General features: G+C 41.1%; 1 protein-coding gene across 3 annotated transcripts; it reads right to left on the bottom strand.

Moving 5' to 3' along the window:
- Positions 1-50,970: 50,970 nt before the first annotated feature.
- On the bottom strand, positions 50,971-67,489 carry pcdh10b (protocadherin 10b). 3 transcript variants are annotated; one of them, XM_044364546.1, is made up of 5 exons: positions 64,322-67,489; positions 63,119-63,177; positions 62,743-62,849; positions 55,641-56,006; positions 50,971-52,464 (listed from the first exon to the last, which is right to left on the bottom strand). In XM_044364546.1, the coding sequence occupies exons 1-5, from the start codon at positions 66,668-66,670 to the stop codon at positions 52,445-52,447; spliced, it is 2,901 nt and encodes a 966-aa protein (XP_044220481.1). In that variant the 5' UTR covers positions 66,671-67,489; the 3' UTR covers positions 50,971-52,444. The 3 variants fall into 3 exon arrangements, with proteins under 3 accessions (XP_044220481.1, XP_044220480.1, XP_044220482.1); XM_044364545.1 differs by having other exon boundaries at positions 64,157-67,488; XM_044364547.1 differs by having other exon boundaries at positions 55,849-56,006; positions 64,157-67,487.
- Positions 67,490-72,089: the final 4,600 nt, after the last annotated feature.

Raw genomic sequence — 72,089 nt, 5'->3', positions numbered from 1 at the left:
TATTGTAGTTATGGTTGTCTATGAAAATACAAAATAGAGTGACAGTGGGAGCTGCTGTAGGCTGGGCAAAACACATGCTCTCTGCTCCATGTGTACTCCACCTCTCAAAACTGACATAAACAGTAGTTCTTAAACTATTAGTTGATGGTGAGGGGAAAAAAGCCCTAATACAGCAAAAGGCATCTTAATGATGCGTTATGGTCAGGTTTTGGCATTAAATCCAACAACGGAGGAATGAAATCAAATTTAAATCTGGGGTGAAGAAAAAGTTTAAAGACTATTCCCTGCCCTCCCAATAAATGAGACTACCCTCCCTTCAGCGGAAAATAAAACATATCCCTTCCTGTTTTACACCCTTCTAGTTATTTCTTTACAATCCCTAAATCCATCTCACTCTCTAATACACACCAACACACACTCAGTGTTTTACAGTATGTCTATTTCATAAACCCAGAAAGAGAAGGAGGGAGTGAAGGAGTAACATCAAGGGGCTCTCAAAGCAGAGGAGCACTAGCCTTGAGGTTGAATTAATGATCAGCACAATTAATCTTTTATAAGGAGTAATAGTTAGCCTTGCTGGGGTATTTGCAACAACATGGAACAAGATGTCTTCTGACTTTAGTAGCAGTGTTCACACATACACACACATACACACACACACACACACACACACACACACACACACACACACATTCTCCATTGAAAGCACTAAAAGGAAAAGATGAATTTAGGATCAAATCCTCTCTCCAGCATCTCGGAATGATCACATATTTATTAAGGCTGATTTGAAGGAGGTAAACAAATACAGCTGAGTGGATTATGTTCACGCTTCTTATTGATTACTAATGTTACAGTAAACCAGGGTTAAACAGAGAGGACAGGAAATAATTAACTTTCATTCTCATCCTCTGACTCATATTTCTTTAGTTGCCATTAAGTATGGCCGAGACAGCGTGCGTTCACTAGAAGTGGCTGCAAGCGTCCACCTCATGTAGGACTGTAAAAAGCACTAAACACTGTGTGAGTAGGAGGGCTGCTGTTTTTCAGAGGTTTTACTGGATGAGAGCAAAATTACTGGTGTAAAACTCTGGTAAAAGCAATGTGTTCTTAGATGTACAGTTACTGAGACTGCTAAAGAGAATATGGGCTATCATGATCTTTCATGTGCAATGTAAAATACATGAGGACAGAGGGTTCATGGTTGTGTAAGATAAAGTGGAATTTATATGTAATCTTTGAAATTTGTAAACCTCCGTGCATCAGACGGAACCACACATGGAAATGCTTTCATTAGAATGAGAATAGAAAAATAAATTTTGATTTATTTGAAAATGTCTTCAAAATAGAAACTAAAATATATCAACAAATGAAAGACAGATTGTCTTCTCTGTAGCTACAGAAATGGCTCCACAGCTGGCCATTTTTGCAATGCTCACGCTGATAATAACAACTTAATATCTTCCAAATGACATTCATATCCACAAATATTATCAGTGTAATGTTTGGAACTTTGCTTTAGATTTAGGACATTTTTGACTTTATCCAAAGTATGGTGAAAGGGCTTTATTTGATGAAGCTAAAGGATTGGGAGATGGGCTTTAAAGGTCCAAAACTTTAAATGAATTTACGTAAAAATGCTGCCTGTCGTTTGCCATGTTTTTTTAAAATTTTTTTTACTTTCCCAACGAGATGAAGTCAGCTTGTTGCATATGTCCATAAATGACCGTCCATTCTTTGTTGCTGAGGTTGTTTGTGTTGTCCACTCTCATATTCAGGTTTGATTTGGGATTTAACATGTATGGATGTATTTGTATATTCTATTTGGAGTAAAGAACAAGAAAAAGAAGTGAAATCCTGCTATTATTGTTTGTTTATGTAACATCTGGAACCGGAGGAAGCCAGCTTCCTGGAGGCTGACCAATCAGAAGAAAGCCGATCATATAGCAATCATATAGCAAATATGTGTCATTTGCAGTGTAATCTCTAAAACAGAAGACAGTGACATGGTCACTTTTATTACTACTTAATTTAAAAAAACATCACAACAAAAAGCTGCTGAGTGTTACAGCCCTACTGTCAGTCAGAGAATAATGGTGCAAATCTAAATGTAGATAAAAGACACATGAAGCCTGAATAGTGCATGCAGATTCCTCTCACTCTACAGCGTTCACTTTTGATGGTGGGGTCACAAACTGCCCCAGAGGTCACTGATCCTGACACTTGTTAACCTTTGTCTTTTTCAAAGTGCTGCAGGGAAATGTCTTACTAATCCTTTAAAAACTCATGTGTATCCTTTATTTATTTATGTTGTTGATGCTATACTTTTTTTGTTTGTTTTATTTTACTGTATCTTCCATGCCTATATTTTTATTGTAACAAGTTTTGTTTTTTTGTACACCAAAATCAACGAAAATGTAACACACACACACACACACACATACACAAAAAAAAACCCAAAACCCCCAAAACAAACAATGTTAACATGTAGATAGAAACCACAGCACACTTTATCCAATGAGGATAACTGCTTTCTGTTTTGGATACAGTATATCACAAAGGTTTTACTTTGATATAGTACATGTGCATATGAGGAAATAGGACTAAACTATAATAATAACCATTCATTACAGTAGACTAAATGGAAGTATTCAACTGACGCTTGTTCCATTTTATTTTCATTTAAATGAATAATTAAAGATCCCCTCCAGACATGTATTAAGACATATACAAATACCCTGCTTGGAACAATGATGTGTGTCTGATATGGTTTTTCAACAGAAAAAAAAAATACAATTACCACTTTAAAATCCTTAAAATGGCATTTATTACCTTCATCAGACCCGGCGGGAGAAACAAATTCGTGGATGGACATTAAATTTTCTTGGGGGGACAAAATGATTTTTCAAAAACAGAAAGCCAGTTTTCACTTTTTGAAGGATATTTCACTAACAAAGTTTATTCATTTGATTCCTAGTCGGTTCACAGAATTGTTTTGTGGCAGGCAAATATCTTGTTTAAATAGATTTATTTCTTTTTAAGCAAAGCACCTGTTGTTAATGAGGTTTATCTGCAACAAGTTCCCTTTCAACTCTGTTCCAATAAGCCACTGGGACAGTGACACAGCAGTGCTGCCCGCAGTGCTGAACTGGACAACGGCCGAGACCCTAACTGCAGAGAGCCAACATTCATTTATACAAAAACAAAGACTGAAACGGATACATATCTTAGGAGAGTCTCTCCATTTATTTAACATGACTCAACAACACGGGAAACAGTCTAAGTCTTTCCTCAACAACATTATGGCACTACAGAGTCACCACACTGTCAGTGATTAATCATTTTTAAAACATTAAATTGTAACTAAGCTTCTATGCCACAGACCTAGGCTATAGGCTACTCACAAAACATTAAAACAAGCACAAAAATATAGACTTTGTTTAGATCATTTGTACACATCCAAGTGTAATTAGAGGACTTTTCAATGAAAGGTCACCAGATCAAATGTCATTTTGCAACACCCTACATTACTGGACAAATTATTACACAGCTTATCAGTGTTAGGACCTTAGCATTTAACCTATGCCAGTCATCTCAGTTGTATATTATAACCATGATCTTACATATTATCATACATTTAAACAGTTTAGAACATAGAGACGTGGCCGTAATTATTAGTACCCCTGCATTTTGAAATAATTAAAATAACAAAATAACAAAATTGTGAAAATAACTGAATTCATGCTTATTCTACAAAGACAAAGTAGCCTGGACAAAATTATAGGTACCCTTTAGATGTTGTAATAAACACGATAAGGTCAAGTTTAAAATGTTTTAAAATGCCTAACAGAGACTATAAAAAATAATATGGCCAATAGCCTACTCACCATTAGTAGAGTGGTAGGCGGTGTTTTTAGACCGAGTAAGATCTTCTTAAAACACTGTCCCTCCACTAATCCCTGAACTTTTTCGTTAAGTCCTTCTCAAATGCCAACTGAATTAAATTGGCCTTGTGTTGATGAAGCACACTAAGGCGATGCTCTTTAAGGACATTCTTGAGGGTGGAAAATGAATTCTCACAGTGTGCCGTGCTGACTTCAAAGGTCAGTGCATGCTTAAATGCTGTCATCACAGTTGGCATTGCTTCAAGAGGCTTCTGGAACTGTTTGATCACTTGTTTAATTGTCCATTTCCCTCCATGTGATGGAGATGATTCCTTCATTTGCATGCTTAGGAACTAGCGGGCCACCATGTATTCAGAATCCACAATGGATGTGTGCTGAGTGAGGTTGAGTAACAGTCTCACATCGGTGACATCCAAAAACGTAGATCCAGAGAGTTGAGTGCGTCCATCAGCTCCCAATTACACTCCCCAAAGGGATTCTTCATTTTCCCACACACTAAGTTGATTCCACTAAAATACATCCTGCATAGCTCTGTTTGTTATGATCTTCTTGCGTGATGACTTCCTCGACTACATACATAGTAAGGGCAGGATTCTGTGTGTGTCTTCTTGTTTGGTAGCACTGTGGCTCCATTGCAATGCGCCAGGAGTGCCAGGAATTCTGTCTCAGAGCGGATGCTGTGCTGACCAGTTGCACACCTAGAATAGAATAGAATAGAATAGAATAGAATAGAAAGCCTTTGTCATTGTACAGAATACAACAAAATTAGGAGCACCACTCCTGATCAGTGTGTTACAAGACACAGATAAACAAAACAAAATAAAAACACCTCAGCAAAACAATCGATGACTGCCAACAACACAGGTTCTAAAAGTAAAATAAATAAATACAATGTAATTTTGCACTTCAATACATGTACTTATTGCACTAGAATAACTAGTTATTGCACACTCTTAGAAGGGATGTGTTGTGCCTGAGTTGATGCAGCATGTGTTAAAATTTAACACATTATGTGTTGTTTTTGACACATCTGTGTGTGAGGTGTTTAAAAAAAAACAGCTAAAACATCTGTTTAGCTGCATTCCCCCGGTCAGCTGTGGCAATTGTTAGAAGGCACTTGGTTGACCCGCACAGCTCATTCACAAAGCGCACACCTATGGCGATATTCTCTCTTCCAGTTGAGTCTTGTGTTCCATCTGCTTTAAACATGTAAAATGACTTGCCAACCTCTCTCACTATGTGCTCCATTACTAAAGTACTCATCATCTCTAGTAAGCTATTTTGAATATCATGGCTAGTACATCTAGCATTGTGTGGGATAGTCTGTGCTATCTTTGCCACTCCGCATCTTTCTTCAATGTATATTCAAATAAGAATAAAAATAGCCATCTTCATCCATACGATTGAAAGCATTCTGATCACCTCTAAACGGCAGCTGGAACTCAACAACATCAATGATTGATGACAGGTAATATTGATTGCATTGCAACTGCTCTGTATTGATTAATGTTGTGGTGTCTTTACACATCTGAATGCGTCTCTCCTTGTCCCTCCACATAGTTTCACAAGTCAGTTGTTCCTTTCATGCTGAATGTTTATTAAGTCCTTTGCCAGTTTCTACCGCATGCTTCCAGTCACAAAATCTAGAAACGGTGAAGGTCATGTCTGTAGCAGATGAGGGTCCACTTTCTGTGAGTGTCCTGCATGGACAGCAAAATGCAGCATCTGCCTGAATTGAGTCATCTAGCCAGTCTCTACTTCCCTACCAGGAGTTGCTGAACAGTCTTTTTTTTGCCAGAGAAAAGGTGTTCAGGAAAGTTGTTCAGGTTTACTCTGTTGGGCTTCTTGACACCTAGATCACTTGGTGCTGCTGCCGATGGCCTGATATGAGCCTGAGAAGAGGTCAGGTTGCTAATCCTACTAGCATGAACGCTATCCTCAGTGGGGTCCTCTCTACAACTCTCCTCTGACAACCCAGCTGCAGTTCTTTTGAAGAAAGTCCTAATATCCATTATAACATTTAGGCTAAATGACTTAGTCCAACTTCAGGGTGGGCACAGCTGACTCAGTGGATGGGCCAAGACCTATAATGCCCACCCATGCCGCCGGGTGTGTCACTCATTAAAAATTCCAGAATCTATGAATATGCAAATATTTCATTTCAAAAGTTGAACTGCTGGACACAAGATGTCTCCTACTTCACTGTAAAGTCCATTCTCAGTGTTTGTGCACTGGAGGCTTCAAGTTTCCACATCACACTTGTGTGAGTTGCATACTGAACCATGATAATAAACTTTCCACTTTCAGCAGATAAATGTGAAAACAGCCTCCTAGTGTGAAACTCTGCACTTACATCATTCTGCACAGTGAAGCTCACACGTCCAACTGAAGAAGAGAAACATATTTTTGAGTGGACGGAGACTTTAATAAATATTGTATTGCGAAAAGGAGAATAGACTGGTTTTCCTAGATCACTTCTTCAGTCTTCATGTATGAGTGTGACCAAACAAGCAACCAAAGCAACACTGAGTGCACACACTTGAATGTGCTGACATTTTGGTTCATTTGTCTATTTCAGGCAGTTTTAATCTCAGGAATGTGTTCACTGTAAGGTGAAAACTCATGGGGGAATACCTGAGCACAGAATCTTCCCTGCTCTGTTTCCAGTATGGTGAACTTACATCTTCAGCCTCCAGGTGATTAAGATCGGGCAGCAAAGCAATAGGCAGGTGGGTGTGGAGTGCCGTGTTGATGCCAGTTTGGTGCTGTGAGCACACTGAACAGGAACACGTTGTTTGCTGCCTATTTCAGAGAGGGACTGAGCTATAATAGCTGTCTATCAGCCCCTCTTCATCTGTATGATAGTGAGAGACTGACACTGTGTGTGTGTGTGTGTGTGTGTGTGTGTGTGCTTTGTGTGTCAGCGTCATTGAGGAGAGCTGCCTCTAAACTCAGGTGTTTTGTGTTTGTTTCCGCTCCATGAAGAAGTAATGAGCAGTTGGACAAGCTGTTGATTACCTTTTTTCCACCAGTTCACAGAGCAACTGCAGATGGCTGCAATTGTCTCTACTCAGGTATGTGTGTGTGTGTGTGTGTGTGGGGGGGGGGGGGCATCTGTTTGCATTTTTGTGTATATATGTGTGGGAGCACTTCCTGTGTTTGTGTCCTGCATGAGTGAGCGATTGAATGAGGAAAAGTATCAATAGGAGTTTCCATATGAAACAAAGCAGTTAGCAGCAGCCTCTTTACCCCAGGGGTGAATTAGGATTTCCTTTGTAGTGAAGTACTAATAAGGCCATCGGACAGTGATGGATGAAGCTCTCCTGAGGGACTGACACATCAATTGTTCTTTCAATAATAGTTTCCTCTGAAGTGAATCAATCTACGTTTTGCAAGAGGACCTGTGTGTGCGTGTGTGTGCGTGAAAGTGTGCACACATAAAATATAAGTAGAGAGAAGCGTTGGCCCAATACCAGGCTGATACTAGACTTAATATGAGATAAAGATGGCCAGTGTAATCTATCTCTGTCTGTCATCTGACTCTGCTGCCTTTATTTCACTGGATATTTCTAAATCATTACCCTTTGGTAAATTGTTTAACTACATCATATGTGAAACATCACAATATGGACAATGGATTATATTATACAGTAAATTATACAGTCCAGCAAGTTTGTCCAGTCCAGTTTGTAACGCAGGCTTACAAAATAAATTTGCAATTATAAATACATAGTATCCATGCTGAGATAATTCTGATGACATCACTGTGACATCATTAGGGCGATCTTCTCAGATCTGACAACCCTCCCTCACAGACATAGAAGATAGAGATGTATCTCCAGTAAGTTAACCTGTCAACCATCTAATACAATTTGCCTGGAAACTCGCTCTCAACAGTCAGAATGTATTCTTCCCAGTGATAACAGTATCTGCTCTTTGTGGGAGAAGTAGCATGAAATAATTCAGGATGATATGAGAAATACTGTTGTCAGGGTAATTGGCAGTTTTTTTTGTTCATGAATCATTACTAAAAGATGAAAATGAAATGGTGCTTGAAGTCCTAATAAAAACCTGTAATGTACGCTATGCCTCTAAAAGAAATATTGAAACTTCAACGTTGCAAATTTCGGTTAGATGATTTTACTTAATTTCTTTAGTTTTGCGTTAGTTTGTTCAACTGAAGAGGCCAGTATTCTCCCTCAGACGTGCCTATCGGATGGTTGAATAACTTCAGAAGCCCCCTCCCAGTGCATGTTTCCAACAGCAGATTATGGGGGCTGTGCTGGACCATTTCTGTATTCTATGTATTCTATTTTCACTTTATGATATCTTATTGATTTATAGATTGTGTACACATGGCGGAATACTTTCTTTTCGCTTATTAGGTCTCAAATTATCACCACTGACGTAGGCATTCTATGTATTGTATTTTCACTTTATTTTATCTTATGTTTAGCAATACTATCAAGTGGATTTTATTTTCCATCTTATGTACATTGCCCCCCTTTCCTCTCGGTGATCGGCTTTAGATTTTTACCTTTATTAACTTACTCCAAGTCGGGGTACCTTATAGGTTTATTTAAGTTTGAGTAACTCAAATCTGTACAGCACCTGTGTACCCACTTGAAATTTTCAGTTTTTAATTTGGCTTGATTTGTATTTATTTTGTCACCAGCAAAGCTGTCAGGTTTGGTCTCTCAATGCAATCTCAAGGAAACAACAGATGGTGGATGGCTGTAATTATATAGTGCTTTTATCCAAAGTGCTTTACAATGTTTCTACTGTACATTTACCCATGCACACTCACACACACACACACTGTGCACCATGCCAGGTGCTGGTACAATCATTGGGAGCAGTTTGGAGTTCAGTATCTTGCCCCAAGGACATCTCATCCTAGAGTCTGCCACAGGATGATGGGGGTAATGAGCACCACAGATATTGCTGCATTGCTAGCAGCCACATTCACACCAGGATCAACCAGGAAGTCTTTATGAGAAAAAAATGGTTCTGAATGTTCTGAATAAGTAAATCATTAAAGTTGACCTGACTTTGTCAGTGATAAACATATCTAACTACCTTGAGTTGATGATAAAAGAATAATTGATTTAATATATTGATCCAGTATTTTTACAGTGTTAAAGAGGCTGAAGTGAACATGAAGTGAAATCTGAAAGTTGCTTTTACACGTTTAACAACTAATAAACACAAATTAACATAATTTCCTCACTTTGTAATGAATCATTTATATTTTATAAATAAGCCAGTTACCATTTCAGTGCCAGAATGTTGATGGAGGAAAGGCATGGAAACACTGCAAATATTTATATATGTCTTCATAAATCATCAGGGAAAGGGAGGAGGGCTGCTCTGCCAGAATCTTGTGTAGGAGGAGACAAGTTGCTGTTACAAGAATGACAGATAAGCCCCCACATCATATTGTAACTCCCTCATATACACACAAACACATACTATCACCCACTTTTAACTTTTGCCAGAGTCCCTGCTAATGGCAGGCTGATGTGTCAAGATATGAATCAGTGACAAAGATTAGGGCTTTGATTTGTATAAGTGAAGGAGAGCTCAGAAATCATTAACCAAATGAACATCAAAGTCGTTTTCAGCTGCTCTGCCAGAGTTCTGCAGACTCACAACCAGCAACACTATGTTTAATCTTATCACCACTTAGGTTACACCCCACTACCTGTATCTGTGTGTGTATGTGTGCGTGTGTGTGCGCATGTGTGTGTGTGTGATCTCAGGGAAATATGTCTTGAGTGAAAAGAACTGCAGAACCCCGTTATACTATGTTTCCATGCAACACAAGAATGCTACACGTAGTGAAGACATGATATTGGCCAGCTTCTTGCTTTCACCTGCCAGGAATGAACTTCACCAGAAGGATGTAAAGCATGGGAGTTAGGATATTTATTTGGTTGAGGAAAATGGACTGAAAAAGGATTTTTCTTAATTTTGTTCATGCTTATTTTGATGTTACTCAGATTTGTGAAATGTTCTGCTGTTTGACGAGTGTTTGTAATGTTCTGAACATAGAAAAATAGTTTAAAACCATTATTAAGCAATATTACACTCAAGGGTGTGCTTTATAGTCATTGTTGGCACAACAGTGATGTGATCAGGAACAAAGCGCTTGTGCCGAGTTCCGTAAGCATCACTGAAGTGCCAACTATTAAGGTAAAGCACACCCTCGAGTGTGCATTATACAACATTTACCAACAAAATAAAAGATATAAACAAAATATATTCATATTGTGAGGCAGTTCGCTCTAAAAATAAAAAAAACTTTTTGCTTGTTTTATCTCCATTTCCATGGAAATACATGGGGGATGACTAATACCTGGAAAACAATCACTCATGTCAGTAGACTCCTATGTAATGAAACCTAGTTAACTACTCCAGCAAGTAGGCCGACCCTTAGTAACAACCTAGCAACAGAGACAATTTGTAGTCCTTGTTGAGTAAGCTAGCCAACTTCAGCTAATGCTTTCTAGAGATCGTGGGATTTCCCAAACTGAATAAATACCACACATATAAACACAAAACGGCTTTGGTAGCTCAGTCTTGTTGTTACTAAGATATCCGCTGAAAAAATAAGTTTTCTATGGACAGATTTAGCTACTACGTCTGCAAACCTCACAGACATTTTTAAGCTAGTAGCGCCGTGTCACTGACACTGGCACCGCTGATAGAGGATGCCAGAGTGGAGGCTGAGATATACTCTCAACTGGTTTAGTTTTGCTGTGTGGGTGCCGAGTAACTTGTCTCACAGTCTCAGAGTTCAATCCACTCGGTAAAGAGTCTGTTTTGTTTTCCCCACAACCCCTAATCAGTTGAGTTCAATCCAGTTTCACAAACATAAAAGAAAGACTGCTGAAAATGACAACAGGAAAAAACAAGTTTGCCAAGTTCACACATCTCCGCAATTCAAATCAACCATCAGTCATCTACCCAGAAGTAACTGTTGTTAGAGCGACGTCACGGTCTGTAGTTCTAATGACTGGCGGAGTGATATTTTTAGTGATGAGGCTTTTTTCATTCGAGCACGGCTAGGTGTGCTGTCATGCTGATTTGAGCACGTTCTAAATGGTCTAGTTGACCAATCAGATTGCTTGGTTGGAACTACGTGTTGTATAATTAATCATCTGGTTTCTTGAAGAACATAAAGTGCATTCCAGTCAACTATGTACCTTTCCATTTTTATATAGAGGGTGCACCAAACCCAGTAACCCATGACTCTAAAGTAATATCATTTGGTGTGGTATTGGTGTTTCTCATGGCTGAGTTTAAGAAGTTATGGAGCAGTGATGCCAGTGACCATTACGCCATTTTTACACATTTTTCAGACCTTCACTCATTAAATATTCATTATTCTATATATGGTTAAACCTTTGCTTACCCATCTGTGACATGTCAAAATGGCTGCTGTGCCAATGTTGAAAGAACTGACAGCCTCTCCGCAGATGCTGTGAAAAGATGGACAGTTGACAGCACAACCCACGACATAGTGTGACATGTCTGACCACTTAAAGCATGCTCCAGGAGGAGCAGGGGGTGGAGGGAGGGGAGGTAGTGGTAGCACCAGGCAGTCCAGATTCTTTTTGATTAGTTCAGTGGATTGTTCTATATACATCAACTTAAAGAACCAAAACAATTATATGAATTCAGTCATATTTTTTTTATTATGGAATGTTAACGTCAGGAGTGTCATATTTTCAATTTCAGATGTATAATTTCATTTGTTAATCAATTTGTTATAACTTTTAGTGCACACTCTCTGAGCACAGCCAAATCTCAGTATGTTGAGGGGGCGTTGCCCTCTGAATGGAAATGTCAAGTTGGTATCTATGGATGTCTTTGCACAATGGATATTTTGCACAAAGAAACTAAACTGTTTGTACTTGTGCCATGTGTGTCAACCGTACCGTTTTTACCAAAACCAGTTCCTCTCAATGCATTGTATTTGTGTGAAAAAGCAGTCATTGAGGGAATGTTAGGAACATTATTTTCTTTATCTGCTATCAAATAACATTTTCATTGAAATGTCTCAATTACATATTTGTTGTTGTGATTGAAAAGTTAATCTGCATACTATAGTTTCAGCAGTAAAAATTTGGCAAATGTAGGGTATTTTGTGTAGTGTGTTGGTAGTCCAGGGTGCCAACCAGAACAGGAATAATGCAGTATTCAAGTTTAAAATATTCCAACAAACCAGGAGTGCAGACTGTTGGACTTTCTTTGAGATGGTCTTGGCTCTGGGTTCGGCCTTACTGACCTTTGGATAACATGCCGAAGTGTTGAGCGAGGCTGGATATGATGTCCTTGAGGATTTCTTGTTTATAATGGTCAGCGACGATATAGCACGGATGCGTAACAAGGATGACTAAGACCTCTCTTGCCCCCAAAGAAGGGCTTCGATGATAACTTGGCATGGTTCATTGAGCAGGGTAGGGGGGGCGTGGGGCAGTTGAAGTGGCCGACTGGAGGTGAACCACCTACAACTGCTGTAACCCCGGAAATGGAAGGAGACACTGAGTCAGTGCAGCTGTATGTTACGAGAACAGGCAATGTGGTTATCTCTGGAAGGGTCGAGTGTCAGGACTTGGTGGAAACTGTGGGACAATCACGTACGAAAAATGGTCTGGTCTGGCGGTCGAGATGGTTCTTTGGAATTAATGGCAATTAGCGCTTTAGGATATAGTGGTGTCATGGGCCGTGCTTGGTGGGGTTCTAACATAGGCACCACTGAAGGAGGGATACTGTACGTGGGTATCGACAGGCATGATGCACCTGGATGGGGTACAATGGCCGTCAGAAGTGAGAAGTGTGTGGCCTGCGATGAGCTTTAGCTGTCGAGACTTTAGTAGCCTGCAATGGGGCTTGAGACTGTCAGGACCTGCAAAGCCTGCATGAAGGGAGTCAAAGAAAGAGGGAACAAAGAAGGTTGAGTGTGGGAGCTGAGTGCGAACTTGGAGTTGACCGATTGTAATGGGTTGGAAGAAGGAAGCTCTGTGGCCCGCTGATGTCATGAACTTGTGGTGAGGGAATAGAAGATGACTGGAGCACTGAAATGATGATGAATGGTTGTATTGAAGATGATTCGTTGTGTGAAGCATTTTATATAGTCAGTTGACGGCAATGACAGAGTGAGGGCGCACCCTCCATGATGGCTTGAGATTCAGATGAAGGTAGAATGGATGAAAAGAAAACAGACAGATTTGAGTGAGCCATATCAGCTGTGGCTAGAAAGCAAAGAACGAAAAGATGCTGTTTAATGGATAATATGGGTGGATGAAAGCCAAGGTGATATAGGAGGAGAGGATAGAAAGTCTGGAGGGAGGCACGGGGGATGAAGGGGTGAGGGTTGGAGGGATGAAGGGTGGGGAATTCAATTCAATTCTATAATATAGCACCGAATGACGACAAGGTCATCACGTGGCACTTTAAGGTAAAGCAGGTCTAAGGATCGAGGGTCTAGGAATGAAGGGATGAGGGAAGAAGGAAATACTTAGCATACTGGTTGAGAGAGAAAGGGAGAAAAGGAAGGGAAAGGGGAGAGAGACGATAGTGGTGGGGGATGAAGGATGAAGGGTCGAAGGATGAAGGATGAGGGGATGCATGTATGGCGGCGGGCATGAGGTCGCTTGACCTGGCCCTCGGCAAATGTGGAAGCCGTCCGCTGTTCCGCTGTAGTGGGCAGTGTGGTGCCGTGGGTGTGCCCCGTATAAGAGAACCCGGAGATGAGCAGCTGGATACAGCGGTGATGAGCTGGAGGCTGTGTGGAGCGGGAAAAGCACGGCTTTTGAGACGAGGAGGTGACATCTGAGTCGGGTAGAATGCATGTATGATACACTGTGGATGATTGATGGTCCGTTGTTTGGAGGGAAGAGGATGAGAGTTCCTGAAGAGGAGTAGGAGCGTTAACGAAGAAACATAATAACAGAAGAGTGAGTTAGTATGAACCAAAGAATTACACGACCACTTAATAAATAAGCAGGAAAATGGGATGATGGGTTACTTCGGAAAATAAATAAAAAAAGGGGGAAGAAAAGAAAGTGGAGTGTGCCCTGGCCCTGGCTGGAGAGTCAGGGCTCCGTTGTAGCGGGCAGCGTGGTGACGTCATCGGTGTGCGTCGGGTTGGCATTAGGCGGTGAACCTGGAAGAGCGGGACGATTTAAGCTGCTCGCCGGAGAGGTGAAGAAAAAGTTTCCATAGAGTTGGAAAAGTTTGGCAACGCTATTGTTTCACTGGAAAAGTATGTCCATCTGTCTGAGAGCACTTTGTAGGTGAGTGAGCGTCCAGTTGAAGATGTTGCTTGAAGGAAAACGAGCCGCGTCAGAATTGGCTATAGTGTGGGTGTGTATGGCTGATCAGCAGTGTGGCGTCTGAGGGAGTAGCTTTTCCTCCGAGGAGCAGCGGTGTAAACGGCCTCTGCGTGGATGTGGGGGTGAAGGAGGTATCTTGTTGGTACTGCCGGATCGAGTCGTGGATGGTATTGCTGGCGAACGTGGTCCATGGAGCACGGGCGAGGGGTAAGCGACCCTGTCACGAGTCACTTGCAACTGAGACGAGGGGAGAAGAACAGATGGGGTGTGCCTAAATACTTTGTTGTGCGGAAGTGGGATGTGTACTCTGCATGGTCTCTGTTCCCGAACCTTGTTTATAAATCTATAAATTTCATTTCTTGAATCAAATCAGGCTTTGCTTTAGCAACTCTCTCTCGTTACTGATAATATATGACTTTGCATGTATCCACAATTAACTTCTTCCTGTGTGGTTTTGTTGGCCGTGTATCCTGCTTGCTCCATTGTAAGTCCATATATTCTTTGAGCCAGTCATCCAAACTTTAACAGAGATTTTTCTGTATTTTCCAGTTAATTCAGATTGTCTGCTTTACTACCAGAAATGCAGATGTTACAAGGCACTGTGTTTGTTTTTGCTGTACATTCTCATATTGTTCCCCAAGTAACATGGGGCTCGGCAATAAGGAACCTGCACATTCATCATTGAGGACAGATAATAAATAACTTCCTCCTAGAACATCTTCACATCAGGGAAAAGTCACATGTGCATGTGTGTGTCGACCTCACCACAGCCATGCCAGCACATTTCTGATGTAGTTAATCAACTTTAGACTTGACTGTCAGCTCATCTATTGATTTAGGTCATGGATCTGACTTATCAGTGATGGTTGGTGAACAATAGAGCCCTCTAAAATTGTAAAATTGTTACCATTTCTGCCAAAGCAAACCTAATTTCAACAACCTTACGAAACTTACATCCCAGTGTACAGGTGTGCTATGCTGGATCTGAGCACTCAGTGTCTGGATCAGCAGCTTCCACAGGAACACTACCATAAACTGTTGGATTCAGGGACTTCAAGGATACTGGGTTTAGCTTGTTAATCAGATTGCATTTAGTTTCAGCTCATTCATCGAATGTCATTATCCAGATCACATGTTCATACCAAGTATCTTTTTATTAACTGTAACCATGATCTTTCCCCAAACTGAAGTTTTTTAGTTGCCCCACTGTACAGGTTTTGCAGAATCATATTAATATACTAAGGAGGTTAGCTTGCTGTATAGGAAGATGACATTCCCATTCTTAATGCTGCCATCAAAGCTCTGATTGGTTGGCTGTTTTTTCAGCTGATGGAAATAGCCATCAGTTAGATGTCAAAGATGGAGGTCTGGAACCAGGCTACCTTAGCTTAAAACAGAAGAACTATGTTGTGTAATGAATGTGGATAGATGACTAAATTCAACTTTCTATGCTCCTGAAAACATATCTAGATAGTGTTTTCAGCTGTTGGTATGAGCCTCAAGCTAAAACCACCACTGTTGTTTCTCTAACGTCAAAGATTTTGACTTTCTCTTAATTTCATTCAAATAGTGCTTCATTGTAGATGCTGCTGCTTCTGCCAAGGAGGAAGTAATAGGCTCAGGCAGCAGCTCAGGTTGAGTCTCATGGTATGTGTCACTTGTTGACTTGTTATTTGTGGTTTGTCTTAACAACACAACATGTTCTGCAATGTCTTTTAGTGAGAACACATCATTAGAGGTTTGAGCTGAGCCAGGAACATTCCCAGGTGTGAACAGGCAAAGCTTTGATTCAAAGCCAAACTTTATAACATTTGGCTTTGTTTTCTTATGAAGTGGTTAAGAAACCGAAGCAGCAAAGTAGTATCCAAAATGCTGCTTTAACCTGCTGGTACAACACAGAAAGAACAGTCTTAAACATTCATTTCCGTTTTTGATGGAAACTGAGCCACTGCAGCAGCACATAATGCAACTACTGCATGTACAAACAGAGTAGTAGTAGCAATTGCTATGCTGAAAGGTATTTATCAATTACATAAAAATAAAAAAATAATGATGCTTTATGAGTTTACTGCATTAGTGCAGGGTGTGCAAGTACACAGTTTATGCACAAATGCAAAAAGTTGACAGATGAATTAGAAAAAGATCCACATATTCAAAGTGGGAGCTACCCAGTAAAACAACTCTTTACTGTTTGACACTGAGCAGATCCATCTGAGGTTTGTTTCTCCCAAAGGATGCCTGCTTGTGGTTGAGTTCAGGGTCATTCAGGGTCAGGCATCATTGTTCATCAAGGGGAAAACAAGCTTAACTGCTTCTTTCTCTGCAAAAAAATAAAAAAGGGGGTTTTGTCATTTACTGTATATCAAACACTGTTAGACTGTTTTGAACACTTTCCTCCTGTTGCTCCCATCAATTTGAAGAATACTCAGGGTGCTTATTTCTTACTGTCCAATAGGCTTCACACATCTAGCAGCACAGCTCTAAATCGTGTTTTCTAGGAAAAGTAGCATCAGCAGGTCCAGATGCAATCTTCCTGTGCAGGAAGTCACATCATGAATAAAATAAGACTGAAACTCAGACTATGATATGCAGTCTTGTGTCATCAGCTCTCAATTCTATCAACATCACTGTGCTCAATATAATATTTAAAGGAATAGCTTAACATTTTTTTTGGAGGAGGGCATATTTTCTCACTGGTAGAGAGTGAGATGTTGAGATGCATATAAATCAATCTCATTATAAGAAAACAAACAAACAAACAAAAAAAACAGATGGACAAATCTAAGCCATTGTTAACCTGCAATCAAAGACCGTCATGAACCACAGTAGATGAATTTTCACGTCTCAGGCAGTGCTCTGGCTCAGGATCCATACACTGCTTTCCCATGTTTCTGGTTTAGCCAGACTGAATTAGTTTATTATTTTATTATGAAGCAGCAAAAGGAAATGGAATGTATCTGTCACCTGCTTTACTTTTAGCTTTATGCTAAAAGTATAAACTGTAAAACCAGAGTTTTAAAGAGTGGAAAGGACATGTCCCTGTGTCCCCTGGAGAAATTACTCCATAGCTTGACCTCAGAAAAGAATCTTCTTTCTATTAGCATATGACAGTGACCTCTTTGTCCTGTGCTCTATATAGGCTGGGTCAACTACATTCAGATTACATTAGGACAGAGCTGGCCACTCAGGAATTAGTTGTGTAAAATAATCAGTATCGCCTTCCCCTGTGGTATCCTCTTTCCTCCTTTTCACTGACCATTCTCTCCCTTGGATGTGATTGGATGGGATAAAGTAGAAATGGCTTTTGGCTTGGCTCTGTGTGCACCATCTGAGACTATCTATCTCCACTGGGTTTCCATCAGGACTTCAATCTGTGCTCGGCTCCATTGTCTCCTGTGCTTATCTGCTGCTGCTGTAGCTGTTAGACTACACAGGTGGTGTAGTCTCTGTTCACACCTCAACACACCTATACTACTCTCTTTAAATTGGAAGGAAGGTTTCACATTTCAATCCTAATAATGTTTTAGTAACCTTTTTAGAGTTTTTTTGAGACCCTTTTTGGTGAGCTAAGGCATCAGTATGTTTGAAATGAAGTGCTTATTGAATAGTGTAACCCCTCCCCCACACCTGTCCATGTGTTAGCCCCTTTGGACCAAGTTCCAGGATCTATGGAACCACATTCCTGTTTGTGTTTCCACCTCATCTGAAGAACTGTGTAGATTATGCAAATCAGGCCCATGACAAATTAAAAAGCAATGTTGATGTTTGAAATGCAGTATTCACATGTGACAATACAGTCATCCTGTTGTTCTTTGTATTTACTGTTGTGTGTTTGATGTAATGAAAATATGAAAATGGGGAATAAACTCAGGTCCTAAAGCTGCTGAACTTGAGCTCTCTTTTGTCCTCTATACAACTACTATCACTTCTTCATGTGAACAAATGAGTGCAGCACCATAAATGCATTTGATGAGAGACTGTGTGCTACTTTATCTTCACTTCAATTATTCATCTGTCTCATCTGTCTCTATGACGACAGGCTTCTCACTCCACCTGCAAGTGTGGCTGTTCAGGACAGCCATAAATACATTGAAATGTTTCTGGACAACACTTCATACACACACACCTTTACATGCCTCCCATCCATACATAAAATACTATATAACATATAATAGTAACAACCCCCCCACCCTCCCACACTGCCCCACCCTAGTGCCCCAGAGGAAAAAAAACTGCTATCTAAGGTGCCCCCACAATATGATAAAATGTGATATTACCCCTAGGAGAGAGAAAACATGATGTGCCCTTGAAATGAGACGGATGTAATACAGTGCCCTATGAGCTGCCGTAATGGGGTGAGCTGGAGGTTTTGTATGTTTGCCCTTCTAGTGAACAGGTTCCCCTAAGTCTAACATACTGGAGAGCAGAATTGAGTGTCCACATTAAATGATTGGTTCACAGAATTAATTACATAATTTTCACAATAAATGTCTGAGCATAACTATGCCCCCCAAAAAACTTCAATGTCAATATTTTGAATTTGTACTGAAACTAAGTTGTAATACTTTTTAGATGCTTACTATTATGTACATAAGACCCTAAATGACATAGTCAGAGGGTTATTGTGGATTTGGGTTTCTAGTGGCTTTAAAACATATTGTAGTTGTTGTAGCTGACATTATTCCATTCAGAAGATTTGGGCACAGTACTACTCACTAGTTTGGGTCAGTGCAGTCTAAGCTGTAACATTGATACTAATATAATTTGTGAGGTAGGTCACATAGCAAGGTTTTTTTGCAATTAAAACAAGTGTATAGATTTTTTTTTATTAAGGATGCATCACTAATGTATGTAGAATTGATTTTCTAAGTTGGTTTTATGTTTAGGTCCTTATGCTAGATGGATAGTAGCTAGCTAGCTAAATTCATCCTTAGCCATCTCTATACTAAATATTTGGTACAAACTAGAAATCAATCTTGTGGTGTAGTCTTCAGTCTTTAACCTTTAAGGAAATCATTAGAGTATTCTTTATTCAAAATGTGTTTACAGCCCTTTAGCTTGGATTAGCTTGCACTTGTAGAGAGGGGGATTAGCATGGAGTTACCCTATGATTACAAAATGCCAAGGAGAGACAGAAAATTGAAGACAATATAAAGGGATCTGCAAGATACTGCCAGAGGCAGCAAGGGAGGAGATGAGAGAGATAAAGGTACGTTTACATTAGCCATTAGCAATTAGAGGGATGCCCAGTAGAACATAAGCCTAGGAATGTTAAAAATGTTTAAAAAATGGATCCTGTGCTGAAACTGAACATAACTTCCCTGGTAAAAGGAAAAATACATGACAAAGGCATCCCACGTAACTGGAAATGCATGACAAATGACAGAGCTGCCCAGTCTTTCAAGGATGGTTGCCAATTCTATGACATGGAGGAAGACGGTATTTTCACTGAACTTAAGGTGCCCCACCCTTCCAACTGCCGCCCCTACCAGCAATGTCCAAAATATGCTTACAGCTATTCTTAAAGAAAATGATGTGGACACAGTATCCCCAAAGCTGACAAAACTCTTCAGAATAAATGCTACATTTCCAGTGACAACTGCATCAATCGAGCGATCATTCTCCAAATTGAAGCTGATTAAGACCCAGCATAGGCTGTAGACCAAATCAGGCATTGCAGTGTACCTTCACAGGGTTGTGGAGCAGGTTGGGGGCGTGGGCGTGTTTATTTGTAACCGTGAAATAGAATCAGAATCAGAAAATAACATTATATTCCTCTTATTCACTGGCTTTCTCACTATCACCACTGCTCTCTCTCTCTCTCTCTCTCTCTCTCTCTCTCTCTCTCACTCGCTGGTGCTCTCAGCTCACTTGAGCTCTCTTTCTCTCTTTTTCTCTCGTCTTTTTTAAAATTAGTCGGGAAGCTGTCAGCAAAGTCTAACTTTACTTTCAAGAGAAATGTCCTCCACTCTTCCTAGTAACATCTTTGTCCTCCCTCGTGGCAGGGTCATACAGCTCTGATCAGTCTGATCGCCAGCTGTGATTGGCCACCACAGCATGACATCAGGTTGCGTTTCTCAAAAAGTTGATTCTGGGTCAACTTTCTCACCGCAGGCCACTGCAGTGCCAATGTGGCCCCCACCCCCACAGCCTAAACACACTACCCTCATTTAAATGAATGGGAGGACTGGCGTTTTTGCTGCAACGCCTGTTTTGGTATGAATTCAGCCTGAGAAACAGATGTGCAGAAGGAAGGCTCTCAGATCTTCTGTTGTCCATTGAGAGGGAATTGACCATAACAAGGTTATTAACATTTTTAAAGTCATGGCCAAAAGAATTCTCCTTTTATTTCATCGATTTTGCTTCTAGCTTCCCTGACCACACTGCTCAAAACAGTTAATTCTCAAAATATTAATAATTACCTATTCTCTGTAAACTGTATTACAGAGATGTTTACAAAATCAATGTTTAAAAAATAAATCGTTTTTAATACAGTTGTTGCTGTCTGCCTATATTCTGGGTCACCCTATAATGTTCATCTTAATTGGGGATGTTTTTTACCAAACATGCATCGTTGTTCTGTGCTGATGGGGCCCATTGAATTTATCAGGTGCCCTTTATATTTTTCCTCCCCTGCCCCTCAGACAGCCTGAGTCCGCCACTGATAGTATATGAAAATACAAGCCACATTGAAAGTCACAATACTTGATTCCTAAAGAAGAATACCTTTAAAATAGCTCAGTTTTCTCAGAAAAAGACCTCCTTCCTCAGCGAGTACATCCATTCTCTTACAGCAAACATGAAGAGCCACAACTGGCTGACCTGGGTGACAGACAAAAGTGGTTTTGGTACAGTATGCATAGGTGTCACAGCAGCTGGTAATTTCTAGCTTTGTGTTAAAATGAGATGTTTTTTAATGAGTATAGTACACATTATATCTGAGGCCAGGCAGCGTCCTAGGATAGATGAACAATTTGAAGAGAGAGGGGAATGAGGGGCTAACAGGGGCCCATCAACTCAGTTTTAACGTCGAGCTCGCATGCACGCACACAAACAACTGACTCCATGCATGTAAACACCCACAAACACAAATCTATGGTATACAAATGATTTGAGAAACAGCAGAAAGATACACTGCAGGCTGTTTTAACATCAGATGGAAATTATAGTTACATACCAAACAACTGCAAAAGTGTTTGAGCTGTCAGAGGAGCAAATAGTTTTGTTTTTACAACCTTACACACACACACACACACACATGCATGCACACACAGAGGCATGCATGCACACACACACACGCACACACACACACACACACACACACCTCCTCTGGTGTCTTTGTTTATGGATCACCTCCACAGTTGTAGAGCTTGATAGCGAGAGCAGATGGCTTTGATACACTGTTTGCTTGTTTGTTTGGGTTTGTTCTGCTGTGTGTGTGTGTGTGTGTGTGTGCGTGTGTGTGTGTTTTACTGGTCTCACTTCTCCAAATGGCCATGTGCTGAGTTGAGACCATTTGAGCAGTGAAATCCTGTGACACCAGGGGAGGACTAACAGGATGTGACATCGAACACTGGCTGAGAGCAGGGACTGACCCCAACACACTCAACTCTCACTGAGGTCCTGCACCGCTCTGTTCAAATACATGTACACCAGTTTGACGATGTGTGTGTGTGCTTGTGTTTTACAGCGTATAATCTTAATCTACAAAGAAGAAAACCTGCCAAAATGAATAAATCTCATACATGAATGAACTGCATATGGCGAAACATATGTTTTGTTTTATTCTTGAAATAAATCTCACAAGGGAAGGTTGAAATAAAATACTAATTTGAGGTGAAAAAAATGAACAGACCCACTTCTCCCACACAGTCCTTCTCCTTCACAGTCTAAATCTGTGGATCTATAACACATAACCAGTAGCAGTGCAGAGTTATATGTAGTCTAAACTAGGGGCATGATTCTGCTCATACTATGTTGGGAGCAACCTTATCACCTTACCCAACATTATGTTCAATGACAACACTTTTTTTGGGGACATTGTCAATTTAAAGATTCTTGCTTTCTACAATATCCATGCATGGCATCTACAGTATAGTAAAGGGAAAGATAAACTGATTATGGGTAATGTGTTTCCTGTACACTTATTCACCACCAAGACCTCCACACCCGTGCTTCTCACACTGGCACTGAACATTGGCACTGGACATCAATCATGAGGTGCTGAATCATTGGTAGTGCTTCATTTTACAGGTCTCTTCATTTTATACTAATTTCTTGAGAATTTTCTGAGTAATTTGCAGGTATTAAACAGTTCATTATTAGGACGTTTTACAGAGAGGATGGTACCATTTGGTACAAATGAATTTTAGAAATGGGGAAAAAAAGTGTTAAGTTGGCTTAGTTGGTAATAACCCACTCAATATATTTAGGTTTACATGTAGTTCTTAATTTGCAAACAGTCTTACTTAACAATTCTTTAACAGATAGAGAAAACTTACTTAAAAAAAAAAAAAAACTAAACCAACTTAACACTTTTTTTGGTTTTCTCTAATAATTTATACCAAATTGCACCACACTTTCTGTAAAGTGTCATAAAATGTATTAAATACTTGCAAATTACTCAGCACATTTCCAGGAAATGTGTATAAATTGAAAAGGCCTGTAGAATACAGCGTTACTGAATCATCCATGGATGGAACTCCCAGCTATAATCTCCATATGTAAACAATACAATCCATACAGATCACTTTCAGAACATCTTATGTGGAAACTATCATTTGGGCTTAAGTAACCTGCGTGCTCACATTTCAATGTAATATTCATTTATTTTGGTTCGACCTTTATTACAGCCATAACTGTTGAATGTGAAATGATTGATCAGAAGAGCCTTAAAAACTCAAAAACTCACTCATGTTTTTAATGATTCATTTACATACAAAGATTATCACACATATTATAACATCAATGTATCCAGCTGTTTGACTTCATTCACCTGATATTAGGTCAATTATATGATTTTTATCTTACTTTTTTCACATTTTTTGAGAGGTTTCACTTCATGTATGTTTTTTATTTATTTGTTTGTTTGATATTTTATTTTGTTCACGATGGACACAATACATGCTTTTCCTTTTTAAAGTTACAATAGCCGAGTCAAATCTCTTCCTTTAATCTTTTCATTTTAATTTGAAAAGGTGTTGAAGTTTAATAACTTTGTTCAGATTTTGAGCCAAGCAGCTTCAGACCATCATCCCTGAGAGTGTTTAGTGTTGCAGACATCTGAGGTGTGAAATATGTTTTTCACTCTTCTACAAACTGTGATCATCAATTAACAAAATCATATTAAGAGAAAGTAACATTTGTCCATGCAAGTCATTTATTTTCTCCATCACTGTCACACATCTTTGTTTGTTTTACTCTATGAATCGTGTTCACTGCAGCACATTTGTGTCATGACTGGGGAAAAGCAGAGAGGCTGAATTTACATATCCTGTCCTTGAAACAAGTTCCAATCTGATATTGGCTGAATGAACTGCAAGAGAACTCCTTCTTTACTCCAACTCAATCACAAGAGAGTCCCAGCTTTAATAATTCCATATACAGTTGTATAAAATGTCAATTTGTCCATTAAATAACCTATAAAGACTTTTAGTTAGAGCACAGCGGGTCAGCTGAACATGAATACATGTGAACTTTGTGTACAGGAAAACATACAAGTCAACACATATGAATAAAGAATAAAGAAGAATATTATATTTCCAATAATAATTGAACAATGAATGAATTCCCTATAATTAGTAGATCACATATGCAGTATCATTTCCAGTAAACTTTCTAGTAAATAAATAAGACATTATTAGGAAATAAAAACCCAAATAAAGCTCTAGTTTACTTCACTTTGAGTCACTTTGACTTTTCTGTGTTTTTTAATGGATGTTATTCTACCTACAATGAAATACAACACTTCCCATAGATTTTGTCACATTAATGCACATTTTAATGCTTAACACTTGCAAACTGCAAGCGTTCACCTTCATTGACCAGTGAGCAGAAGAAGAGCGATAATGAATGAGAACAGCATTTGTGCTAAAAGAAAAGGTGTTCTTGGCAGAATGGTGAGTATGACATGACTGTTATTGTACTGATGGAATTAGTGCTGTGGAAAACATACATTATATTGCATTTACAGTCCCAAGACAACATGTAAACATGGAAGAAGAGTTGAGTTATAATTAACCAGGGAACAGGGGAAATAAGAAATAAAAGTCTGTCTCTTATATAGGCCGCTTTCTTGTTACAGCTTGTTTCTCTGCAGTCAATGTGAATAAAGGCTACGGCCATTTGAGAATTTATGACATGTGAAAGTGTTCTATTGCCACATAATCTTTCATGCTTGTATTGAAGTATAGTTTAAATGTATGTATGTGCAAACCAGTGGTGTAGTGGTGTATTGGAAGGTGGGTATACTATGACATACACACCACTCCATCTCTGGTACAAACTGTATTTTATCTGCTACATCACACAATTTAGACAACATCAAAGCCAATTCTAGAGGTGAATATTTGTCTGTTTTGAAGATGAAACCCTTCAAAAACACAAGACAACAGGCTGAGACCTGCCTCATTTGAAGCAACAGTAAATGGATCTTGTTAACATACAAGCTCCATAAAAAGCTATGCACTGTTCCTCTCTGCCATGTAAGGTTGAGTGTTTTTCAGCTCCTTATTTCCACACCATTTCTTCTTACAGCAGCAACCCCCCCCCCACCCCATCCCTTCTGTCCTCCCCCCACATCGCCTTCAACTCTGGCCAAATGCTTCCCCAACTGCTGACACATATGGCGGTCAGTCCTGAGGAATGGCTGTGAATGTGTGTGTGTGTGTGTGTGTGTGAGGGGGGAGACTGTTTGTTTGCAAAGGCTCAGTGACATACTTGTTAGCAATTAGAGGCTGTTTCTTCTGGACATGTAACTGCATGCAGGCCTGCATGTGTGCATGCATGCGTGTGTTTGTGTTTGTATCATGCTGTGACTGATGACACTGATCAGATTCGGGTAATCAGAGGGAGAACAAGGAGAGGGAGTAAAGACTGATGGAAGCCATGACTGTATGAAACGGGGATGGGAATGAGATGGAGGTACAGACAGAGAGAACAGTGTCCTAAAGTGTTGAGCTGTGAACAGTTTCTAAGAGCTTTCTGTCTCACAGGAAACTAGAAGTCAACCAGTGCCTTCTGCTACTTTAAAGAAAATGACTTTTAAACTGTTATGTTGCACTTTTTTTACAGTGTGCACTGCTGAATGCAGGTATATCCAGCGGAGTTCAGACTGATTTACCGTGAAACTTTGAACACAAGTCCCTTTCAGACACGTCATTACATAAATGTGGTGGCAATTTAACATGTTGGTTTCATGTTTGAATAAACAGCCGAGTCATTTTTCTGTAAAATTCATGACAATAATCTCACCAGGGGAGATAACATTTTAAGACAGGTCCGATATGAATGTTGTCACATTAATATAAAGGCTGCAGCAACACAATGTTGTGAGAGTAATGAAATGTGCACTGCGATAAATCTGTCACCTCACCATTACTTATGCACGAAGACAATAAAATCAGTTCGATGAGAAACTGTGAAGAAGTGTGAATGAGCCACTTCTAAGTTGTTGAGGAGACTCCTTAAGTCAGATCAGGCTGTACACACGTTTTCATTCACCTTATTCCCTCACGGTGCAGAGCAAAAGAGGAAGAACCGCCAGAAAAGTCAGCAAATCAGTCTCCCTATTTCCAGTTTTCACTGTGTGCTGTCTGAATGCTGCAAAAGGCTTTATATTCAGCATGTGAGCAAATAGGAAAATAAATGGGAGTCACAATCTAACGTCTTGTCATTCTTAACCCTTACATGAGCACCACCAACCAACCAGAAACTGTTTAATAGGCCCACAGACCTTACTGTGTGTCCTGTGGCTTTTTAAAAAATAAATAAATAAATAAATATTTATTTATCTTTTATTGGTGCAGAGTGCATAAACAAAGAACAGAGGTGGAGACAAAAGGTGAGAAAATATGACAAGAACTAGACAATGCCCAACAAAATCCTAAAATAAAAACAAAAACAGAACAATAATAATAATAGTACAAAAATCACCATACTAATAAAAAAATAAAACAATAATGCCAGCCAGTTACTGCTGCTTGGGTCAATTGTTCGGGGCACGTGTGTGTGTGTGTGTGTGTGTGTGTGCACCTACAACAAAAAGGAAAACAAAATAAAGGAATGATGTTATTAAATTAAAGATCAATTAGGAAAGGGGAATAAGAGGGAAGTAAAAATAAGTAAATAAGTAAGAAAGGAGATTTAAAAAACACAGCTAAAGACAAATCAGGATTGCAGCAGTATTGGGCACCATCACTGGAATGTGAGGGGCTGCCAGGACTCAGGTAGAGGTCAATTAGACTGGGTCTGGTGGTCACACACCGCATACTAAGTGGTCTGTTAAGGGCTGCACCCAGACCCTTAGGAGGGTGTTGGTCCACTTGCAGATCATATGATCCCTTTTTTGAACTGGCATGTCTGTAAGGACAGACTGGTAAGTGTGTTGTGTTTCTTTGTTTGTTTCTTTGTTTGTTTCTTTGTTTTTCTCCCAGTTGGAGGTCTTGGTCCTTGACCTCACCCTGTACGGCGACCCCTCCCTTCCACCCCCCCCCCCCCCCCCCCCCCCCCCCCCCGAGTCTACTGTAGCACATTGTGGAGACTACTGAGGAGCCCTGAGGTGCCATCCCATAACCTCAAAGTAAAAGTAAATAAATAAAACAAATATTACAAATAAATAAATAGAAATACCAAAATAAAAATAAATTACTTAATAAATTCTAAAATGAAACATGATATATTCATACAGTGCTGCTTGAAAGTTTGTGAGCCCTTTAGGATTTTCTCTATTTCTGCATAAATATGACCTAGAATGTGATCAGTTCTTTACAGAAGTCCTAAAATTAGATAAATTGAACCCAATTAAACAAATGAGACAAAAACATTAAACTTATTCATTTATTTATTTAGGAAAATTATCTAATATTTGTGTAAGGCAATATTTGTATATGAACCCTTTCTTTCAGTAACTGTGTGACCCCCTTTTACAGCAATAACTTCAACCAAACATTTCCAGTAACTGTTTATCAGCCCTGCACATCAGCTTGGAGGAATTTTAGCCCATTCCTCCTTACAGAACAGTCTCAACTCAGAGATGTTGGATCGCCTTAACAATCATTGCTGAGTGGCAGTTCAACTGAAGAGAGTTCTCTCAAGACACATATGGATGGACAGACTGGATGCTGAAACCCAGAATGGAGGATCATTTCTGAGTAAGTGTTGTCCAGAATGTTTGAATGGGTGGGCAGAGCCAGGTGGCATGATAGCAGTCCTCCGTGGTGTTTAGTGTGCAGTGAGTGCAAATGTTGTTGTCTGTGAATCCCATGTTGAACAGTTTCTGTTGAGTGTAGTGTACCTTGTGTAGGTTTTTATACTGAGTGAGTTGTATTTTAGTGTTTGGAGACACTGGAAACGTGTCATTGTAGATTTGTTGCAATTTGTGGTAACAGCTAGGTCTTTTCTCAGTTTTGGGTTGGAATAGTGAGGTTGTCATCACCTTTTAACAGAATCTTTTGAGAGGGTTTTTCTGTCAAAGGTTAGTTGTTTGTGTTGATCGTCCAATGGAGGTGGTTCAAGAGTGTTGTTTGATAGGTTGATTTTAGTATTGCAGGAAGCTGTTACTACTGATATCACACCTCTGTTTGAGTGCTTCATGTGGTATCAGTGAGCCATCTTCAAAAAAATGTTCCAGATGTGTAAAACCTGTTTTTTCCACATGTTGAATATTATTGTTTATTTTGAAAGTCCAGATTGTGCCATATAGAGGTAAATTTATTTTGGGTCGGGGGGTGTCTAGTCATATGGTTAAGTTTCCAGACAAAGGACATATGAGGTGCTAAAACTGTTTGTAGAATTATAGGGGATATCCATCTGGACCAGGTGATTTACTGTTAGGCATGGAGAGAACTTTCTTGAGTTCTTTTGGAGTTATGGGTTGGTCTCAGTGGAGGCTGGTCCATAGAGGCAGAGGAGGTTGCTCCTCTTCTATTTTTTTAGAGGCAAGAGGGAGATCAAAATATAAAAAAAGAATATTTAGTTGAAATAAACCATTACCAAATCTCAGTATTATTTATAAAATATTTTTTCTCTCTTCTTTGGAAAAGAGGAGGAGAAAGAGCAGTGTGTGAAGTGGTGGTGGGGGAGAGTGGGGGGGAGTGAGGGGGAGTGAGGGGGAGTGGGGAATACTGGCCTCTGTAGGGCGGGATCTCTTACATCGATTGAATATACTCCATTTTTTTCATGCAAATCTATGAATTGGCCAAGACACGTAAAATAACGCTCCAAGGGAGGACATCCTCCCTAACCAATCAAAAACCAGAATGCAATATTGGTCATTGGTCCAATATCTTGTTGGTCCAATGATAGTTTCCAGATTTCATCTTCAATTCTCTCCACTGTAAGGCAGAGTAGTAGCAGTAGATAATGAGCAGTAGATAGCTGCTTGCGTTAGCCAATGCAACAGTTATGCTGTGTCTCAAATGGCATACTTCTGTACTTACACTTAACATTTTGAGTGCATAAGTGCGTTCACACTGAGAAGTATGGGAAATGCAGTGCACTGTGAGTACCCGGATGGTGCACTCAAAACGGTCAAAAAGTTGAGTATGGAACTATGGACACTTCTCGTCCTCAATGGTCGCCATCTTGGCTACGTAGCAGAAGGGGAGGGACCATTTTTCAAACTGGAAATGGCGGCCGGGTATGTTGTAATTACAGTGAACATTACCACATTCTACAAATTTAAGTTATACATGTGTTTTTTAGCACTAAGCACCACTATACTGTTGTCAGATATAAGCCATCAGTATGTTTTTTAGGTTAATTTAGCAGTCTGTAATGATTTGGTAGCGCGAACGATAATGTGAATGCTAACGCTAGCTAATGCTAATTTGCGATTGTCATTTCCGGTAAGCGCACAACGGCTGTGTTTGATTTGAGACAACACTACCCTGCCAAAATTCGCGCACTACGCCAGTAATATATAGTGTACACAGTGTACTACATGAAAGTGTACTAACAGAAGTATGTGATTTGAGACACAGTTTTAGCTTGTTGTAGCAGCCTGAAGGACTCTTTATACATCCATGGAAGGACTGTTAAGGACTGTTGTTAAGCTAACGGTGAGAATGGATCTGGACTGTGCGGTACAGCAGTGACAGGACGCATCTGGGGAGGCTGGAGAGAGAAGCATCCGGAGAAACAACCAGGAGAGTTAGCTTGTTTGTAATTGTTGCTAATGATATCAGACTGGTTAACCAGCAGCCATAAAGTTCTGTTAACTAACAAACATGATGACCAATAGCCACAAATGGACATTATGACATGAATACTTCATCTCCATGATAGAAATATGAAGACAACAGATAACGTGAGTGAGATACAGCTTCTCTCTCTCTGTCTCTTTGGTCACTAATTTTATCTCTGATGGTTAAATGTCTCTGTGGCTGTTGTGTGAATTTATCTCCTTAACAAGAATGCAACAGAGATGATATAATGTTCTGTAGGTAGTTTGCTTGTTGATGTTGTGATGTTTCTGGAGAGACTTCCAATTCGATGAAGGATGCCCACTCTCTACAAAGAAAATTGTTAAAACTTTTGTCTGTTAGGAGTGAGGTGTTGAACTGCCACCTACTTGGAGGAGTTGGGTCTGTTTCATGCACTAGGTTGAAGCTGATTGGTCCATGGTCTGAGATAATAACTGGATAAATTTGTCCTGTAGTTATTTCTGGTTCTTGATCTGTCTACATTTGGGTTGAGGACTGCGTTGGAGTCTCCCTCTATTATTATTATTGTGTCAGAGAATTCCATGATGTGTGAGAATACCATGTGGAAGAAATCTGGGTTGTCGTCAATGGGCCCATAAATGTTGGCTATTGTTATTTTCACTTTCCTAATGAGTCTGTTAATAATAACAAAGCGGTCATCTGGGTCTATAACTATATTTTTGTTTTAGTATGGAACATTTTTATTTATTAAGATAGCAACACCTCTTTTTTTAGAATTATACAATGCAGAAATATGTTCTGATGCAGTGAGATGTGTTTCTTGTAGAGGGCAGAAGCTGGGGCCTATTCAAGTGAGGTGATCAAGAACTTTGGTACCAATGCCCCAAATGTTCCAACTAATAAACTCGTGTATTGATATTATGAGTTATTTTAAGGTCCATATTTCTTCTGGGATAGAAAGAGAGAGGAGAGGGAAGAGGGAGAATGAGAGTTTTAGTGAATAATATATGCAGAAGTGGTAAGGTTGAACAATGTTCAACCAGGGTGTGGTGATGGAGTTTCGGAATAGTTGCCCTTCAGTGTAAAGTTTATCAACCACTAGAGATGTCTGCTGTTCTGTCTGTTCTGTTTGAGAATGGAATATATAGTATTTTACACTGCTACACTATTTATTTCTCTGGGGGAGCTGGTCATTGAAGCTGAATGTTTTTCCTTTCAGCTCGCGTCCCTTACTTTTTACAAGATCTTTCTGCTGGAAATGCTTGGATGAGTCCGTTTTTCTCCTTTTTGAAGGGTTGCTGGTCTGGTTGTCCAGGTGTTTCTTTTCCTCCTCCATTGCACACTTGTAGTAGTAATGATCAATGAATTCCTCAACTCTGAAAATGCGTTGTGTTGTCCTGTGTTTATTTTGAAAAAGTCTGGTAGTGTCCAAAAAAAGTTGTAAATCTTTTGGTTGATGTTTATCAGAAGTGTAGAATGTGATCTAGCAGCCAGGCATCTCACCTCCTCTCTCACTCACTCATGTGGCTTTTAGTATCTTTTATCTACTGATAAGGTGTCTGCATGATTTGGTAGTTTCTTGGCCCTGTCTCATGTGGGGGCCCTGTGTCAAGACCTAACACTTTAATTATGTTGGTTTATATTATGTTTACTTGATAGTTACTCCTAAAATGAGGAGGGTGAAGAGGGGCCCAGCAGCAAATGTTTGCCCTGCACAGGAAGATTTGAATAATACATAATTGTCCTTTTTTTTCCACTACACTATTCTACATTACTGCTGACTGACTTATTGTTGATTAATCAAGGTAATTTTGAAAAAAGGTAATTCTACTATATACAGTGTTTCCCCTATAATAGTACAGACAAGAATCCCCGCCAGGCCAAAAAATATTTTTTTAAATGTCAAAAATAACACCAAATATCTATTCAGCGCTGTCTCAAAACGTGAGTTAACGTCTGTGTCGTTGCCTGGGAAACTACAGGTAGCCTAACTCCTTTTAAGGAATAGGGCACAGCGTAAGCGAGTGAGTGGTTAAGCGGTGGATGCGAGCGGAGCAGAGGAAAAGGTTAGCAGTAAATTATCAGTCTGGTGGTAAATGTACAGTACAGACTACAGTGTGTCAGTTAATAAATGTTGCAGCTTCTCAAGACCATGAAAAGTCACGTGTGTTGTTTCCCCAACTGCTGGAAAAGTGAAAGGGGTTAGCTCCAAAGTTAGCAGCAATGGGTTAGCCTAGCCTGACGATGCTAAACGTATCCCTCACCTACATCACTGCTGCCCTGCCTCTCTGCAGAGATACAGAGAACATGACTGTAGAATGTAGGCTGCTGCATTAACTTTTCATAAGGAGACCAAATAAAGACATTCTATTGCAGTGGACATTTTTAATGGTCAACAACTGTGTTCATATCTCTGTTGGGTCTGAGAGAAGATTTGGCAGTGATTGTGCATGGAAGTCCAGTGTTGAGCAGGGATTAACCTGTGACTGCTTATTATCGGGTGCCAAACACTGGCTTTGTGTATAAAAGTGGCCAAAGATTGACCTTGCACACCCTAAGAACAGCATTTCTTGGCAAAAATATTTCATTGTGGTTATGCTGAGTATATGTGTTCAATTAGACAAACAGAAGATCTTCACAGCAGGTCGTTCTTTTCAGATATTGAGCTTTTTTATTTGACCACCGGTGCTACTTACTGCAAGAAAACAAGTAGAAATGCATGAATAGATTATAAGACAATCGGCCCTGGGCACAAAAAGAAAAACAAAAGAATACATATTAAAAAAAGAAAAAGATCATATTCACTGATTTATGAATTTACAAATGATGTTTACAAAATGAAATAAACGGAAGTTTTCTCTTTCAGTTATCTAATCATTTGTCTAAAGGAGGCTCACTGCAGATCATCTTTGAATATACACCCTTTAAAAGTCTTATCTGAATGAAACAAACTGTAAAAATAAACCCCTTTAAAGCACAGAGAAAACAAACTCAATTGAAACTGATCTCATCAAATAAAAAAAAAAAGCAAACCGACTGATGCCACCGACGTGAACGCAATCTGTGTGCCGCCGTCCTCGCTCGCCTCAGGCCACAGGACCATCCACAGCAGGCCTCCACTGGACAACACCATTTAGACAAGTCAGCCCTTATCTCTGATGTGTGTGCATATGTGTGTGTGTGTGTGTGTGTGTGTGTGTGATCACTGTGACACTAAGCAGCCTCCATCCTGGGTGGCTCTGCTCCACCAACTCCTCCACAATCTCCCCCCTGAGGGCATGTTGGCTGGAGCCAGGCCAGACTGGGGCAAGTTGGGGCAGCAGGGAACACACAGGGTCAGCAGGGAGGGTGTGTGTGAAGGTGTGTGTGTGTGTGTGTTTGTGTGTGTTTTCTTTTAAGTTGGGGAGTGGGGAGGAGGGGTGGGGATGATCCACAGATAATATCAGCACTGGGGGCTACAACTGCTGTGGTCATCTCTCAGTGTGTGTGTGTGTGTGTGTGTGTGTGTGTGTGTGTGTGTGTGTGTGTGTGTGTGTGCGTGCGTGTGTGTGTGTGTGTGAGTGACACAAGCTAAAGCATTTTATTCACAGCCCCTCTTTTGCAGCTTCTAAAGAAGTGACTTTCAGATGCTGTTTTGGAAAAGGATAGATAGGAATTCTTCACTACTTCAGAAGTTTTCATTGAACACTCAGTCAGATTAAACTTTATTATCTTCAATGATGCATAAAAACAAGCATAATGTGTATAATATGAAGTATAATATGAAGCAAAATGTGCCAGTGGACTGACTGGAGACAGAGATGTTTTTTCTAGTTGATTATTTAATTGATTCGTTTTAAAAATTAAAACTGTAATGACTGTAATTGTTAAAATGAGTGATTCCAAAAAACTGTATTAAAACACTAAGAATAAAGACTTGTTACAGTTTTAGCAATTTCATAAGTTTTTTTTTTCATAAGAGAAAAAGAAGGTAGCAAACAAAAAATGTTTCTACAACCAAACAGTGTCTGCCTCACAGAAGAGTAAAAGGTGCTCTCATTGGTCTGTTGACTTTGATGTCACACAAAGCTTCTTATGTGGACTGCATTTATAAATCTATAGATAGATAGATACTTTATTCTCATTGGATTCATACACAATGAAATAGTTTGGCAGCAATCTTTAGTGTAGCAGCTTGGATAAAACCGAATAAATAGAAAATAAAGTAAAATAAAATGAAGTAGTTAGCTAAATCTGAAAAAGTATTATACAAAATATATACATATGTTACGGACTAGTCAAGTCTAGGGGATTCAGTATCAATGAACCAATACTAGTCCTAACCTGGAGGGTGTAGAAAAGGAGAAAACTAGGAAGGAATCAGAGAAAGACGGACTGGTTTCCAGTGTTAGAGATAGACAGGCTGGAGGTGGGTTACCTTATCGGGTTGCCACGCCGACTAGCAGTGCAAGTCCCTCCGACTCGGCCTCGCCAGCTCTGGCGTTGCTCTCGTGAGCCGCGAGCTCCTTCTGGCGGTTCAGTTCAGGTTTTGGTGGTTGGGGGATGGGTCCCCGAAGAACAAGACTGGTTTTACTAAAGGGTCCGGGTGCAGGAAAGGTGTGCGGCGGTAATGTCTCGAACGCTTCTACAAAGGACGTCTCTCTGGGCTTTAACTCACTCGTATCAATTTCAAAGGTTCGCGCTTTCCCAGCTGAGCTGCCTCACGTTACTCCAGTGGTTGCGCGCGCACCTCACCGTGGCGTCCTTTTATCAGCCCGCAGCTTAACCACACCCCCTTGTTATCTTCTCAATGAAAACCAGTCCAGTTTAAGAAAGGGAAAGGAAGAAAGAGGAACTATAAACCCCGCCCCCTTTACTCCTAACATTCCTCCCCCCTTACAACAAAAAAAAAAACCCATCTGGATTCCACCTATGTTTTTTTTTTTCTATTTTATTTTATTTATTTTTTAGCATTTTCTCTTTTCTTAAAAACAACAATGTACACATCACATTAGCACACTCATTACTGGCATGTCTAGTCTCTGACCCTTAGTATAAAAGGTATCTTATCACTAGTGACATGATTAACGTCTACTCTGGAGTAGTAGTAGTAGTAGGCCTATCAATGTGAAAGAGTATGTCAATGTATATGTAAACAGTCTCTTGACTCCAATACACATGCATTACTATAAACACTGCACTCACGGCTTCTCACCACATGTTCATCCCCTTGACAGGGTGTCGGCGATAACATTTTCTTTGCCTGGTAAATGCACTACTGTCAAGTTATATGGCTGCAAAATTAAACTCCAACGGAACACTCTCTGACTGGACGTTTTGAACTTGGCTAGAAATGTCAATGGGTTGTGGTCAGTGAGAACCACCAGATCACCTCCAGCACTACAGACATACACCTCAAAGTGTTGAACTGCCAGAACTAGAGCCAGGGCCTCCTTCTCAATGGTAGAATAACGTTTCTGATGGCGATTCAATTTTTTAGAGAAGTAGGCAACCGGCCTATCTATCCCTGACACATCAGTCTGCAGTAACACTGCCCCCACTCCAACATCACAAGCATCCACTGCCAGCTTGAATGGGACAGAGAAGTCCGGAGCCACCAATACTGGTTCACTAGCTAGGATAGCTTTAACCATTTCCAGTGCTTTTTGACAGTCTGCCGACCAGCTAAACCTCACTCCCTTCTTCAGCAAGTTTGTTAGTGGTGTTGTCACCGCTGCGAAGTTGGGGACAAACCGCCTATAAAATCCACACATGCCCAAAAGGCGCATTAGCTGACGTTTCGTTTTTGGAACCGGCATGTCTAAAATGGCCTGCACCTTGGCAGTCCTTGGCCTCACTGAACCTTGACCAACCTGGTGCCCCAAGTATGTGACCTGCCCCTTTCCAATCTCACACTTGGGCAAGTTGACTACCAACCCTGCTTGCTCAAGCCGTTCAAACAACTGTCTCATATGTTGCACGTGATCAGACCATGAAGAGCTATAGCAAACCACATCATCTAAATAGGTTACAGTGTTCTGTAATCCGGAGGTTACCAGATTCATTAACCTCTGAAAGGTTGCTGGCGCGTTCTTCATGCCAAACGGGAGAGCTCGACAGCGATACAAACATTCCTGCGTCACAAAGGCAGATACATCTTTTGCCCTTTCTGTCAACGGCACTTGCCAGTAGCCTTTTAACAAGTCAAACTTTGAGACATATTGTGCCTTGCCGATCTTGTCAATGCAGTCTTCTAACCTGGGTATGGGATACGCGTCAGTTTTAGTAACATTATTAACCTTTCGGTAATCAATGCAAGGTCGTACGCTTAAATCAGGCTTGGGAACAGGGACTAAGGGAGAACTCCATTCACTTGAGCCCTGTTCAATGACACCAATTTCTTCCATATAAAGCAACTCTGACTTCACCTGAGCCCATTTTTGTGGGTTAATGCGGTACGGATGTTGCTTAATGGGGGTTGCCTCACCAGTATCTACATCATGGGTTATTAACTTCGTCAAACCAGGGGTATCTTTAAACAAAGAACTATACTGGTCCACTAGATGTACTACATCCTCTCTCTGCTCTGTAGTGAGGTAACTGAGTGACTCTCTGAGATTGGCCAGGGCACTGGAATTCTTGAGCCTAGCTGTAACAGGCTCCACTGACCCAACATCATCATCATCCTCATTCGCCTCCTCTTCCACAGCAACTTGAGAGGTTATACACACGGTGGACGAAGTGTCACGGGTATAATAAGGTTTCAAGAGATTGATGTGACATACTCTTGATTTGTGCCTCCGGTCGGGGGTCTCAACAACATAATTGCAAGCACCCACTTTCTTAATAACCTTATACGGACCATAGAATTTCACCCCTAGCTTATCTCCACCCATGGGCAACAAAACCAGAACCTGGTCCCCTGCCTTGAAGGTACGTTTCACTGCCTTCTTGTCATACTGAGCCTTCATCTTTCCCTTAGCTGCTTCCAAGTTACTCCTGGCCAAGTCACAAGCTGTATGCAGCCGGTCCTTGAAGGATGCTACATACTGCAAAACTCCACTGGGAGCGTCTGTCTGCCCGGCGGACTGCAACAGCTGTTCTTTCACCATCCTCAGCGGTCCTCTCACTTGATGTCCATAAACCAACTCGAAAGGGCTAAAACCTGTAGCCTCATTCACAGAGTCTCTAATAGCAAACAATAGAAATGGCATAGCTACATCCCAGTCATTTGAGTAACCAACACAATAGGTTTTAATCATAGACTTTAAAGTCTGGTGGTACCTCTCGATTGCACCTTGGGACTGAGGATGATAGGCAGATGACATAATTTGTTTAATTCCCAGCTCATGCATCACTTCCTGAAATGCACCAGAAGTGAAGTTGGACCCACGATCATGTTGGACTTCTAGTGGTAAACCTACCCTAGAAAAGAAATGGAGCAAAGCCTCCACTATGACCCTGGTTTTAATTGACTTCAATGGCACAGCCTCTGGAAACCTCGTAGAAACATCCATAATAGTCAGGAGGTACTCATTCCCTTTCTTAGTTTTTGGCAAAGGGCCAACACAATCAATCATTACCCTTGAAAAGGGTTCCTCCATGACCGGTAGAGGGCAGAGGGGAGCAGCTGGAATGGTCTGGTTGGGCTTGCCTACAACCTGACAAGCATGACAACTACGACAGTACGACACCACGTCCTTATGCATTTTGGGCCAGTAGAAATGTCTGCTGATTTTCTCCTGAGTTTTCCGGATGCCTAAATGACCAGCCATGGATACTTCATGGGCTAAACGCAGGACTTCCTCCCTAAAACTCTCAGGCAGCACAACTTGAGTCCTAACGGTCCATGTCTCCTCAGCAGGACGATCACGAGGCCGCCATTTCCTCAACAGGACTCCATCTTGGATAAAGAAGCCTTCAGCTACCTCTTTCATGTCCTCAGCACTAGCAGCTGTCTGTCTCAATGGAGCTACAGAAGGATCCTTTTCCTGCTCTAATATGAGGGCTTCCCGAGTGAACTGAGAGCAAGGTGACACTTCAGCTAGCCTAGCGAAAAAGGTATCAGCCAACCCTCCAGACAGTTCATCCTGCTCGCTGGAATTTCCTTTTTCAGCAGCCAGAGCCTGAGCACGTGTCACCACACAAGCTGTAAACACCTCGGGGTGTTCTCTTTCCAAAGCCATGGTCTCTGGGACTTCACAAGGTTTCTCACACACAACTGGTGTCACGCAAACCTGAGTACCGGCCAAATCATTTCCCAACACCAAGGCAACCCCTTCAACTGGCAAGGAAGGTACAATGCCGACCACTACCGGCCCATTTACAATGTTAGACTCCAGAAATATCCGGTGCAAAGGAGCACTAATAAAACCACCTCCCACACCCTTCACTGGGGTAGAAGCTTTTAAATAGGTGGCGGAGAGATCTATAATACCCTGAACCAATAAGGACTGTGTGGCCCCTGTGTCCCTCAGGATGGATATAGGGACCATTTCCCTATCAGGTGCCCCAGAAACAGCCCCTCTTGACACAAAACCTTCAAACCCCTTTGCTACTGGGCAGGATGGCAGGTTCACGCTGTCCACTTCACAAAGACCAATCTGTGGGTGGGCATTTATCAACCCCACAACTTTCTCGTCCCCATTTCTTCTCCTGAGACCAGGACAACTGGACTTTATATGGCCAGGCTTTTTGCAGTAATGACAGATGACATCACTTCTAGGAATGAAAGGCTTCTCATACCTTTTCCCTGGTCCTTGAGACCGCAGGGAGGGAAGAGTAGGCTTAACCACGCTAGCCTCTGTAGGCCTGTCAGTGGTAGCCTGCCTCCTATCCTGTCTGCCAACCTTGTTTTTCCAAGGCGCCTCTCTGTGCGTTAACTCGTAAGAATCTGCTGCCATAGCAGCTCCTCTCAGCTCTGTAACGCCTCTCTCATTTAGATGTATTTCCATGTGCCGGGGTAAACTGGTTTTAAACTGCTCCACTAGTATAAGTTGTCGCAACTCTTGAAAGGTATGTGTGTTGGTACTTGCTAACCACCTGTCAAACACAACTTCCTGTTGCCTAGCCAAATCAAGGAAAGTCTCACCTTGTTTCCGCTGCAGAGACCTGAACTTCTGTCGGTAGGCTTCTGGCACCACCTCATAGGCTGCCAAAACCACCTTCCTCACAGCATCATAGTCTCGGCTGTCAGATGCATCTAAGGCTGCATAAGCTTCTTGAGCTTTACCCTCAAGCACACTCTGGATAAGCAGCGTCCACCTATTCTCAGGCCACTCTAGCTCTTTGGCTACTTTCTCAAAAGCTTCGAAGAAAGAGGCCACATCATCACCGTTAAATTTTGGCATGAGTCTTAAACAGCTGGAAACATCAAAACGAGCCTCGTGCTTGCGTTGTAGGACACTATGGTTAGCTTTAAGCTTCTCTTGCTCCAATGCCAACCTTGCCAACTCAAGTTTCTGCTCTTGCTCTCTTGCTGCCATTTTTGCCAGCTCAAGTTGAAACATCCGCTCCCCTTCTCTCGCTCTTTCTCTCTCTCTCTCCTCCCTCTCTCTCTCCTGTACCGGATCATGCAGGTGTAACGCTGAAATGAGGGTCTCCACAATTTCTGGCTTTCTAGCCTCTGGATTTATCTCGACCTCACAATACTGAGCTACCGCAAGCAAATCATCTTTTCTAAGCTTACGCAACTCATTTCGCCCAAAATCGCTCCCACAAAACTCTTCTACTCTGAAAGTAGCCATAGTCACCGTTAGTGAGCGCTCACCGGTGGGGATAACCAAAGGAGACAAGGGCCTCGCAAAAATTACCTCTAAGGTAACTTATCAGATGGCCATAAACTAAACGTATAACCTGCTAACAGGAGGTAGCTCATAGGTCACTCTATTCTCAGAGATCAATGCAAACATAAGTCACACAGCACTCATGACAGTGCTACTTACACACGGACCGCAAACCAATGCACCCGTAAGTCGCACACAGCACTTATGACAATACAACTTACACACGGACCACAAACCAATGCACCCGTACGCCGCGCACAGCAGCAAAACACCAGCCGTCAACCAACCCGCTAAGCCACACTGTTATCGTCAACTTACAGACCTATCCTCGTTTTTAACCTCGACACACCCGATAAATTTTCCTTAACCTTTCGTCTAGCTAGCTGAGTTTTACATACATACACAACCATCTGTTTAAAACGAGAGTCTGGCACCGAGCAGCTGTTCTGCCCGTAGCTGTATGTCCATGGCCTACTTCTAAACCTAGCAACATACAACTTTTACCGAGCTGAATCCAACTCACTTGTGCCTCTTCCCGCAAACAGAATGCTTGGATGTAACTCACTAACTGAACTCTAATCGCTTCGAATCCATATCCCGGACGAGTCTCCCAAATTATGTTACGGACTAGTCAAGTCTAGGGGATTCAGTATCAATGAACCAATACTAGTCCTAACCTGGAGGGTGTAGAAAAGGAGAAAACTAGGAAGGAATCAGAGAAAGACGGACTGGTTTCCAGTGTTAGAGATAGACAGGCTGGAGGTGGGTTACCTTATCGGGTTGCCACGCCGACTAGCAGTGCAAGTCCCTCCGACTCGGCCTCGCCAGCTCTGGCGTTGCTCTCGTGAGCCGCGAGCTCCTTCTGGCGGTTCAGTTCAGGTTTTGGTGGTTGGGGGATGGGTCCCCGAAGAACAAGACTGGTTTTACTAAAGGGTCCGGGTGCAGGAAAGGTGTGCGGCGGTAATGTCTCGAACGCTTCTACAAAGGACGTCTCTCTGGGCTTTAACTCACTCGTATCAATTTCAAAGGTTCGCGCTTTCCCAGCTGAGCTGCCTCACGTTACTCCAGTGGTTGCGCGCGCACCTCACCGTGGCGTCCTTTTATCAGCCCGCAGCTTAACCACACCCCCTTGTTATCTTCTCAATGAAAACCAGTCCAGTTTAAGAAAGGGAAAGGAAGAAAGAGGAACTATAAACCCCGCCCCCTTTACTCCTAACACATAGCAATATAATAAATATCTTACTGCAACTGTAGGAGAAATATTGCACAGTTATCACACTTGAGGTAGCATTTATTCCAAATTATAGCAAATCTATTTAAAAAAAATTAAACAATTTCAATAAGAATTTAAGTCACATATTAATACATTTATTATTTTTTTAATATTTCAGTTAATTATTCATAATGATTAATCAATTAATTATTGCACTGCCACAAAACTGCCTTCATACAAAGACAACACAGCTCCAAGAAGGGAGCTTTGTTGTTATCATAAACATTCAAACCAGCAGTCTTACAGGTGTTTGTGCATGTAGTGAGCCATTACTATTCCATAAGCACATTTCAATTTTAAAAGACACAAGCAAATTCAAATCTTAACTAATTACATTTGTAATTTATTATTTTTATTTATCATTGAAACACTAAATAGTAGGGGTGCGCAAAAAAATTGATTCACATAAGAATCGCGATTCTATCTCTGCCGATTCAGAATCGATTCAGAAATTCCAAGAATCAATTCACATTTTTCAGTCAACACTGTTTTCCAATTTTTCCTTCCAGTTAGCCTGCTAAATCCCATAGATGGTGCAATGATGCTGCGCTGGACCCAACTCCAGGGGCAAGAAGAAAGTGAAGTGTGTGTCATGGAGACAGAGACCACGAGCAATGGAGTACTTGACAGATAAACAAATACAACCTGCCCCATCAGCAATGAAGGCGATCATTTGAACATATTTTGGGTTTTCTTATCTCGAAGGGAAGAAGGAGCTTAACAAGACTAACACCATTATCAGGCGATGCAGCACACCTCTGCAGGTTTGTGTGGTTGTGGGCTTATTTATTTGTAACCGCTGTGAAACAATTAGAAAATAATGTTTTATTGATCTGATTCAGCAGCTTTCTCACTAACGTTACCAGCGCTCCCTCTCCTCATTCACTCTCTAGCTCGCTCGACCACTGCTTCTCTTCACCGTCAGCAAAGCCTAACTTTACTTTTAACGTTATCAAATGAAGAGAAATGTCCTCCCCTCTTCCTAGTAATGTTTTTTGTCATATGGCAGGGTTGTACAGCGTTACAGGTTGCGTTTCTCCAAAAGTTGATTCTGGTTCAACTTTCTCTCTGCGGACCCTGCATCCCTCCACCCCCACAGCCTAAACGCACAACGCACAACAGGTTTGCTGCCAGCTGGTTATCTGAGGACGGGAATGAGAAATTAATTTTCTCTCAATGAAAGCTAATGACAAACTGCCAAAAACGAGCCAACAAGATGCAGCAGCGAAACAAGCGTTTTAACAGCTGTTCTGTATTTTGAAACAGTCAATAAAATTCAGTAAATAGCGAAGCTGCCCGCTTCATTACTTTATATCCATGTAGTAAATATACAAATATCAATTAGATGGTAATCTGCATGAGAAATTAAGAAAAAGAAACAAAATCAGTTATAGTAATCACCGGCTAATAGTGATCAATTTTCTTGTTTGCACTTTGCAGCTAAATGTAGCAGGCAGCTATTGTTTGTTTGATTTTGTGAATTGAAGGAGGAATTTAAGTTATTTGAGGTTTTACACTTAGCAGTTTATCTTTGCAATCATTTTTATTTTTGTTTTAAGTATTCATTTGACGCTTTGTCTCAGGGCCGCTTTGGTTTCCTATTGACTGAGTGGACTAAAGGAACATAAATCTTACTCAGGGTGACACTGAGTAGCAAATGTTTACATTTGATTCAGTGATCTTTTTTCTTTGAGACCTATAAAAGTGTCTGCTGCAGTCAAATGGAAAGAGTAACTCAAAACATCAATCTAGAATCAAATCTATGAATGTATTGAATTGAGAACTGATTTTGAATCGCAAATCGAATCGATTTTGAATCACAAATCGTTTTGAATAGCAAATCGATTGTGAATCGATTGTGACCCCAAGGATCAGAATCAAATCGAATCGTGAGATTTCCTGAATGGTGCACCCCTACTAAATGCAATGCGCTGCCTCACCACCGCATTTCCAACTCCCAGTTGGGAAGATGATGTTGAGTGCAGAGGAGAGGGCGGGGCTGTGTGGGGCTCACACTCATGGTCAGTTGTGGAGCAGCACAGCTACTGAAATGCTGATGATGTCAGGATGTGGCAGGTGCAGGATTCTGGAAAGTCTGGCTTGCCTTTCCCCAATATTAAGTGTAAATATACTGATTCCTTTTTACTCGACCACATTAACTAACTGATGAAAATATCACCCAAGAAATCCAAGATGTCATCAAATATCTTTAAGAATTGGAGAACGGAGCTGTAGATTTTTTAGATCCTCTAATACTGTGCACATATATATCACCAAGTACAATTTGAATTAGATTTCATATATGACTCACACACGCTGCCTTCTCCAGTCACCTCACCGGCACATCTTCACCACCTACACACATATGAACATGGAGTAAAATACAGTGTTAATTGTTTTTTAGATAATGAGTGTGTGGTCCCATCAGTCATCTATGTGTCTATATAGATGCTCTCCCCGTACACATTCCAAGCATGCTCCCTCTTCTCTGAGGTGGTAAAACACACTGATGACCATGTTGAGAAGAGAAGCAAGAAACACATGTTTTACTTTTGAAACCTGTAAACATGCAACTGCAGTAAAACTTAAAGGGGACATGTTATGCTTTTTGTGATTTATATACTGTTAAGATGTTGGATGTTAAATATGGTCAAAGTCCCAAAACTTGAGGTGAACTTATTTAAAAAATACTCCCTTTAAGACAAAGCCCAGGTTTCAGCCTGCCTTGTATTCTTCATTTGAAATGTCCTGAAGAGATGCATGTCCATGGGTAAGTAAGTAAGTAAAAGCTTTAGTTATATAGCACTTTTAAAACACACAGATACAGTGTGCTTCACACACAAAAAATATATAAATGAATAAATAAATAAAGCAAAAAGAATTACAATATAAAACACAACAAAATGAGAAATTCAACAAAATAGAATAAACAAAAACATACAACACAGCACAAATAGAAACAGACCAAATTAAAACAAACAAAACATACAACAGGAATGGAGATCTATAAACAGGCTTGTCTATAAACGCTTAGAACAGCCCAAAGATTCAGCAAATCTGTCAGATTGGAGAAGATGTTTCCAGAGGGTTGGGTTCAGGGGCGTCACAGCTGTGGGTGTTACAGGTGTTGTGACACCCGCACTTTCACAGAAACATAATTCCATCCCCCCCAGTTTTAGATTAATTGAACAGCCATCCAGCCAATCACAGCCATTTGACCAACCCACCAGGCCAGGGAAGAGTAAACAGTTGAAGTATAGTAAAGTTATGTTTGTGCATTCAGCAACGGTGCTTCTGTTACTCGCTGCCGGCTGTGATAACAGATTAGGGAATAACAGATCAGAGGTATGAAACAGATATTTAACTAGTTAGTAATGTAGAATTTTCTTTGTAACTTTGTCTTGTTATGTGATGTGTCAGCTCAGCTAACATCATTGACATAAATGAAATAGGCTAACTTATCCTAAATGTAAGCCAGGTGGCAAATTTGTTTTTTAAAGTCACTTCTATTGTCGTTTTTGAATAGTCATAGACAAAGGTGAGCATTCATATTTAAGATGTGTAACATCTGTCTGTCTTATTGGAATGTGTTGTCTTATTGTAAAGTCTTAACGACCACATTAATGTTTATTAGCATGCTAATCGCTAATCGTCAGTTAAGCTCATTGCTAATTAGAATATGTACAAGTTACCTGTGTGTCCAGAATGTAAACTCACATAGTTCATGCTGTTTTAAGCTAAATGTCAAAGCAATATGTTGCTTTAGCTTGTTCCCTGTGGCTATTAGCGAGGAACTGACGCTTACTGATACAAAACCTCCAGGACAACTTTTGGTATTTAATTTCCCAATTGAAGACAATTAAAGGTCCCCTTTGGATTCTTACTGAAAGAGACACTTTTTTTCTTGAAATTGAAGACAGTTTAGGTTGTACTAGTCCATGGACTCAGAAATGACTCTTTACTGATACTGATTTGTTACCAAGGTTCATTTTATTTTGCATCTATAATTATCCATTTCATTTTAATGGACGTGTAAGTTTCCTTTAATTTCATGTCTATAAGGTATGTAAGGAAGTAGATAAAGATACTCTGTGATTATCTTAAGTATAATAAGGATAACTATGCTCCACTACAGCAATTCATACAAATAACTGGATGTAAGTAGTAAACTGCTATGAGACCCTAAATAAATTCTGCTGAGTTGTTACACTGATAGGGTCTCAGTAATTATTTGATGGTAAGCTGAAGCAGTGGTTACAACTACAGTAGTAGTAAAAATTGTTTAAATTCATGGCATTCATTTTGATTTGACATGTTGAGACTGGAACAGGGCTGGAAGGCGGGGGGGTTGCCGTGCTCACGTCCCACCTTTACAACCCCCACACTTTTAAATGGCTGCTCCACCTTCCTGTTTTTCATACTATATGGACTCAGAAGTCTGCTGCTTTCCGATGTGGAGAGTCCTGGTTTCAAAATGCTTTTGTTCTAGTTCCATTCTTCTCACACACACACACACACACACACACACACACACACACACACACAATGCTGAGAGCGAGAGCAGTGTCTAGAAGCCTAAATGTCCTCAGAGATGTGTTCCCTGACCCCAGTGCAGTGAGACAGAACTGTCACCTTCCACAAACAGCACAGGTGATAAGAGCCCAGGAGACACAGTTGGACAAGAGGGAGAGAAACCCAGATGTGAGTAGAGGTTGGAGAGTGTGTGTCTATTGTCCAGTGAAAGAGCTGTAATTTCAATTTTGTGAATTGTACTCTTTTGTAGGCCACATATTACTCAGGTTTTGGAGTGGATGAAATGGCTGTTCCACAGTATTTTGCAAAAGAAAAAGGGTCAGTGAAAATTTCAAATTTCAAGTTTTTCTTGAGGGGAAAGTCTTATTTTTCTAGCTGTGACCATGGCTTTTATCAGTGGTAGAGATCTGTGAACATGGAGAGATCACTAAAAAATATGTTTCAGGTCAAGAAATACGAGAAGTTAGGCAATCATACAACTTATTAAGCTTCAATGTTGACCTACAGTACTTATGGTTGTTGTGACAGTAGTTACTGACATTTCAGTTTGACCTTCAGAATAAAGTAGTTTAGATCATCTGGATGAACTACTGATCGTCTGCCTGCCTGCTTGTGTTTTTTGTATCAACCTACTCTCCAAAGATCTGATAATTATGAAAATAAGAACCAAGTTGCAATCATCCGAAAAAATGAATTTGCTCAAACAAACTTACATTAAAAAAAAGTCTTTTGTCCCCTCAGTGATTCTACTGTAACTATAACAAAGAACCCAACAGCACCGCAAATGCCCTCTAACCTTTACTCTGAGCCTCAACTTCAACCTCACAATTCAATTTCAAACCATCAACAGTGAGCTGGGAAGACGCAACCGATGATTCAATACACAATAAACATAAACAAAATAGTGTTGAAGTGGTGGTTTTGTGTGTTTTCATTGGTGTGTCAATCACAGTGAATATTGGGAAGAATTTATATCGTGTTAGCTAATGTCCTGTTTACTGACACTGTATATGGCCAGCTATCAGCCGCTATAACAAAGCCACAGTGTAAGTCTGTAAAAGCTTGGTATAACAAGAACAAAAATCATTTTGACCTTTGGCAGAAAATAGAGTATTCATGTAGGACGTCATGGTAAAGAGTAAGAAGATGATGGAGAAAATATATTTTTACAGCCTTTAAGAAACACAAAACGGATGTTTAACACAGTTTGCTCTGTTTCCTTTATTCTGCGATTTGCTCAAAGTCCATCATTCATTCATCCACATCTGAAGAGCCTGTAATCAACCTTCACGCGCACCATTCACACCCGCCTGCGGTTTTATTTCTGTGCGCACTAATCAGTGGGGAATTCAAGCACCGATTCACCGTCATGATTTTTTTTTTTTTCTTTTTGAGTGTCCAGCGGCATCTGGAAAGAGGGAGCGCTCTGACATGAAAAAGTTCAGCCTCCTATAATCTGCTTTGCCTTTGTGAAGTGAGTGACTTTGAAACTTGCTATCGCAATTACCTCCCTCCCTCCCTCCCCCTCCCTTCCTCCTCCTCCTCCTCCTCCTCCCTTCAACTCACCGGAAATAGAGAACTGGCTCTCTCCATTTCACCGTCTGCCTGTCTTCAAATCCTCCCGTTTGTTTGGGGAATTGTAAGTCTCTCTCTGTCTCTCTCTTTTTTTTGTTCTTAAATTATCTTTCATTATACTCTAATGGTTTTTCTCATTTGGAGCCTCGTGTGCATAAACGCACATGGAAATTAAAACTTTTTGGTTTGTGACAGAGATTAGCGTCGAGTGGAGGTCAAACATAATAGCTCCCATTTAACAAGAAAATAGATATGATTATACTGCACTTGCTCTCCGTTCAACTTTTGTCCTCAATCTAAACGGTGCTGCTCCGATAGCTCTGCCCTCATTACACAGCAACAAAAGGGCTCGGGCCGCCGGTTCACGCTGCTGCTCCTCACTATTTGTCATCCTGTATTTATCAGAATGGGATTTCTGAGGCCAAAAAAAAAAAAAAAAAGAAAGTGTGAGAAATTCCATCGTTGCTATTTATCCCTCCTGTTTGCTTGTAATATTTATAGTGTGCACCAACAAAGACTTGCAGCTTTTGTCAGTGTCAGATGAACAAATCAATGAATATTCACAGTGTACTGGAAGATTAAGCAGGACTACAGATGACTTAGCGTGTATATCTGAACTCCACAGCGTTATTGGTTCATCACCATCTGTAAATACCATAATCTATCTTGGATTACGGGCGCAACATCTACTTCAGACAGATAAAAACACACATCAAGATCTCCTAAATCTACATAGCTGTTGTAAAAAAAAGGAATGAGTGGATTACAGAATGTGTGTCTACACAACAGAGGAGACAGTGAAGGACGATAAAGCTGATTTTTTATTTTAATTTGTAATTCAACATACTGAACATATTGAGGTCATGTTCGCCTGTTATCACATGTTGTGATGGAGTAATCACAAGTGTTCACTTCATGCTCAGATTAGTCTGCTGGAAAGCTTTAATCACTCAGCTCAATCAATACACACTGATGGCACTGACGGAGAGAAGTGTTTTTTATTCTCTATCTCATACAGAAAGCCAAAAGGCTCTTTAACCTGCCACTTGCCTGGAAGGCTCCAAATAAAATATCAATTTGTAAAAGGTTTACAGTCTCGAGAAGCACCACCGTATAACGCAAACGACAAGTCTGGGCTTGTAATAAAAGCCTGCCATATGTTTGCCTCTGTGGTGTGGTGTGCAGAAGGGGTGCAGAGTGCTGTAATATCATCTGCCAAGGCCCACAGCTACACCCAGCACCAAAAACTGATTTGTCATGCGCATAATCTGCCGCATATCTCCCCAAACTGTACACATTCCTGCACATGTTCATTTGTTATTGAGAATTAATGAGAGTCAATTTGTCCTCCATTGAGGACACTACTCGTCACAGGAGGCTGAATACACCGTGACACCGAGCAGCTCGGTGACATGAGACAAACTAAAAAAGCATGACCTCATTAAGAGTTATATGTTAGGAAAATATATTTAATCATGAATCCAAACTTAGTATCACAGCTAAATGTTGAATGAACATAAAGGACCATATATGACAAAATATGATGGAGGCTGTGAAATCAGTACAGGAAAGTACTAAATGTGAGCTTCTTGAATTTTACCATTTAATGCGTCTTTATACTTTTACTCCACTACACATAATGAACAACTAGTTACTAGTTACTCTGGAGCTAAAGATTTGACATACACAGTATTTGATAGTATAAAATATGACATGATGTTATGGATTATAACAGTAGTATTGTGTGATATGTATAACATCCTCAATCACTCTATATGTCATTTCATATCACAGTATCAATATATATTGTGATATGGAAAAAACAAACAGACGAGACAAGAAGAAAACAAACAGGAATGTCTGTGTCCCCCTATCCATACATCTTATCACATTGATGCAAAAATTACGTTCAAAACAGTATTGCCATAAATGTGCTCACTGATTTGCATAATTTCCCGTAATGGTCCAATACAACCAGAGATACACGAGGATCCACACACACACACACGCTCTCTCACGGTATATATCATTATTATTGTAACAACGCATGACCAACCACAACATTAAATGCTGCTTTCATGGTAATGCATGAGTGATGGTAAGGCTATAATGTATTATACAACATATAATAGTCTAACACTTTAAATTTTGCATGAGTGCATTAACTTGAATTTTTATGTAGATTTTTTTTCTGATGATCCACTTTTATGTAAGACACTGTTAAAAACAGTTCCACCACTTCTATTGTTTTGTTTAATCTATAGCAATCATTTATAAGCTTATATGCTTTGTATCCGAAATCCTCATTTTCACAGTAACTACAGCTACTACAGCTACAGTCAGATATATGTGGTTCAGTAAAAAGTACCATATTTCCTCTGCAATGTAATGATGTAGACGTATAAAGTAGCGTAAAATAAAAACACAGGTACCTACAATTTCACAGTAATCTAGTAGCTGCACTACCGCTGCAAAGTGTCACATTACAGCTGAGTGCCTTTCTTGAACAAATTTGAAGAACATGCCCTCACAAACACCCATGTCTCCTAGAAATGATGTGTATATATTACTAAATTGTTTGCCAAAATCACGTTGAGTTGGCAAACATAATCACTGGCAGGATTATGTTCACAGGTAACGTTTAGTTAAATGAATAAAGCTCCATGAATGGGAGGCATACAAGATGCAACAAAAGGACTTTGGTTGAGATTAGTGCGTTAATTATTAAAGATTAGTTAATAAACACATTGTGTTTCAAGTAGGGTAACGTCAGTATGACCGAATATTGACATTACATCAATGGGTGCCAAATATCAGTGCCTGGAGAACAGGTTGTGTTGATTAAAATGAATATTGATGAGATGCGTCGTCATGGAACATTTCACTCGTACATTCAATATCAACATTTTTGAAATGCATTTTACATTTATTTATTAAACATTTAATAAATACTAGAAGAATGCACTCACTAGAGTTCAGACCTCAACCAGGTTTTTTAAGTTTTCTTATATAGATGTACGCAGACTTTTTAATAAAGTTATTTTGTATAGTATAGTTGCTTAAAGATTAGAATAGTGTAATTGTAATTGAGCATCCTCCTGGGTTCACTTCACTGTATGAACTTAGTAAGGAAACACAAACTGGACAATAAGTCCAAACTTCTCAAAGTAAACATTGTTATTTATTTAGAATGTTTTGTTGTAACACACAAGCTGTTTTCAGCCTAGCCCACTGCCAGAAATACCTTTTGCTATGTCGTAACACATATGGTAAAACGGTAAGGACTGCTGATACGACCAGAGTCTAAGCTTTACTTACTATAGGCTTATAAGGAATGACGTTATAAAATAGCTTTTGCAAAAACTGTGAATCACTGCGGCCACAAGAGGTCATTGAGCATACAGTCATAAATGTACACAAAAAATCTTAGGCTGATGGGTCCAGTAGTATGCAAGACACACACACACACACACACACACACAGAACCAAACGCCTGGCAGTGATAATAAAAAAAATAAAAATAAAAGAATTGTCATTGCATTACATTTCCTGCAAAATGTATTTGCTGTTGCTGTTTAGTTGTATAAAAACATCATGAATATCATTGTGTGTGTACAAACTGGACTGAACTGAGAAGCAGTGAGCTGAGGGAAAGGCCGCTACCACACAATCTTTCCTTAGTCACTAAATTTATTCTTTAAAAAAAAAAAAAAGCCTGATCACATGCTGTAGTCATGAACAGATTAACATGTTAGGGACCCAATCCACCCCCCACCAGCATTGTGCATTGTGTTTATGCCCTCTAGTTCGCATTAAGTACAGGTACAGTGCACACAGCAGAATACAATAGCTTCATGTTTTGCCCTGAGACCCAGAAAGCAACCAGTACTCCTATGATGGAATGATACTGACTGGCCCCAGTGCTGTCATTTGATTGAACACAGCTTTATTTACATTTTGAACACAAGGCTTCTCTTCATGGCCACACAGTTAGGTACAAATACAGAATCTGCCTTCGCTGATATTATACTTTAATTCCCCTAACAAATTTGCAATTAATCAAATTACCCAAAAAACATGATCATACAGTTTGTCATTGTGCTCAGGGATATCAAGCCTTGATAAACAACGGTGTTCCTCATATCAGGACACTTCAAGTCTGACTATGTGAATGAAAATAAAAACACAAGACCTTCCTTTTCACCATTTTTCAGTTTATTGTTGGCATATTGGTGTGTTTGTGTTTGTAATGTGTGAGAAAGAAATGTGTGTATACTGGATTCCAACTGCATTGTGTACAACACCTTTTTTGCATTTGGCCATGTTTTTCTTCTGTTTCTTTATAAATGGACCCTTAAAGTTTTGGTTACAATGACACAGAATTACCATGGATTTCAATCTAAATTATTACCTCCTTTTTATTTATAGACATGATCTTTATCAATATCAAAAAGTGGAAAAAAAAAAAAGATGAAATAATGTCAAACAATGAGAACTTGAGTTTTACATCTGCTAAGGCTGTTCTGTCTCTCTTTATGTCTCCCACTGGGAAAAAAAAACAACATGCCTTCTTCAGGGGCACTTAAACAAGAGTCAAAACCTCTGAATCAGAATCTGGAACCCAGCAAACGGATAGCACGCCTTCAGAACAAGTAGATATAGATAGATTTATATATAGAGTTTTATATTCAGCTTGAAACTTTTTAAAAGAGTACAGTAAACACTTCTCACACATGATAGAAACTACTTGACTCTTCAGAATCAGAAAAGTGTAGGCCAAACACTGTCCAAAGCCCACGATGTGGTGAAAAAAACCAAACCCAAAGCCAAATAAAAGAACAAAAATGAGTACAACTCAGAATTAAAAAAAAAACATAAATTAAAAAAATACATCCTGCCCACAATCTTTTCTTACAAAGTTTGAAGTAGATCGGAATAGAGACACCTGACCACACGAACAGAATAGAAAAATCTAAAACAGTGGTATTGCATTTTGAAATGCACAAAGATTCTCCTGTACAATTTGGCGTCTCTCTGCGAGTACAAACGCCTAAAGGGCTCAGTGGCGGTTCTTCTGTGGGTGGCTCTCCTTTTGATTTGTCTTTCAGTACACATATGTAGTCCTCGTCTGGTTTATAGTTTCCTCAAAGATGTATACATCAGTGCTGTAAACAGGCACACACAGATTGGAAAAGGATGGAGAGATTAGTGTCCCCTTTCATCTCTCCCGCCATCGCTGTCCGTCCTCCTCCTCCTCTGTTTGTTTTCAGATTCTCAGTCCGGCTGAGATAATGGGGTCCTCCCGGTAAGGCTATCCGTCTACCTACCTTGCACCCATTCATCCCACAACCCTCCCGCCCCTTCCACGTCTCCTTATCCAGAGGGTGGGGTGCCCTCAATGCCCCGGCAGTGCTCCAAGGAATTCCAGAAAAGGGGGGGGGGGGGAAGTTCCTTAAGGGGCCTCGTTACCCACAAGGTTCCTCATTTCGTGTGTAGTAGTGTGTGTTTTTATTTTTTATTTTTTGCTGGGTGAGGAGGAATGAGGAAGGGAGGGGTTGGGGGGCAACAAAAAAATAGGTTGAAAACTTGATGATTTTTTTATAGCCTAGTTGTCGGAGGGGGGGTGATTGTGCAAAGTCACGCGGTCTCTGGTATGTCCACACGAAAAGAGCTAGCAAACCCTTTTCCTCGCTGAAAGAAGCAGAGAACAACACATATCCTGGTTAGCTCTGTGTGTGTGTGTGTGTGTGTGTGTGTGTGTGTGTGTGTGTGTGTGTGTTTATGAAGGGGGGGGGGGGGGTGTCAAGTTTGTCTGAGACGGATGACAGAAAACAGAAAAGAAAGAAAAACAGGACTTGTATGGCCTCATTCACACAGAATTAGTGGGTTCACACATGCACAACAAGGGGTAGGAAGTCTCACATCCCATGCTCCTCAGCCGGGCCGCTTCAATTCACTCTTGTGAAATGGATAATATATGTGACTATGTATGTGAAGGGGGGGGGGTATGGGAATTGTGGCTGGTGAATATTGCATAGCCAATTTATTTAGGACAACGACAAAAGAGGGAGGCTGAGCTCAAACATGCCAGAAAGAACAGACTTTAACCTCTCATTCATGCCCCCTCCCCTCCCTTCCCTCGTTCTTTAGCCCCCGCCTCCATGTTGTCTGAGTTTGATGACGGTAATCACTGAGCTCTGGCTATCATCCCACCCTCTCCTCTCCCTCTCTGCACCCCACCCCTGACCCGACCCCAGGCCCAGGCCTGCACCTCCCGGGACAAAGAGTCTCTGTGTATCACTGACTTGATCAGATTAGGGAGATTCAGCCTCTTGGTATCATCATTCTATCCCTTCCTCCACTCCTCTCCCCCCCCCTCCCTCCCTCCTCCTCATCATCCCCACCCAGCCTTCTCTCTGACTGTTGTTCCCTCTTTGCCATTATCCCCCCCCCCTACACACACACACACACACTGCCAGCCCCCGCACTCATTAGCATAAGGGCCACAGTGATCTACTTTGAGAGAGGAATGAGTGGCGGTGTTCGTGGGAAACGCAGCAATATTGGGAGCCCTTCACTTGGAGTGCTGCATCATAAGCGCATAAAAAGTACATCCGTGGTAACTATTATAACCAAAAGCAGCACATAACAAACACAATGCGCATCAAATTGAAGGTTGAACAGCATGAGGGGGAAAATATTTTACAGAATGTTAATAATTTGAAACTTCTTTAATGACTGTTGCAGGAGAAGTTAACTTGACACCATGTCTACTGCTGGAATCTCAAATAGAAATATAATAATAGCCTGTTTAATTCATTTCATACGTTGAGTTGTTTTGACTATATATTCCACTAAATAGTGTTGATATATGCTTGAATGCAGCAACATACAGTCGTCTTGTTTTACTGTTTTAATCAGTCTATGTGATTATTAACTCCCACCATAATGAATACAATGTTATCATAACCTGCTTTATTTCAAGTCAAATATAATCTGATGATCATCATATGTGCATCACATCAAACCCTTTTATCACAGCTGCAATATTAATATTAATCATTTTTCTTAATGATTTAATTAATTTATTTCATATGCTGTTATTTTGAACTTCCATTAGATTAAGTTCATATATGCTTTTCAATAAGCAACAGCCTCAAATCTCCCAAATTATGTTGATATTTTTTTTACTGTTTTATTGCAGATTTTTTATAATAATAAGGTTTGATGCTCTTCTGATACTGTAATGCATCTAAATACATGACTGCTGTGTTAACTTCAACTCATCACTTTACTTACTTCAACTGAATACAGCTCTGATTATGATCACAACAGTTACTATGATTATATAGTGATCCCAGTATTTAATGTGTTAAGGTATGCACATCTTACTACTGTAATGATCTGAATGAATATTATCATAATAACCTGCTTCAGTTCACATCAAGTAACTGTAATTGAACTCTAGCTATATATATGGTATGTATAGCTGTCTGTGATCACAGCCCTTTTACAGTAATTCATTGTTACGACATTTTAAATCATTAGTGCATTTGAAAGCTTTTGTCATTTCTATATTTCATTCAATGGTGCTGATATATAGTTGTTACTGAGCAACTTAGCTTATCCCACTCAGAGGCCACAAGTGTTGTATGTGTTCTTTTATTTAACACCATCATAGTTTTCTTTGTTGATTGTTTAATCAATAAAAATCTTATCATAACCTGCCTGGAAGTTATGACCTGAACTACAACCTGATGATACACATTCTACTAGAACACAGTCTTTTCAAAAGAAAAAGAATTTCTAATGTCTGCAATTGTTCGACACAACTTTTTTGATCCAAGATATAAAAAAAAAAAGAGAGAGAGAGAGAGCATAGCAAATGAATAAAACATTAATTAAAAGGGAAAAAAGCATTTTTCCTGCTGTTCCTAACAGCATGCTGTGGTTTTAAATGATGGTGCTAGGGAAGCAGCGGGGCTCTGACAGTTTGATAATTCCAGCTAGCTGTGTCGGATGATGAGAGAGGGGGCCTCTTCAGGCGCTGCTTGACAAAATTATAATTAAGCATTATCACCAAATTGCAGTGATTGAGGATGTATCTCTTTGTGGCCTTTGAATGAGAGTTTAGAAACAGTAATTCCTTGGGAAATGCGCCTTTTCCCTGCTTTTTTTTCTTCTCCTCAATTATCTAAAACTGGTTTTTGATCCTCGGCTCTGACGCAATAATGTCCCCCGAATGAGAATGAGATGTTAAACTCACTGCCTGCCGTTCTTCTTCTTCTTCTTCACTGATTAAAAACAGACATTTTTTTTTTACTTTGCGGGGCTGTGTGAAAGGGCCAGTGTCTCTTATATTACTGCAGCCATTTTTCTATAATGAGACAGAACTTCCTTAATGCTAACATCTCCACCCACATCAAAACAACCTTACGGATCATAATTGCTTTTGGCATATTTAATTTGAAAAGGCCCACAGGCCAATCAGTGCCAGAGGTTTGTGTGCGTGTGTGTGTGTGTGTGTGTGTGTGTGTGTGTGTGTGTGTGTGTGTGTGTGTGTGTGTGTGTGTGTGTGTGTGTGTGTGTGTGTGCAGGAATGAATTGAAACGGTAGGTGAGGGGAAGATAAGATCATCACAGTCGGAGATAATGGAGATGCTTGAGAAAGAGGGAAGAGTTAGTTAAACACTCTGACAAGAGGGCTGAGAGAACAAGGGTCAGACCTGAAATGAATTTCACGCTTCCTTCCGACAGCCAATCCAGGGAGAAAATTGAATTTGGAATCTTTTCTTTTTCACTTAATTCGATCACCAGATCAGAGAGTGCGGCAGGCTAGCTTAGGCTGGAGCAAAACAGAATACTCACTTAAATAAGCTGGGTTATAAGGTGCTCTGGAGCTAGGCAGAAATGCTTCCAACTCTTTCCTCTCTAAGGAGCCGTGGTGGTGGCTGAGGTGATGGTTTTGGAGAAGGTGGTGGTGGTGGTGGAGGTGTTGGTGTTGGTGACTGAGAGGCGTCTCTTTGCCAAAGGTGGAGAATGACTTATCAGCCGTTTGCTCAGGGCTTTCAAATACCTCTGTGTCCGGAACTGAGTCCATGCCGGGCACGTGGAGGTTGCTGCGGTAGTCCGGGCCCTGGCGCCCGTCGGAGGGCACGAAGCTCGGCATCCAGCAGCGATCGGAGTGGCCCAGGGCCTTACACTCCTCCGTGCAGTTAGAGAACAGATCAGCGCCTGGACATGGAAGAGGGGGAGGGAGGGAGGGAGGGAGGAGAAAAACACGAGAGGTGTTTAAAGTCTTTAGCAGATCTTGAACAAGCAAGATTAACAGGACACATGATACCTGTGTAAATGCACACACACACACACACACACACGTTTGTTGGGAAGCACAGAGAGTCAGAAAAATCAGACGAATTCCAAAAAAAAAAATCAAAAAACATATGATCAGTTTCTGGCAGTTGTGCACTTTTTCATGTACACATTTTCTTTTATCGTTATATAAGGTTTTGAATTCAGTATTCTTACGTTGTGCTGTTGCTACTTTTCATTTCATTAAGGAACTGACTAGTTCTTCCACCACTGTACATGACTGTGACAACCTCTTTCCTTTCATAGCAGCCCGAGCATTTTCTCTGTTTTTCAAGCAATAAAAACATTCATTTTACATGTGCAACATTTCATCTCATCAGTAAATGCATCAGAAGCAAAGAGTTTTAAAAACAGCTGCAAAAATCATTTTCTCAACGAGTCATTTAGACTTTTCAAGACCTATTTTTCTTCAAAGGAGAATGAGTTCAGCCAGTGGGTGTGATGTTGTAATTCTGCTTGTTCTCTTGTTTCTGGAATGTTCTGGAAAGTGTCTGGCAACAAGAAAAATGATCCCTGAAACAAGTTCATCTGCATTGAAAACAGGCAGATTTCTTTAACTTGTTTTAAGAAAATTGTAGCTCAGTAACAGACAACATCAAGATTTATGGCCTCCAAAATGTCAAAACCCCCTAACCTTCTTTTTTGGACAGTTTCAAGACTCTGGCACACAATATACATGTGTGTGTGTGAGAGAGAGAGAGAGAGAGAGAGAGCTGCAGGCATTTACATGCATCAACAGCAACTGTAAAATAACAAAAGTCTCCTTGAAATAGGGGGGCGGAAATAAAGCAAGAGAGTGTGTGTGTGTGTGTGTGTGTGTGTGTGTTTGTGTGTGTTTGTAGGGGTTGAGAGGTGGGTGCAGTCTTCAAAGCCATTGCCAACAAACTGCCCGTGCTCTCTTTAGGCATTAGATTAACCAAACCACAAACTCAATAGTATTGGATTACCCAGCCTCCCCGTGTGTCCCAGGCCCTGCGTCTCACCCCCTTTTTCAAAAGCTATTGTCCTGTGTGAAAGGCTGGCTGCAGGTATGACAGAAAACCAGTTTGTGTGTGTGTGCTCGCTTTCATGTGGAACAATTCTTTGTCAGGGATTTTAATGGCAGGAATTCTCTGTGAGAAAATCACCTTTTGTCAGAGAGCAAAGCAGAACACAGTTAGCGGGGAATATTAGCCGTTCAGCGCAGCTATTTAGGCTGAGTGTAAGCCTTAAGCCAAATTGTGTTTTCATTGCCCCATATGTTTTTTTTTTGCAGTAGGGCCTGGATCCTGTGTATGCATGTTGTTTTTTTTAAAAATCTAAATCCGCTTGTTGTGTATGTGTGTCTGAGTCGCTGTTTGGGGCTAAAATCTGAACTGTCCAGCTCAGGCTATCTGCTGCTAATCCCTCTGAATACAGACTGATTAGGCTAAGACTGCTGCCGTCCCAGTAAGCAGAGTGGGTGTATGTGTGCGTGCGTGTGTGCGTTCTGTTGTGTGTGTGTGTGTCTGTAGCGGTCAGCAAAGGGGGAATTTGCTTTGTTACAAAGCGGATTAATTTGGCTTGCCGTCACTAACAGCTTGGAAAAGTGCCCAGTCTCCTAACGAGAGGGTTTCTTATTAAATATTAACCAACATGCCATAAATACACCATCACATTACATTTTAATACGGCCTCTTACATGAGGGCGGAAACAACTTACTGTACGCTTTGATGGGGGCAGCAAGCAGAGCGTATGCTGCACGCTGACATACTGTATCAATGCACCTGGACATGCAGGGAGCTGCACACAAACTAAGAGCTCTCCTTCCATTACAAAATGGATGCTGTGTTAATTCTCAAAATGGGAACGGGAAATGTGGCATTTAGACTTTGTCAGAGAGATAAGACTCACACACACACACACACGCACACACGCACACACGCACACACACACAATCAGAGCCATGCTTAAAATGTGAATAAAGCTCGTGGGTAATGCCCTTATCTCTCCACTATGTCGTTCTCCAACAGTTTTCTCAGAGCAAACAGTCGGCGTGAGTTATGAGGCCTCGTCCAGCCTGCCGAGTACAGTATCTGCCCTCCACTTCAACACGGGATGAGAAAGAACTGTGTCAACATGTCTCGCACTAAGCCAAACACCAGCAGAGAGGCCAACAAGGAGGACAGAGGGAGAGGGGAAGCGTGCTGACCCTGGTTTTCTTCTAGCGCCTCATCTCATCTTAGCATTCTGCACGGCGCTCGCGCAGGGCAAACGCAAAGTCTCGATAATAACCTTCATTTGGTAATTGGTATGCAGAGGTCTGAAAAATGAATTACTGATCAGCGAGCTGTTACCACGGTGATAACGTGAACCGCAGGCCTAAGGAGGAATTCATCACGGCAGCAGGGAAGAGACGGGAGTGGAGTTGGGGTGGAGGCTGAAGGATGATGAGGGGGGGGGGGGGATAGAAAAGTGGATAAGCGCCTCGACTCAATCTTCTCCAAGTGCGTGACATTGGCTATATTGATAATATGTACTTTACACAGGTAGCAGGACTGGAAATGGGGTCCCTGAGGGGACTCCTGGGGCCGCTGGAGTGGTCTCAGGGGGTCCGGCAGCATATGAGGAGCACTTTAATTCCACTGGGATTTAATTCAAAAAGAAATGTGCCCATTACATAATGTACAGAGTGACCTTTAACTCACAAGTTCACTCTGAGCACTTACACTAACAACTGCTCTACAACCTCATACTAACCCACAACAACAATCTCCACATATAGACATACTATATGATCAAATATAGATCTAATGTGTTGAGATAAAATGATTCGTTAAATAAAGCTACGGCAGTTTGGATTCATTGATTCATCATAGTAATCATTTATGAAGTAAAATGAGCAAAGACTAACTGGTTGCAGCTCATTCATACATACATTCTCATCTTACATATATATATATATTATTTATCATATCAAATAGCTTTACATGACATTTAATATACATGCATTCAAAAGTGAAAACGCATATATACAGTATATGGTACAAAATGATTATTAATTCTATGAGTGAAATATACAAACATAAGAGTGAAGATGAGTCGAGTATACTGTGCAGATTTTACATACTTACATTATCATCTTGCATAATCTACACATCTAATGTTCAGTTTGTATGTCTCAAAATGAAAAGTTATGTATGAGACATGTACATCATTAGGAGTGAAGTAGTCGTGACATTTTTATTTGAATTACATTTCAGATGCAGGATTGTGCACTGCTACTTTTACTTAAGTAAAGGTTGTGAATATTTCTTTCACCACTCTCATTTTTTACTATAAAATTAACAACTTTCAGCTTTTTTGACAAATCCATCTATTTGATGAGACTACTTCGGGCTGTGACACATTCTCTCTTTCTTATTTTTGACCATTTATATCATAAGAAATACACAATGAAGCAATCATGGGCATATTCGTTCGACTCCCTAAACATTAGATGGGTTATTATTAGACATTTGTAGTCAATAGTAGTACTAGTAATGGTAATAGTGGCAGTTACAGTATTAATAATATCAAGTATCACACACATAATGTGCAGTATTGGTTCGTTTGAATCCTGATTTTGACCTTTACTGCAAATCCTTCCCTCTCTTCCCACACTCACATCCTCCACCACACACTGAACTGTCTTGAAAATAATCTTGGCACTGATCCGCCCGGCAACGGGTTTGTTCCCCATATTAGATCCAAACTGCTCACATATAACCTATCAGAATTCAACTAAAACACCCTTAAAGTTTATAAAACGGCCGTGAAATAAGACCAGAGGTAAAAAAAAAAAAAAAAAAAAATCCTGATATTGTAATAACTTTTTTTTTTCAGTGTTTCAGCCTGTTCATATATTGGTCATAGGTGATTCCTGGACTCTTTGTGACTCTTTAAGTGTGTCCTTGATGAGGAGAAACTGAGTGGCTTTTGATCAGAGAACAACCGAGCACACAGCCTGAAGCAGCAGAAAATGTTGGCACAACGATGCAGCCGGCAGCAGAAAAAAAAAAAAAGGACACAAATCACTGTGTCGACAAAAAAAATAAAACAACCACGATGGTAAAAAAGAGGACAGAAACATTACGGGGCAATGAGGGTAAACAGCACCATCTTTCCAGGAGTCAGAAACGGGTTCAAACAAATCTTATTGGAGTGTTTATCTGCAAATGTATCAGTACTTTAATTCATTGTTAAACAAATTTTGCCCCAGATAAAAACCAATATGCTCCTGCAAATCTGACATGCACAAAAATATCTGTCTGAGAAAAAAAAAAAGGAGAAAAGATGGAAATTCCTCCTGCTGACTGATGTATTCATGAAGTCCCCTGTCAACGCCCAGAGAAGAGGCTAACACACTACTGTGATTGATGACATAGACATGTGTTTATTTAACATTAGCATTTATTAATACTGACACGGTTCGAGTATACCCTCGCTGCTGACAAACTCAATTAGCACACAGAGAGTAAAGCCTGTGTTTCTTTTTTTTCCAGCATTGTGGGAGCAGAATTGCAGGACGTTAAGCCAGGCTATCAATTATCCTAATCAAACAAAGACTTAATGCACAGCAAATAATCTGTTTAAAGGCACTAAGCTGGCTGATAACTCTGCAACAAAGTAACTGTATCCTATTTGCCACACCAAGGGTACTCAAAGTCAGCAGCTAAGAGCTGTCAGGCGTCACAGCTGGACACACAACATGTCATACGTTGGGACTGTATGTGTGTAAACTGTATGATGCTGCTTTGACTATGATCTGATTGTAGCGCCGAGCATCAAGAGCTCCTGATTGAACAGTTTTAAGGTGGAAAGTTCTTGCTTGGGTTTAGACAACATTTAACAGTTAAGAGCTTTGGTTTCTTTTGTTAAACAGAACTAGCAGATATTCACACAAAATGATAATATATTAGAAACAGCACAACTGCATCCACATACAGCAGCTGCTGCGGCCTAAAAAAGACTATCGAAAACTGTCAAGTACTCCGAGTTTGCATCTTTTGTTTTGTTTTGTTTTGTTCTTGATCCAACAGTTTCTAATTTAAATCAAAACAATTCAATCACTTAAGACTTCATTTATACTGTAGTAAGTTCTAATATGACTGTTTGAGTTTGGTTTCTTTCACCATTATGAAAATATAACATTTTTAGATTTCTCAAATAAAAAAAAAAACAAGAAAAAAAAGTTTTGTTATAAATCTCTAATATGAGACTATTCATAACAGAACTCAGAGCTGGCAGCATGAAATGCTAATGCACTCAAAATAGGACAACTCCATCCACATACAGCAGCTGGCTGGCTCAGGCCTGACGAGGAACATAAATGTTCCACAGTGGTGAAAAAGACCAAACTGAAGCAGTCTTGACTCTGAGCTTATTAGAGCTAAAACGCGGCCTGTGTCTTTCTGTTTACTGAGGTCTGTGTAACCCGTTCCAGGCTTACTGGAGTGACAGTGGAAGTGGCAGGCAAGCTCCATTTGGCATGTCGAGGGCCCCTGCTGCGGCTGACCAGACATGATGACAGGCTCCATCCACAGAGGGCCCGCACCAAAGAAAGCCTGCCGCTGAATGAAGACATAAAACAGGCATTCATAACTCAGTGGGGCCCTATTGTACAAGCTCAGATGGGTTCCTTTAGGCAGGGGAGATTAAAAAAGAAGAAAAAAAAAAAAAAAGGATGGGTATGGAAGAATGTGGTCAGGGAGGAGGGGGTGGAAAAGTACAGAGGGAGTGCAGTCGGAGAGTAAGTGCATGAATGAATGCATTAATTAATTTAATGAACGGATGAATCGCCTGTTTTGTTTTGCTACGGCCGCAACCTATTTGGTCCGCTTCCCAGCACTCCGGTGCGAGCGCAGCCTCATTAAAAAGCCTGTCACGTCTCGTCGAGTGGTCTCCAGCACCGAGTGACTGAGCTCAGAGGGAGCAGTCTCCTCATTAACACTGCCACATATTTACAAACAACAGCGCCGGGGTTCATTTTCTGCCCGCCAACATGAAATCATCACGTGTCAGAAAAGACAGCAACAAATATTAAGAGACAGGAGAGACAGGTTCCCATTAAAGGGCATATGAGATACAGCTCAGAGGGACAGGATGGGATTCCATTACAAGCCATCCTACGCTTTCTTTCTTTCTTTCTTTCTTTCTTTCTTTCTTTTTTTTTGGAAGGAACAGGAAATCATGAGCCACAGTGCCACTAGAGAGAAATCAGAACGTCTCAAAGGACAACAATCATCATATACAAGCTGACTGTCAGACACACTGAAAGGCTTCAGATGATGCTGACTCCAGCCATGTGTGATGATAGCCCTAATTAAAACCAGTTGTCATCTTTCCAGCCTGACACAATGTGCTGTAACTGACCAAAGAAGAGTCCAGATTTCAGCACTGCAATCTGCTGCTGGACCCACACTGCTGCATAGTAACCACATGCTAATCAGCAAAGACTACTCCTGTCCTGTAGAAAACCAGAGAACATTCGATTTGCCCTTTTGAGCAGCTTTAAAGAAAAATCAAATAAACCCATCGTGACCTACTGTAGTGAGCTCTCTGGGGGGAAAAAAAGCAAAGAACAGAGACACGTCTTACCGGAGGAATGGCCTCGATTGGTGGCGTCGTGATCGCTGTCTCCCTGCTCGCTGTCTCCGTGGCCGCTGTCTTTGGAGCTGACCAGGTCTGCCTCCTGGAAAGCCGAACTGCAACAAAAGAGGACTGTTAAATCAAAGCTCCACTTACCATTTTGATGTTTTTCCACCAACATCAGTTATTTTAATAGCACAGACAGTCCCCCCCACCTCCTAATCTTTGTGATCCCATCTCATCATCTAGAGCATCATCACAGTAATGAGAGTTATCAGTGAATGAACTAGAAGCAGTCAGCAGATAAGAGCTTCATTATTACAGGTGGATGTGACAAGAGTTGAGCAGCAGAAAGACTGCAGTGAGAGTATCTCTCCATATTTACCTGTTGACACGTCTCGGCCTGTCAACCAGGTAGCTGAGTTCAGCTCGCTGATGTTTGGTCTGAAAGAGAAGGGGCGGTTTTCAGTATGTGTTGCTCAAGCACCTTATGTAACATGATTAGCATAAAGGAAAAGGCAACAGATAAAAAAAAAAACAAAAAAAAACATCACCACCAAGCCAGAAATGATGCAACCCACACAGTGCCATGTTGATGTTAGCTATGAAATGAACCTGAGCTGTGTTCAACCATTACACATATCACTCATACTGGGTGAGGAGTGTGTGTTTTCCCACAGGGAGGGGGGCAGGCAGGGAGGGAGCACGGCTCTACAGATATGTTGCCAAGGCGCAAGATGAAGTAGTGTACCTATTCAGGCTGGCACAGCCAAGAGACACGTCTTTGTTTTAGTGCGACTCAGCAACATTGTGACCAGTATGCTTAATGTGAACGCTCCTCTCCCTGGGGACTGGGTCACACACACACACACACACACACACACACACACACACTTACAAACACACAGCAACCAGCAGCCTCTGAGCCACCAGACATTACCTTTACACACTTCTCTGCTTCTGATTCTGATCTTTTTTAATTTCAAAGACTTGGGAGCACAGCACAAACATGCAATCATTGCTGTTCCAGGGCCGACCTCCCTGAGGACTGCTAAAGGCAACATGTCAGCAACCAGTAGTCTCATCGTCGTGTTTGCTTTAATGCCTTTTACGGGAATAAGTCAGAGGATGTTGCAGCATATGTATAAGCACTCAACAACAGCCATTTCTAGAAGAGGTCCGTTCAGACACTGGACCTGACATGCCACTGAACTGAGGGAACAAATTTAGGGGATGGAAATGGCTCATGTATGAAACATTTGATCTGTCGTTTAGAGATGTATTTAAATTGTATCAAACAGGCAGGCTTCATGTGTCTAAGGGGGGGAGGAGGGGGGTCCTGTATATGAATCAGGTTTTAGACATGCTGAGGGTCTCTGAATGGAAGGGGAGGTTACACTGTAGGTATGAGAAGGACTCTTACCTCGTTTGATAAAATGCTGCCGTTTGATATGATGTCAGGCTGCTGGTCTGTGTACCCTGTCACTATGGCCCCGCACGGGTTGTGATCGGTGTCTGTGCTCCTAGATGGACTACACGGCTTTAGGAACATGAGGTCGGTTTTGGCAGACTCTGGAGTCAGACATACCTGGTAGCAATAGTTCTGGTTTTGGTGGTGGGAGCCGAAGCTCCCTGACTCCTCCACAGGGACTTGAGCCGTACCGGCCCCGCTGACGTTAACGGCGCTTTGCACCAGCATGATATCCGACTTGCTGAGCTTTTTCTTGCGTGCCCGGCTCTGCCGTGAGCAGCAGGAGCTGCAGCCCAGGCAGCAGTCGCTGGCCAGGCAGGTGTAAATGTTGAGCTTTTTATCCTTCTGGCAGCGCACAGCCAGCACGATCATGACCAGCAAGAAGATGAAGGAGACGGAACCCAAGGCGATGATGAGGATGAGGGTCAGGTCCAGGGTGCCGTCTTTGGCCTTGGTGGCGCCTCCTCGGTCCCCGCCGCCACGGCCCTCTGCCACGCTGTCCACCAGCATCACCAGCACACTGGCACTGGAGGACAGCGGAGGCTGGCCGTGGTCTCTCACCTCGATCAGCAGGTCATACAGCTGGTGGGGGTCTCGCTTGGCCGACACCCGCCTCGCCGTCCGGAGTTCACCCGTCCTCCAGTCCATCCTGAACATACCATTCTCGTTCCCCCTCTGGATGCTATAGGACAGCCGGGCATTCTCACCATCATCTGCATCCATGGCCACAATGCGGGTCACCAGGTAGCCTGGCTCAGCTGAGCGGGGCAGGGGTTCCTTGGCTGTGCCGTTTTTCCCCAGGGGGGCCAGCACCAGGGGGGCATTGTCATTTTGGTCTACGATGATGACTTTGACTGTGGCGTTAGAGGAGAGCTCTGGGGTGCCCGCATCTCTGGCCTGGACCATGAATGTGAAATCCTTCAGCTGCTCATAATCAAAGGACCTGAGTGCATACAGATAACCTGTCTCCTCGTTGATTGACACATAGGTTTTGACTGACATGCCCTGGATGTCACACTCTAATATGGAGTAGCTGATGAGCGCGTTCTGCCCGATGTCCGGGTCCACAGCCGTCACAGCGTGTATGTACGCCCCTGGCACATTATTCTCAGTCACATACACATCATATATGCTCTGCGTAAATGTGGGCGCATTATCGTTCTCATCTGACACCTGGACTCTGATGGACTTACTGGTGGCGAGTGAGGGCGTACCTTTATCCCGCGCGACCACAGTGACGGAGTAGGAGTCCGCCTGCTCCCGGTTAAGCGGCCCGTCGGTCACTATGGTGAAATAATTCCTAAAGGAGGATTTTAATTTGAAGGGGACATCACCGAGGATTTCCACGTGGATCTGTCCGTTCTCCTCTGCGTCCAGGTCCGTCACACTCAGCAGGGCGATGACGGTGCCCGGAACCGCTTTTTCGCTCACAGACTCGGTGACGGTGCTGAAGGTGATCTCCGGTGCGTTGTCGTTCAGGTCGGTGACTTTGACCAGGACTTTGCAGTGCGCGGGCACGGCGTTCGGCCCCAGATCCTTAGCCTGGACGAAGATCTGATACAGGCTGCTCTCTTCGAAATCCACCTCTCCGCGCACCTCGATGCGCCCGGTGCGCGGGTCGATGCTGAACAGGTCCTTTACGCGGTTGGAGATGTGGTTACTGAAGGAATAAACTATCTCCCCGTTAAGACCCTCGTCCATGTCGGTGGCGTTCAGCTGGATGACCAGCGTGCCTACTGGTGCGTTCTCCGAGAGGCTTACTGTGTAAACAGGCTGCTCAAACACTGGCACGTTATCGTTAGAGTCCAAGACTTTGACCACCAGCAGCGCGGTGCCAGTCCGGGGAGGCTGACCACCATCCACCGCGGTCAGCACGTACCTGTGCGCCGCCTGCTGCTCCCGGTCCAGCGGCTTCTCCAGCACCAGCTCCGCGAACTTGTTCCCGTCCGTTTGGGTCTGCACGTCCAGGTAAAAGTAGTTGTTAGTGGTGATATCATACGTGCGTAAAGCGTTGGAGCCCACGTCCGGGTCGAACGCGCTCTCCAGGGGGAAACGGGTGCCCGGAGTGGCGCTCTCTGAGATCTCCACCGTGATGTCTGTCTCTGGGAAGCTGGGTGGGTTGTCGTTAATGTCCACCACCTCGATCTCGACCCGAAACAGCTCTAACGGGTTCTCCAAGAACACCTCCATGTTGAGCTGGCAGCTGGCGCTCTGCTTGCAGATCTGCTCCCGGTCGATTTTCTCGCTAACGAATAGAACGCCGTTCTCCAGGTTCACCTCCAGGTATGGTGTCCGAGAGCTGGGCACCACCTGGAAGCGGCGGGAGGCCAGTTTGGTAAGGTCCAGTCCCAGGTCCTCGGCGATATTCCCCACCAAGGCGCCATGGTCCGCCTCCTCCGGCACAGAGTAGCGTATCTGAGAGAGCACTCCATCCGTGATGCACAGGACAATCAAAAGCACAATCATCGCCGGAAAAACAAGTGCACTTGGGAAAAAATATCATAAACCTTATTATCCCCTGTGAGTGAAAGAATCAATTTCCATCACCCATGTAAGTCCGGAGGCAAAAGTCTCCAAAATGCGTAAAAGTCTCCAAAAATGTGTAAGGCGTCCGGAGAAATCTGTCCGATTTTCTTGAAGTGGTCCCATTAAAAAAGAGGCATTTTGGAATTTTTGAAACAGTTTTAATGTCAGCTGAAGCTTTTTTCTTTTCTCGCACCGCTGTCTTGCTTTTCAGATGCGTCCCGGAGAAGCTACAGCGCACATTCCAATGAAGCGCAGTGCTGCTGGAGTGATGAGAGCAGTCTGGAAAGGAGTTTGAAAAAAGAAATCATAATCCATACAAGAAAAACAAGATATGCATGTTATCTTCTGCGATGACCCCTAAGCAGGAGGAACATTTCAGACTTGTCCTCTTTGTTTTTTGTTTTTTTCTGGCTGTGTCTCCTCTTGGCACCCTGCTCCCTCTCTGCGGTCTCCTCCACTCCACTCTCTACTGATGCTGTTCACTCAACTATTTGCTTTTTTTCCCCGCATCGCGCCTCCTCCTCGCAGCCCCCGCGGCTGTAAATCACGCTGAGAGCTCTCTCCTGATTGGCTAGCGGGGTTGCCTGTCAACGTCTGCTCGGCCCATGTCTCTCTCCCTCACTGTTCCTCTACCTCTCTCTACCTCCCTCTGAGCTCGGACTGGCTTCTCTTTTAGAATACCTGACGCAAAAAGAAAAGAGAGAACGAGAAAACTGGACGTTTATGACTTTAACCCATCAGCTGCTAAATCTTAACTACACCCTCACCTGATGTTAGTCTAATGAAGCAGTGTGTGGTGGTTAGAGTGAGTGGAGGACTTGTTGACTTGGTGGCAGGGCCTGTGTGAGCCTAAGGACAGGTTTGGCGAACCGGGTTAATGCATGCAAATGTTGTGATATGTATGCAGTGAATCATTCGCCATTCATGTGCTGCTCTCAAGGCTGTGCGCTATAATTACACCCAGTAGTAGTAACGTTATTATCTCTCCTCCAGCCACACAGCAGTGGGACAGAGAGTCAGGCAGAGCGGCAGATCTGCGGACCTCATACGACCCCTAGCGGTTTAAAATGCAAATCATAGTCTGATTCCAAACCCAGGATCATATAGCTTTTTATAGCTTGAAAATTATGTTTAGCATCATTTTCTGGTTATTACAGTATAGGGAGGGTTATTTTTTGGATGGATCAATCCAATGATTGGAGTGATAAGAGGCTGTTTTGGAGCTGGAGGATAGATGGTTGGGTGGATGCAGTAAAACAAGACAACCAGCCTTTTTCTGTGAGAGCAGCAAACCACTAGAATTCTCTTCAGGAAGTAAGGAACTATGCCCCATATGTATATGTTTGGTCATACAGTTTATACCTCTGTGCAACAGACCTCCAATATTCTTCAAAAACTGACTTTGTGCTACTCATAAAAATATTTTTCTCACCTTTCTCCCAGAAATGAAGTTACCTACCAACATTATATTTTCATTTTCCCACTAGAAAGGGCATTTTGACCGACACAATGTGAGATTAAATTTCCTCAATAATGGTTTTGTCACTGTATTTATATTTCATTTTACATCTGATGCAGAGTTGTGATATCTTTGTTGAAACTCACTGAGCACACCTCCATTGGAACATAACATAACACTGACTTTAACATGCATATAATATTATTATTATCTCTGAAAAGTGTGATTTCGATATCAGTCTGATTCTTTAACCAGAACATTCTATTCTTTATCATTATATCCCTGATAATATATCAAGCAATGTGTAGAAGTGAATTACTTTCTCAGGCTTTTTGCTCCAAATGGCAAATAAATAAATAAAATGATGAACATAAATAAAGACATTTAAAAATAAAAAAGATCAGATTCTCCTGGTCACAGACACTAACTACATATACCGAGCAATAGAGAGACGGCTTTCAGGATGGTTTAAGTCATGGACAAAGTCACAGCAAAACTTGAGGTCCATTTACTGGCTTCTGTAGCCTTTTACCGTATCACATGGTCATGATCAGCAGATGAATGTTATCTGTCATTTGAGTAACATTAGTCCAACCAGGAAAGTCAATTCTTGCAGCAGACTATTATTTAACATTATATAAGGATATATAGATGGAAACAAAAATGTTGAAAATGAAAAGTATAGAAATATACAAGAGCTCTGTAATAATATCAGTAGTGCACATGGCAACGTTGCATAGTTATTTTTACATTCATAAATTATTTGTTATTACTTACCTACACATGAAGCGATGAGCACTAGCCCGTTAAACTATATACCCATTTTTCATTTTAATTCTCTAAAAACATGTTTCTGATTCTTTTTACTTTTGGACAGTCTGGGTTGTTATATGGATGTGGTCAATATAATCATTTTGATGAGTGATGAAAAAGAAAGATTCACATTTATGGTGAATACTGGCAATATTTTCTCATAGCTACCATTTGACAATGTGATGTTTTAGAGACAGGAAAATATATCTCAAGATGTTTCATTCACAGCATCTACAGTATATATATCTGGAACTTCTGGGATTGTTCTTCATATACCTGATGAAAATCAGACAAAATAAGCAAATATACCAGCAGTAAGGGGTAACACATTCAGGAGTTTTTCACCTTTATTAAATTTGTATCTTCTGAATCATTTATTTCCTCTTTAAATATTCTCATCTGAGTAGCTCTGTTATGTGCTGAGTTGTAAAAAAAAAAAAAAAAAAAAAAAAGTTGAATAATAAGACATTCTTATGTATGTAACAAAACAAGAGATTTGATGCTTCGCTCTGAGCCAAATAACTGTGTGTGAGTTCAGCTGTGTGAAGGAGGAGAGCAACTCAAGTCAGACCAAGTGCTCCCCCTAGTGAAAGACTATAACACTACACCCTTCACCCAGTGCAGTGTGGTCTCCTCTCTCCAGCCTGCCTCTGTCTCCTGTGCTTGGAACCCACAGTGTCCACAGTTTCACATCCATGAACTGCAGTGAGTAAAAAACACACAGAGAGACCATCATAAGAGCATGATTCACCTTGTCTGCAGACTGTCAGAGCTGCACAGAACAGGCCACTGGAGGAGAAACATCAATTGGCTCCAAGAAGAGATTTTCTAAATCAAGTCCTATCAAGTCAGTGGTGCAGTCAGACATGCATCACTGTCTGCTCAGCTAGCCAGAGTGAGTCTGGACAGGACAGGGAGGGTATCAGAGCTTTCTGCATGTGCAAATGCACACAGTAATCCAGTGTGAGCGCTGATACAGAAACCACATACACAGTCATGAACAATAACTGATTTAACTACATAAACATGATTGTTTTACTGTCATCACTCCTCATGCACATCACTTCACCATACACACACACACACAGATGCATCCAAACAAGAGCAGCAAACTGTCCTCCTATCCCGATTTACATAGTCCTAACATTTTACTCAAGTCATTTTTAGGGCTAAAAATAACAACAGAGTGACCAGTAATTGCTGTCTTTTGGTGGGTAAAAATAACGGCTGTCTCATACATCAAAAGTTTCCCACATATTGTAGCGGGCAAAAAAAAAAAAAAAAAAGTCTAGCATCTAAAAAGGGTGCCCTAAAGCAAACCCTCCCATAAGATAATTAGAGCAGGAGAAACAGCCCGTAATCATCATGTGTTATAAAGCTACAGGGACCAGAGTGCACCATCTAATCTGAAACCAAGCACTGTCTCTCCCTCCTGTTAGCTTTAACAAGCACACTATCAATTAACACTCAAGTGGAGTCACATCCTGTGGTGTCACATTCAAAGTAATTTTAGATTTGAAGGAAGACAAACACAGACTGATCACATGAGGGACAATATAGTCTGATATAAATCATGCTACATTTCTCTGACAAATAACACACAGACTGCAAACTGTATACAATGAATGTGTCATTTATCTGTGTCCTGACATTTTAACAGTTCTAACAGTGGACTCCAGTCATGGATTTTACTCTTGACTCTAGACTTGACAGAACCCGAAATATTTGATGTTTGATTTGATAATTAAAACTCCACTTTTGACTTTAACACCAAGGGCTTGTGACATCACTTGGCCTTCAACCTTTTGACCTGGAATAACTAATAACATTATATTATTAAATTGCGCAGTATTTGTTTTTCCTGACAACAGATGACAGCAGGACATGAAGTTGAGAATATCAGTGCAGCAGATGATATCACAGATGATCACACTGAGATGCAAAGACTCTGCTGTGTCTAAACAAAAAACTGACAGCAACACAGCAAACATTCAGCTCAGTTATAATGTCATTGAAATAAAGGTACACCTGATCATTCTGCCTTTAAATGTTATGCAGGAAATGAGTAAGTGATGAGTCCAAGGAACAAAAATCAGTTCTTTACTGTAAAATGTATTGAATGTCTGATGAAGATTGCTTGACTGAAATGTTGTTATTCCATTAAATTTACCATCTCAACATTTGATTTTTGTGTCTTTTCAATGTTATTAAGTCTATTTGAAAGTAATAAATTCACTTTTTTTAAAAAAAAAAAAAGTATAATTATTTCTATAAACCTTCAATATATATTACAGTGTTTAAAAGTATGGCATTAAATTTGGTGAAGGGTTAATAATGATATGTTTAAGGCCCAAATCACAAAGTTTAAAATCACCTCATTTCTCGACTTAGGACTTCATGTTTAAGTCTTTCTTGTAATTTGAAAAGCAAATCCTCATTTCCAGAAAATGATATTGATTCTACAAAAATAACATTCAGTCATTTTTTTTTTTTTTTACATCCAATGTTAACATTTTTAAAGTTCTTTCTTTCTGCAGTGTCCACACATGGAAACTGTGGTACAGTTAAGGTTAAGCAGGGATCATGGTTACCACATGGTTCAGGTATGTTTGGGGTTAGGCAACTAAAACAGTTGGTTCAGGTCAGGAAAAGATGATGATCACAGTTTAAAAAAAGAAGAAAACTATTTCAGGTGCATGAACCACAGTCTACAGTCATGCTACCCATTCATCCACAACCCAACCTCTCCACCTTTACTTTCCACATCTCCACATTGAGGACAGTGGATGGGCAGTGGACATAAATCATGAGCGGCAGAATCAACCAAAATGTTAGTCCTAGAATACTGGTCTGGCAAAACAATTACTGTACCAGAAGACCTGCACTGTAAGAGAGTCAGCTTGAGAGAAGGAAACAGAACAGAGGGAGAAAATGATGATATAGAGAGCAGAGAATCAGACATATTAAATACATATTTATGAAAAGATGGAAGCTACTGCTTTGAACTGTAAAAACAATATCACAATCTCTCTCTACAACCCCCACCGTCTCTGCTGCATGAAAGGTCCTGCACGAAAACTCTTGATT

The sequence above is a fragment of the Thunnus albacares genome, chromosome 10, assembly GCF_914725855.1.
Source record: "Thunnus albacares chromosome 10, fThuAlb1.1, whole genome shotgun sequence".
NCBI classification, from domain to species: domain Eukaryota; kingdom Metazoa; phylum Chordata; class Actinopteri; order Scombriformes; family Scombridae; genus Thunnus; species Thunnus albacares.
Note: the sequence above shows the minus strand (reverse complement) of the source record. Positions and strands in the feature narration are given on the sequence as shown.

Coding starts and splice junctions, on each gene's coding strand:
- pcdh10b (XM_044364545.1), bottom strand. CDS start 66,670: ATGATTGTGCTTTTGATTGTCCTGTGCATCACGGATGGAGTGCTCTCT. Junction 63,178..64,156: donor GCAGCATTTTATCAAACGAG/GTAAGAGTCCTT, acceptor CTTCTCTTTCAG/ACCAAACATCAGCGAGCTGA. Junction 62,850..63,118: donor AGGCCGAGACGTGTCAACAG/GTAAATATGGAG, acceptor CTTTTGTTGCAG/TTCGGCTTTCCAGGAGGCAG.